Below are 60,948 nucleotides of genomic sequence, written 5' to 3' on the forward strand. Positions count from 1 at the left end.
GAATCTTACTTCCCAGGCGGTGCAGTGGAGCAGATTAAAGCCACAATGGCGAATCTTGCTTCCCCGACATTGAAATTAAAAAGATTAAAGCCACAAAGGTGAATCTTACTTCCCAGGCAGTGCAGTGGAACATATTGAAGCCACAACGGCGAATCTTACTTCTCTGACATTACAATTAAATAGATTGAAGCCACAACGGCGAATCTTACTTCCTTAGTGGTGCAGTGAAACAGATTGAAGTTATGACGACGAATCTCGTTTTCCCGACATTGTAGATTGAAGCTACGACAGCAAATCTTACTTTCCTGGCAGTGCAATGGAATAGATTAAAGGTACGACGATGAATCTTATTTCCCCGACATTGCAGTTAAGAAGACTAAAGCCACAATGACGAGTCTTACTTTCAGGCAGTGCAATAGAACAGATTCAAGTAACGACGGTGAATCTTGTTTCCCAACATTGCAGTGGGGTAGACTGAAGATGGCAGATTTTACCTCCCTGAGATTACAATGGAGTAGACTGAAGCTACAAATCTTATCTCCCCGACATTGCGGTGAAGTAAATTGAGGCAGTAATTCCTATACCTCTGAAAATGTAGTAGGATGGAATAAGGCTACTTGAAGAAGAACCAAGATCCTTCATGGCCAGGCAAATTTGGCCTTATTAAAGTCTTTGCTCCATTCCCGTTACACGACAATGAGCAAAGAGGGGCAGCTGTAATAACCCAAATTTGCCCTGCCCAAATCAGAAATAAATAAATAAACAAAAATATAAATAAAAACAAAAATTATTAAAAGTCCATCAGTCCATATTACAAGCCCAAAATCAATACAGCCCAATACCCTAGCCCAACTAGCCTAAACCAGAAGTCAGGAACCCTAACAGTTGTTGCGCCGCAACCAAACACAGGCTCTGCCCTCGTGCGTGCGCCATTGCCACGTCACCGCGCCTCTGTACTACTATGTACCTGCAAAGGACAAACAAACGAGCAACAAAAAAGAAAAGAGGCAACAATAACAGATTGACAACAAAAATACCAGGAAAATAGGAAGAAAAAAGAAAAAAGGGGATTTCATTTTATTTTTCTTTTCTTTTTCTCTGTTCGGCTATAAAAGAAGGCCAATTGAAATCTGTAAAGGGGGGAGACTATATAAAAAAACGAAATCAATACAAAAAAAGGTTTTCTTTTGTTCTCTTTTCGGTTCTGTTCTTTTTTCGATTGCTTTTTCTTTTTTTTTGTTTGCTAGTAATCACGCATATATATAAAATAAAAAGGGAGGAGAGTTTAGAAACCTTACCTGAATCGGTGAGTCACCGAATCCCTCCTCCGGTCAGACCAAGATTGAATAGGCGGGGGGGGTTTCGACGCTGAAGCGGCGCCAGGAGTTTAGTTTTCTTTTAGGTTTTTTTTCTTTAAAAAATGACTGAGAGCTTTAGGTTTTAGGTTTATTTTAGCTTATATAGTGTGAAAGAAACGACGCTGTTTAGCGTCCTTGGACCCACGCGGTAACCCGACCCGGGGCAGTATCCGCGCATTCTGGTTCATTAGACTATTTGCCCAATCAGTCCTCTTTTGTCTTTTATTGTTCTAATTCGATTTATACCGTATGATTTAATTTGGTTTCAATTTGGTTCATAGTTAAACAGTGACGTTTCCATTATCTGAATTTGAATGTTTGAACTATTGCGTTTAATTGTGGTTTTAGTCCTCATGTTTTCGATTGATTGCAAATTTAGTCTTCCAAGTGCTGTAATTTCGATTCAATTATTGGTTTTCTAAATTTTATCTTTATTTCTTATTAATCATAATGTTTTGTTAAGTTTCATAAATATTGTTGGCTCTTATAGTGAATATATTAAAGAAAATTTCATTCAAATTTAGTTTTTGATATATATATAACATAATGTAAAATTAGCTTAGTATTTTTAATATGTTTATTTTAATAAGTTTTAAGTATTAGGATTAATATTGTTTTCAAACTTATTATTTAATATAATTTTAAGATGCAACATATTGTTATTTCAAATTATAATTAACATGTTTCAGTTTATCATACATTGTTTTAAAATTTATCATTTTTATTTTCAAACTCTATATCATTATATGTTTCATCATCTATATATAAAAAAACGTTTTCATAATAATTTGATATACTTTGTACATATTTTAATAATTTATTTTGTGTTATAACTTAAATTTTTATATAACATTTTTAAATGCCATTATATGTGTTATTAAATTATTTTAATATATATATATATATTTTTGTTTTGATATGATTTTAAATTTCAAGTATTTTTATATCTATATGTGTATTTTAAGTCGATTTCATTTATATAATTTACTTCTTTCAAAACCTATTTAGGTGATTACTTATTTTCAATTATATATGTATTGAGACTTTTACATGGTTACTTTATATGCATTATTTAGGGTAAATTAATAAATATATTACTTGTTTCAAATTTATTTTAAATACTATTATCCAATGTTGTATTATATTGTTTCACGTCCATTTTGAGTTCATGTATAAATATTTAGCTTATAAATGTTGTTATTAATAAATGTTGTGGTATTTAATTCATTTGATATTTGACCATTAGGATTGATATTTGCATAATATGATAAAAATTGTTGTAGCCATTTTTGTTTGATTTTATCCTGTGTTTATTATTCCTTAATATGTATTTAGATTACGAATTGTATCTTTTACATTATATATTGCTATTCAATCATGTTTCATTTGTAAAAAATTGTATTTTATTAAAGCACTACAATCATGCTATTTCATAATTTTTAAAAGAAAGGCTTGGTGTTCATCGTTCTCGATTGGATTGTGCCCTAACTTACTGGGTTTCAATTCTTTTCGACGAATTTAGATGGCCAAGTACTTATTTTGTTAAAACCATACAATTTCAAAATAAAACTTTTGAAATTTCAAGATGTTGGATCCTAACTTACTGGATATGACATTTTGTTATCTCAATTTTAAAATAAAGACAATATTTGGTGTTTAGGAATCTAGAGAAATTGAACTCTAACTTACTGGATTCTAATTTCTTGATTGACCTAAATAACCAAATATCATTCTCAAAACATATGATATTTTTTAAAATTTTTAAAAAAATGAATCTAACTTCAAAAATTGAACGGTTGCACTCTAACTCACTGAGTGTGGCGGTCATTTTCTTTGAAATGGGTCCGTTTTATCATCCGATTCAATTGTTTAGATTTTTATTTTATTTTATGGGATCGTATTTAAAAATCTTTTCAAGTTTCGACATTAATACATTAGACAATCAATTCGGTACCAATTTTGGGCGTTACGAGGGTGCTAACCCTTCCTCGTACGTAATCGACTCCCGAACTTATTTTCTTAAAATTTCGCAGATCAAAATCATTTTCAAGGTGAGCCGATCACACCTCCAATAAAGATCGGTGGCGACTCCATTTTAAAAGGTCGATCCCCATTTTTCAAATTCGAATTAAAAAAAATGGTTTCGACACACATCTTAGGCAAAATTACCATTTTGCCCCTAGACTTTTAATTAATGACGATTTCATCCCTAGGCTCAGAAAATGAAATTCATGCAATTTAATCCTTATTACAAGCCTAGCCGATTTTTACATATAACAATAACAATCCATGTATTTTACAAAAATCAGAATTTTTTCATGTATTTTACAACTTTTCAATTTAGTCCTTAAATCATGATTTCATCAAAATTCCCTTAACAAAAGTTGTTTATCTATAAACAACCTTTCATTTTCTACCATAAAATTTCATGACTATATTTATCTATGGAAAACCCTAGTACTTTGATAACTTTACAAATTAATCCCGAGATAGCTAAATTAAGCTATTATGATCTCTAAACATAAAATTACTAAAAACGGGACAATAAAACTTACCCAATTAAACCTTGAGTTCTTTTCTCTTAGCTAGTGTTTCATAAAAATTGGGAAAGATGATGAAAAGATGATATTTTCATCATTTAATCATTTATTATCTTTTATTATTTCTTCTTTCCAATTTAGTCATTTTCTTTATTCAATTTTCCATGAATGAATCATTATACTTATCTACTAACTTCTCTTAATGATTTATTTTCCATATAAGGACCTCTAATTTTGAATTCCATAGCTATTTGATACTTATAGCTACTAGAACTCAACTTTTGCATTTCATACAATTTGGTCCTTTTATCAATTAATCATGTAATCGGTAAAATTTTCTTAACGAAATTTTTATACGATATGGCTATCATAATTCAGACAATAAAATAATATTAAAATAATTTTATTTTTGGAATCGAATTCGTGGTCTCGAAACCACTGTTCCGATTTCACTGAATACTGACTGTTACAAAACATATAATTTTCATAATTAATCCCACTGACAACCTATTTCAGAAATTAATTTTTATATTATTTAGGGAAATTAACCACTTATTTAGATTCCAAAATTATTATTTTATAAAAATTTTAAATTTTTAAAGTTTCAACTTTTATATATTTTAGATTTTTTAAACATATAAATTTTAAAAATACAAATTTTAGAATTTTTATAAATATTTTAAATTTTAAAATTATTTTCATATTTTAAAAATTATTTTGATTATTTTGTAACTTTTGCTAAGAGAGAGACCAATTTGTTCATTTTCAAAATTGATAGGGACCAAAATAGTATTTATATTAATTTGTTATTCGAATTGTAAAATTTCAACACGACTCGAAATCGAAATCTAAAATTTCTTATTTAAGCTAACTCGAATAATTCAAAAACTCGATTAGATTAACTCAAATTTTAAATTTTTTTAAAGTTTTTCGAATAGATTCGATTTTTACTTACATTTAGTGAGTGAATTATGTGCCAGCGAGGAATGACCGGCGAGATACCGAGCGAAGCGACATCGGGCACGGTTGGCTAGGTATGTACAACTAAAATAATAAAATATTAAGGGTCTATTTGAGAAATTTAAAAATAATCACTGTTGAAACCGGTAAAGTAAAACAAGATTCCTCGAGTGACGAAAAAGACTGCTACCAGAGTAATTCCCAAGTTGTGAGAGGAAGAAACAGAGTCGCGCACGGCGGCCATGGCGTCGGGAGGAGGAAGCAGCGGTGGAGGTGTGGAGTGGCACGTTAGGCCTCCGAATCCCAAAAATCCAATCGTCTTTTTCGATATAACCATCGGTTCCATCCCCGCCGGTCGTATCAAAATGGAACTCTTCGCTGATATCGCTCCTAAAACTGCCGAAAATTTCAGGTATTTCTACTTCTTCACCCCCATTTTCTACGATTATTTTATACTTTTTGAATTTCTGTTTGAAGCTTGAAGTTTTCCCCATTTGCAGACAACTATGCACCGGCGAATACAGGTTTTTTGTCCCCACCGAAACTTAATTATCTGTTTCTCCGTGATTCATTCCTAGTTAACCATTTTTATTAATTGGATTGATATCAGGAAAGCAGGGCTGCCTGTTGGTTACAAGGGCTGCCAATTTCATAGGGTTATTAAAGATTTTATGATTCAAGCTGGAGATTTTGTTAAGGTTGGTAATTTTATAATTAGTATTAGTATTAGTATTAGTATTAGAGCTTTCATTTTGCATTTATAATCTTAGCTAATCTGCTCAGTCATGTTAGTCATTGAGTATCCAGAATCAGCTTCTCGAGTTTCTTATAGACTATGAATTTTTCATTTGTTTCGGTATATCGATTTTGAGTAGATGATTGAAGTCTTCGTCTTGCCGTTCTTATATTCTTCATTGAATGTCCTTAGCTTAAATGTCTGAGCCAATATTCCTATGAAGGATAGCTTTTGCCCCTAAAATGGAGGGCAGTGGTTGCCAAAGGACTGATATTTCAATAGCTTCGACCAGTATTTTTATTTTTTAAGTGTAAAACGATGAACAGCAGTTTAAAAATAGTTGTCGATAACATAAAACTATTGAGATCAATTTGCTCCAATGTTATATAATCGTTACATTAAAATCTTGCCTTGCAGGGTGATGGTAGTGGATGTACTTCCATATATGGCCATAAGTTTGAAGATGAAAATTTCATTGCCAAGCACACTGGTCCTGGGCTTCTATCAATGGTATGCTGTTTTCTATGTAATGTTTGAGTAGCTACACACACATCTGTGAAACATTCGCACATTTGTTGCTTCAACTCTTTCTTTTTTCTTGAAGTACCCGTGTTTGGCACATATTTGGACATGACTATCAAATACTTCGAAAAACTTATAGAAGAACAGAACATACTTGTATCTTACATTGACACCCAAGTCTGGGAGACATAGTCTCACGATGGAGGGAGAAAGAGAGAAATATACCGTTGACCAGTAGAGGTACTAGGATATGGAAAACTTCAGTGAAATTCTACTAAAGCTGTATATTGTTTTACCTTTTATGTTGCAGGCAAACAGTGGTCCAAATACCAATGGTTGTCAGGTAACCTACTCAATTTCTATTTCTTGCTTGTATACACACACACACATCTGCTATCTGGTGCATGTAAAAAGAAATGCCGATTTCCATTAATGCACACAGTATGAGTAATGATCAAGTGTCTCATATTAAAGGCGAGATAATAGAATTTTGCTATTTGTACCATATCCATGCGTAGAGGCATTTCTCTGTCCGCAAGTTTCCAGTTAGGTGAATTGGGATTTGATGGAAGTATTGTTGTCACAAACTCTTCGAGCACGTCTAGTATGGTTGTCTACTGTTATGAACTATCACGTGTATTGATTTTGGTCTTTATTGACTGCAGTTTTTTATCACGTGCGCGAAATGCGAGTGGCTTGATAATAAGCATGTTGTATTCGGGGTATGTTCTCTAACCTTTTAGTGCAGAGTACATCCGGATTTTGGATTTCCCCAATTTTTGAAAGTCGAATAATATTCATAGAAATGACGAGGAATTATTTCGTCCATGATCATGCAGAGGGTGATTGGAGATAGTCTTCTTGTTGTTCGGAAGATTGAGAATGTGGCTACAGGACCAAACAACCGGCCGAAACTACCATGCATTATAGCCGAGTGTGGGGAAATGTAAAACTTGTAATTCATTTACCCATAAATGAAATTGCTGTAAAAATTTTTTTTTAACAATCTCATTATAAATCTTAATTATATTTGTTTTTTTCTTTTTTGAGACAATATCTAGAACTACTTTTAGCCGTTCCTCAATCCATAAATAGTAAGATAATGCATTTCAGTGCATTTGAATTCGCATCCTCTTATATTAACAGCAGTGTCTATATCAATCGAGTTTTAAAAAAACTTATTTACTCTAAGATCCATTTCCTTAAAAATTCAATTACAATTAATGAGATTTAAATATTTGATTTCTTTGATTTATATAAGTTATATTTAATCAATTTTATATAAATTTAATATTTAAACATTAAAATTGATATCAAACCTTCAATCATATGAGCTTTGATTATGAATATTGCATACTATTTTTATATAATTTTTGTATCTCAAAATATTCTATAGTTGACATTACTAAAAAATTTAAATTTAAGTTCTTTCACCTTTTTCAATTTAAAATCTTGATATAATTTTTGACATTATTAATATTTATTCCAAAAAAATGTGTTGAACGAATTGAATGATATATTGAGCTAATTAATCTTTTATAATGGTATTTTATTCTAAAAAAATATTTTTAAACTAAATTAGATGTATTTATAAATGATTTATTTATGTAATAAAAAGAATTAGTTTAAGTTGGGTTTAAACCGGGTTCAGAGTTGAGACTGAAAATCTTAACTAAAGCCCGGCTCAAAACCTCAGTCCATCTATTATCTATGGACTAATCTACTGCTATTAAACGGCAGCGTTTGGGCTTCTGGAGTCTTCACATTGATAATAGGTGTACTAAGTTCATTTCCTCCCAAATTATCCCTCTCACCTCCTGACTCAAGAGTCACTGAACGAGTCGAGTTCGAACTCAGATTACCCAAAATGGCATTCTCATTGAGGAGTGTGAAAGTACCGCCCAACTCAGCGAGTTTGGAAGAAGCAAGGAGCCGGGTCTTCGATTTCTTCAGAAAAGCTTGTCGATCAATCCCCACTATTATGGATATCTATAACCTAGACGACGTCGTCACCAAATCCGAGCTCCGTTCTTCCATCTCCTCCGAGATCCGTAAGAACTCTCATGTTACTAACCCTAAGGTCCGTTCCCCAATCTCTCCGTTTTAGATCCTTTTTATTTAATTTACTTTTTGATTTGTTAAACTTTTGGGAAATTGTATCTTTCCTAGGGTTAGGAAAATATTGTATTGCTTGCACTTAATTTCTGGAAATAAATAAAATTTATAGCTAATTTGAATTAAGAGAAATTAAAATAATGAAAAATAAGATTATTCAAGGAATGGTCATTATCCTATTGAAATCTGAGTTTAATCTAAGCTTAGTTGATGTAGGATTGTGATGAAAAAGGTTGGATATTTTTATTTTTTTATTGTTTTGGGGAAGTAGTTTCGATTTCGATGTCTTTATATTTAACGGGAATGCTAAATTATGCTGTTGAATCAGATTTATTTCATGAGTTGCCTTCATTGTGCTCTATCCTCTGATCACGAGGGGGACTGGAAATGAGATTTAAGAAGAGCTTTATTGATGGTATATTTTCGAAGATTAATTTGGAGAATACTGATGAGTTTTTATGAAATGAAATGTTTGGATTAAACGGGGATTTCAATAGCTCCGTGAACAATTGTTCTAGTATTGTCTTTTTTACTTTCTAGTGCTTTGTGTACCAATTACTCTGGCTTGATCCGTATGTTGCTACGAAGTCGTAAATGGAACAGTTTAAACTTGTTTTGAATGTCCATTGATGTAATCTTTCGATAAGCTGTTTTGAGTTTGAAGTCCTTTGAATGGCATGGAGAAAGCTAAGGTTTAACCCTCTTGTTTTTTCATCTTGAATAATTCTTGTACTCTAGCCAGATGATACAGTGGCTGTTGATGGTGAATGAGGATTATTTTGCATATCAAAATGAACCATTTGTATTAATCATATATAATTTGTGCTGCAAATAAAAATTATTGTTTTTCACATTGAGAATGAGGTTTAAAGCTTATTTTGGGGTGGTTTCTATGGAAATTGATCAATCAAACCTGCTTCTAGTGTATAAATGGTATTGCAGGTTTTCTCTAGAGAAACTGATGACATATTTGATGCCATAAGAGTTCTACTTTTTATTATTTTTGTTTTTTTTTCTCCATATATTTTAAGGATCCTTGGAAGGTCATATCGTATACCCTTGTTTGGATATGTGTTAGAACATGGTATCGGACATGGATGCTTGAAGAAAAATGAATTGATGGATTCCATGTGTGCTATTGGAAAGTTCTCTGCTTGTTGTATTCCTCAAGTAGAAGTCTTCAATAAATGTTTTAGCTGCAATAATCTAGTGGGCAGCAGTTCTGAGTGATGTTTTACCCTGAAAATGAATTTGTTAATATCTCATTAGCTACCTAACACATAGAGTTAATAGTTTTCATCACACTTTAGGAACTGCATCTAACTCATAGGAGGTGGTGACATTATAATTGAATATAGAAGAGCCACATTGGTGGATATTTGATTTATTTCCCAGAAATACTTTACAATACTTTATGCATTCTCTTTTACTGCCTTGTTGGTAACCTGTAATTGTTTGGCAGAGCTGCCTTGTTCCTGATGATAATTCAATGGCATTTTGATAAATTGGTGTATAGTTTTTATATCTTCTGTTTATGGATGAGTTGTATAGGTATTGGAATTATGAGAAAGATTCTTTACATTGCAAAATGTTTGGCTGCAGGTAATTGATTTGCTGCTGTTTAAGGGTATGGAAGAGCTGAACAACATTGTTGAACATGCAAAGCAACGGCACCACATTATCGGGCAGTATGTGCTGGGTCGTCAAGGGCTTGCACAGGATTTGGACACCAAGGATGAAGGCACGTCTGATTTCCTCAAGAATTTCTATAAAAGCAACTACTTTTAAACATTCCGCTTTCATGGACAGCTTCTAGAGTTTTGCTTTCGAGCTTTTGACTTCCTTCATAATAATGTTCCTATCCGTGCCTATTGGTTCGGTAATTCCATCGAATTTATTTCGTGTTGGTTTTCATTATTTTGGTGAAATGCGTGCGTGAATTCTGGTGAATTGCTGATCAGGATAGTGTATTATATTGCCAAATCAAACTTGACGTTTTTCTTGGTCATTTGCCAGTGCAACACAATCAGTTAAATTAGAAACAGAAGACTTTGGAATAACTATTTTAAACCCTTCTTAACAGTTTAATACCATTTGCATGAATGAGCAATCAAATTAAACAGTGAAAACAATTGTAATTTGCAGAGATATTATTACTATTAATAATATTAGTTTTGTTTACATCGGAAATTAAATGAGCTTTATAACGCACTAAAGCGAACAGCAGGTTCTGCAGCATGCAGAGTTTTTCAATCGCTCATCTTCTTCTCTATCCTTTCCAAGCACTTGCTTTCTCTCACTTCTCTATATCCCTGATAACCTCTTGCAATCTCGGGCTTGTAATTTGTTGATTCAGGAACTGAAACAAAAGCTGTTGCTGTTGCTGATGAATATGATTGATGGTGTTGGGGTTGTCCTCAGCCTCTGCAGTGGTTCCATAGTTGCAAGGTTAATGTTAATCTCTGCAGGCGTATTCTCTATAATTAATAATGTGCACAACTATAACATCTTTTGTCTCCTTTCCCTCAATTGAATCATACAGTGGTTTTTTTGGAAATCGAGGACAAAACCTTGAAACGAAGCCAATATCTCCTGTTAAGAGGTCTGTTGGCTCAAAAGCAGACGACAATTCAAAGGCTTTTCTTTAAAGAGGTCTAATCTCCTTTTAACAGTACCTTTACTCTTTTTATTTTTTTTTATCTATTTTAATTTAGTATTTAAACTCAACATCTAAATTTATTTTTGATGTTACACTTATGTTTTATTAAAATTTAATGACGTGACATTTTAAAATTTTGCGACCCTGTACCATATAAAATTTATAAAAAATGGTTGAATTTGGGACTATTTTGATGAGTCCATGTGATATGGAAGGCCCTGGTAAACGAGTCAAGTTGTTGGGAGAAGACCAGGCTCAAACCGATTACAAATTAGACTTGGCTGATTGGAATTTGAGTAGGTAAAGTCGACTTTTAGCCCAAGTAACCTGAAATAATGCAACACCAGAATTAGTATGAAATATTATGGACATGGGATCAAGAAAAAGAAAAAAAGAAAAAGCAAGAAGGACCAGTTTTAAGAGCAGCTTAATGAAGTAGCCTCGTTACACATCATCTTCTCCTGCATGATTCATCCCATAACATAATAACATTGTGTGGTTCATACAATTTCAATTTTTTTTTAAATATAACATTTTTTAAAAGTTATGATAAGATTTTCAAAAAAAATAAAAAAATTATAAAATTTTATGATTTTTGAATATAGCTAATTAAACCCAGATAATGTAATAATAGCTAAAATACCTATCATCATTCTCTGTCATCTTCTCAAGTTGGTTCCTTTCATCTAAATCCAACGCCACTTGAATTCAACCAAAAACTGAAAATAGAAAATGTAAATCAACTTTGAGTTGTGTTCTGGTTGCTGGAATTCAATGTCGGTAAATAGTTAGTCAACATCGGTCAACTTTCGATCATTGCTAGTCAACGTCAATCCATGTCATTGGTCAATACTGACTATCAACTAATAGTCAGGCAATTGATAAGTCTCACATTTAAAGTTATTTTAGACTAGTTTTCACAAAATTTTAAGTGTAATTCTAGCTTTTTGGTTGGTTTTTAGTAGATTTTATAATTTTTGGATTAATTATGTTTCATTCATATTTTGTTTATTTTCCATCATTTTTAGAATTAATTTAGACTTAATTGTCATTCCCTTGTTTCCGAAAAATAAATTATAACATAGATATCAAGAAAATGGTAAAAAAAAAAAAAAGGTCTCCCGCTTCATCAGACCACAATAGTGATGGAGCAAGCTTGTTGGTGAAGAAAATTTGGCAGCAAATATTCTGCTCTACTGAACTTAATTGCTCGATGGAGTGCAACAATAAAAACCCAAAATTCAAGGATTTTGTGATTAAAAACTTTTAGAAGAAAAGAAAGAAACATAGTTCAATTGAAGGCGCAAAGGAAATTCTTTCATACCAAGAAAAACTTTAAGCCTGTGGAATCAAGAAGAAAAGGAGATTTGGAGAGTCTCGCGCAAATTTTTCATCTATTTTCTCTCTATCATAGAAGAGAAACTTACAATTGTATTAATTGAATTAATTCCAATAGCATAGACGAATGAGTCAATTTGCACCTAAAGCCTTAATCAATCCAACAGATTTTTGCTTAATGAATTAACCCATGTGCCTAGCATAGGAATATAACTAGGGGAGAAGATGAAATAACTTATCAAGATATTGAAAGAATTTAGTTAATACTAGTGACTCATGAGTTGGTAATTACATAGATTTAAGAATTAAATGAGAAATAATTGAATAATTAGATTAGATGAAGTCGGAATTCTAAGTTGTTAATATGATTGAGTAAATTCCAAAGTTTTCATTGTCATGAACTTAGTTAACCTTCTATTATTTGCTCAATTTAATTTTAATAATAACCATTTTATTGATTTGGATTAGTTAAAAGTGAATAGTTAATCCTTAGCTTAGAAGTTAGTCTTCGTGGAAATAATCTCATATTTTCACTTTATTACTTGATATATATATTTGTATTTAGAATTTTAATCATCATTAACATTGATCAACGATACCAATTTTCTAGTCAATTTTGGTCAAAGCTCTAAAAAATTAAATTTTTTTAAAAAATTTTGAACTTGTTTTAGAATATATTTTTAAATTTAAGATTTTCATCGTAGTCTTTTAAATTTCTTATATAATTTTTAAAAATATTTTGTACTTCTTTGAAATCTTTATAAATTTTCTATTTTTATAATTTTTATGGGATTTTATTGTTTTTAAAACTTTTTTTGAATTATTTATAATTATTGTTGAGGGGAGAAAAAGGTTAGGAGCTTGGCTGATGGTTCACATGGTGGTGTGCAAAGAGCTGTAAGAAAGATGTTAGGATGCCTTTAGTTGAATTGTGAAGGTAGAAGGAGAAGAGGACACCTCCCTAAAGTTAGAGAGATTGTTGGTGCGTGGGGATAAAAATAAACTTTAATAAATTAATGAAGGCATCAAGGCGTGTAGCAATGTCACTTTCTTTAAGGTCGTTCTATTCGCTCCACCTATATATAGTGCGCAAAAGGGTTGCTGACAAATAAATCTCGAGAATACAATGAAGCCTAATGACTATCTACGTTTTGCACTCACAGAAACAATCCATTGAGCGTTGAGCGGAGCATAACAAGGATATCAATTTCTATAAAAAAATTTCTGCAGTAATTCTTTATAAAATAATCTAAGAATATAAAATATGGTGAGAGATAAAAAAGAAACTTTTTTTTAATGTTTCCGGGTGTATCCAACAAATGAAATTCCTCTTCTATTTATAGGAGGTCTTGTGTTTCTTTATAGGGACATAATTATCCAAACGAATAGTCATATATTTAACCACAAACATAATTATTCAACAGGTATTTGGTGTGTCGTTGAAAGCACCAAAAAACCTATCCATATGAAATAACGAAAAAAACAGTATAAGGGAAGTAGGGTCAAATCCTCAGGAACTGGATTGCTATAACTTTTTGTTCCTCAAAATCCTAGACACAGTCGTGCCCAAAAAAAAACGTCTGACCTGAGAAAAAAACAGAATTAAAAATATGGACGAGTTTAATTTGTATAAATTGAAATTGCAATTGTAAAAAGAACAGAGCTAAGGAAAGAGATTATTCGATTTGAGGGATTCCAGCCTCCAGTTATCTCGATCCTCCTTGGGTTCAATCCTAGGCTTTTAGGTGATCTTTCTCATGACTGAATAAGCCAATTATAGTGTAAGAGGATGCCTATGACCACCAACTCCACTTAGATTTTAGCCTTATGATTTAGAGAAACCTGACTCTAGCCAACTGTCACTTTTGTGGGACCGTCTTACACTAGATCATCATTTCTCAATGGCGAATGCCACGCTATTTCGTCACTTGGGCTCGACAACCTCTGACGCTGTAAGTTAACTAACTGACCGTGCAACCTTCTCAAAACATATAAAGCGATTGTTCCTTGCACAAGATGAAAAGATTACTTTCGGAAGGATATGGACGGAAGCGTTAGTTCTGTAGTGCGAAGAAATGATGAATACTCGTTGAGAAGACTAAGTGCGGATTTTAAGCCTTATGAACCCTTTTTTTTGAAGAATCTCGATAACCTTTGACTAGATGAGTTTAGTGGCTCATGTTTTTCAGGAAAAAGAACACAAGTTTAATGGAAAGGAATTTTATTGGAAAATAAAATAAAGGAACAAAAAAGGCTAGAGCCTTAGGGGAAGGAGTTTTTACAGAAATGATGAGTGAATATTCATGTCACTCTATCCCCTATTTATAGTACATAAAAAACCTAGTTTGTTCCTATTTAAACTCTAAAAGATATAATTTGAAATTAAATTTAAACAATATCATAATAATTCTAACAATAATCCTAAAAATAAAATTCAAATTTAAATAAAGTCTTATGTTTATAAATCTCTTCTTTGAATTTTTACCCTAAATCTTTCACACTTTGTATTTTCGGCACCACTTCTTCCCTATTTCGCATGTTGACCCATTTTGTCTTTAAATTTACACTTTTTACCCTCAAATTTCCTTTTGCCTTCAATTTAGTCCCTACAAGATAAAAAACTATAAAAAGCCCAAATTAGTAGGATCATACTCAAAATATATATGTAATTAACGCATAAAAGTATGTCATTTTAAAGTATTATCATATTCCCCCTACTTAGCCCATGCTTGCCCTCAAGTATGGTTCCTATCCCACTGTGTAATTTAGATTTTACCATGAAAGAAGTATCACTCCAAAGTTTTATAAAAATTAGGCATAATGCATATGAAAATAAAGAAAACATTTAGCTTGCTTTAAGTAAAACCGAAAAAGTACTCCAACTTAAACACACAAAAATTAAATCGACTTGGATTATTTTATGAAAATTAGATAATCTACTAAACTTACCAAGACACCTTACTTCTTCCATCCTTGATTCCTGAATGCAATTTTTTTTTCTTAATTTTTTTCTTAAGAATGTATTGACCCTTTTAACGCGAAGAGAGATGACAAACCAACACCTCACCCTGGTTATTTAGCCCAACACACTCCTATTTTATTATATATATATTTTGGTTAAGAATGTTTTGACCCTTTTGACTAGAAGTGGAATGACAACCCAAGCACCCCACCCCGGTTACTCAGCCCAACACACTCTTAGTTTTTTTTTTATGTCACTCAACCTTTTTACGCGAAGTAGAATGACAACCAAGTACCTTACCCCGGTTACTCAATCAGTCACGTTTTAAGCTGTGCTCATAACCACAGAATTATCAGATTTCATTTCATTTTATTTTATTCTTTTAATGAAACAAAACTTTAATTTTGGAAGACTAGAAAAAACAATCAAGTGTCAAAAATAAGTTTTGGCAATTATCTATCAGTTATGAAAATAAATTTAGCATACATTTGTATTAAATGTCCTCTTTGCATTTAGACTTAATTGATTTTACTATAAGCAGTATAAGATTAACTTCATTAATCATAATTATTTTAGCCTAATAGAAATAAAACAGTGGAGATGAAATCAATATAGAAAAATCATAACTAACTCAATAGACAAAAATCATGCTCGCAGGTCAAACAGTGGGTAATTCTTAGTCAAAATCTTGGGCATGAGAAGGGGCAAGATCTACTAAAAAAATAGTGGGCAAAAACAGACACAAGGCAACAGCAACAGTAACACAACAGAAGTAACAATAGATAAAATAGCAGAAATAATGAGGAATGTCTCCCCCTACTTAAATCACATTGCCCTCAATGTGAAAAATAATCTTAACAAATATGATGAAAAAGAAAGGCTTTAGAACACTCCCCATGTCGTTTTCATTATTGTTTTTGCCACCTATTTCCGAATTTAATTTTTTGTTCCCTCGATTCTCTTGGATATAAGAAGAGAGATAAAATTTATTAACATGTAAGAAAATAAAGAAAATAAAATAGAAAAAATATATAAAAAAATAAAATTGGGTTGCCTCCCAACACGTGCTTGTTTGACGTCGTTAGCTTGACAGCCCAACTAGTATTGGGGATGTTCCAGCTAAATTTTTTCGATCGTATGGGCTTGGAAATTCTCCTTTTTTACCACATTCAACATATTTGGGTTCAATAGTCTTTGCGACTCTTGCTTTGGTTTCATATTTTCCTCTAAGAAAATCTTATGTGTGCATATCAAGGGGCTAATCCCTTTTAAGTCAGCAATGGTCTCATCATTCTCCAAAAACGCTCACTTGAGATGCTTAGAAAGTGGTTTTAATTCCAGATCTAGTGCCTGCACAACAAAAGGTAGAAATTTAGTGTTTAGAGGAGCCGATAATTCATTATCAGATTTGTAAATAGATATTAAATCGAAATTATCATCAAACAATGTTTCAAGTTTATCTTCAAAAGATGACTCAAAAGTTTCTTCTACAAATGAGTCAACTATGTTGCCACGGTTTACGTTCAAAATTTCACTCGAGTGACTAATAGCGTCGTAAATGTTAAACTTCACGATCTCCCCGTTAAACTCCATTATGAAGGTTCTGCTATGCACGTCAACCTTAGTACTTACGGTACTACGGAAAGGTTGCCCCAACAAGATGTTCAAAGACCCATGATTGTTATCCTCTTCCATTTTCACCACATAAAAGTCTGTAGGAAAGATAAGCCCGTTGACTTTCACTAATACGTCATCAAGGACTCCTTTGGGATGCACAATAGACATGTCTACTAATTGAATGATAACATTTGGTTTCATCAAAAAACCTACGTTAAGTGATTCATAAATAGAAAAAGGCATTACATCTATGGATGCCCCTAAATCACACATAGTTTTTTTTTAATTCCTAAGTGCCCAATTTGCATGGTATTGCAAACATGCCCCTGTCTTTACATTTTACTAGAATCCTCCAGTGCAACACTGTAGATACATTTTCACCAACACTTACTCTTTCATTTACAATCAATTTTCGCTTATTGGTGTAAAGATTCTTAAGGAACTTGGAATATTGTAGAATTTTTTTGATGGCATCCAACAATGGCATGTTGATCTCGACATTTCTGAATGTTTCGAGGATCTCTTTTTTATCCTTACCTCTCCGATATTGGTTCAATCATCCTGGAAATAGAGGTTGAATTTTGGGCAATAGAGGTTTCGTTCGGACCTATTCATCATTCTCATGCTTTTCCTGAGTGAAATCTTGATCAAGTTTCCTGCTAGGATTTAGTTACAAATTTTTTCCACTTCGTAACGTCACTACATTTGCATGTTGTCTTGGATTAGGTTTTCTTTGTGATGGCGGATTTCCCCGTGAGTTGATTTTCTCAATTGATGTGGTTAATTCTTTTATAGATGCCTCTGTTCTCTATTGAAAATCCTCTATTTTCTTTTGAAAATAAATAGTTTTTTGTGTATTTGTTGTTGGAAATCAAGCACATTAGCTGCTAATTTATTGATTATGGTTTCTAGAGAGGTACCTAAATCTTGCGTTTGTTGTGGAAACTGGTTTTGGTATGACTGGTTATACTGTAGGTTTACCCTATATCTCAAGTTAGGATGGTCTTTCCATCCTAGGTTATATGTACTTGCATAAAGGTCATATCGCCTTTGGGGTGGTCCAGAAAAGTTTCACATAGCATCCAAATGGGTCATAGTATCGTCACACAAATTAGGGCATGCATGAGTTGTATGTTCGGGTGTTGCACAAATTTCGTACAATCGACCGGTCTTGTTTTTACTGCAAAAAGAGAATCCATGATATTAGTAAGTTTCGACTTTATTTTCTAAAGTTGAAATACTTAGCTGGTGAACCCTTCTAGTGGGTTTAGGATTGGCTCAAAATTGTTGAGTATTTGCAGCCATCGTGGATATCAAGTCCTTTGCCTATTGGGGGGTCATGTTGACCAATGCCCCTCCACTAGCGGTATTTGTCATGTTCATTTTCATGGGCTTCAATCCCTCATAGAAGTATTAGAGAAGATATCGTTCTGTTATCTCATGTTGTGGGAAATTAGCATACAACTTCTTAAATCGTTTCTAATAGTTGTAAAGAGACTTTACTTCCTTTTGCCTTATCCCAACAATCTCCCTCCTTAATTCAGCTGCGTGTGATGCTGTAAAAAATTTAAGTTCAAATTAGTATCCATAATAGGATACGCAATGTATAACGGTTGTTGTTTCACAGTAGCTTCGGCCATTTACTGAATTGTTTGAGCGATAGGTTATTATGCTGGATTCAAGTTTACGTTACGTAAAATTTCCCTGGGCAGATTTGGTCATAAGAAAAATAAACAAGATTAGTATGTTACCAGTCCCCGACAACAGCGTCAAAGTTTAATGTGTCGTTGAAAGAACCAAAAATAACCTATCCCTAAGAAATAATGAAAAGAATAGTATAAGGGAAGTAAGGTCAAATCCTTAGGGACTGGATCACTACAGCTTCTTGTTTCTCGAAATCCTAGGCATAGTTGTGCCCAAGAAAAACAAATGACTTAGGAAAAGAAATAAAATAAAATAGAATTAAAAATGTAGATGAGTTGAAATTAAATAAATTGAAATTGCAATTGTGAAAAGAAATAGAATTGAAAAGAAAGGTTTTTCGATTGAGGGATTCTAGCCTCCGGTTATCTCGATCCTCCTTTGGTTCAATCATTGGCTTTTAGGTGATCCTTTTTATGATCGAATAAGCCAGATATAGTGGAAGAGGACGCCTGTGACCACTAGCTCCAATGGCGAATGCCACACCATTTTGTCTCTTGGGCTCCGTTATGAGTATCTGTTGTATAGCTAAAGTTAGTTAAAGTAGTTAGTTTGTTGTTAGCAGTAGGCAGTTAGATGTTAACATTAGTTAGCAGTTATCTTTGTATATTAAATAGTCAGCAAATGACTCTTAGAAATGTGAACTGAGATATTTTTTATGTACTTTGTAAAGTCTTGACATGGTATCAAGAGCTTGGTTCTTGGTGTAAATTTTTTTTGGGGCCATGACTACAGAAGCTGTTCCAATAGTTGATACTCCTAGGCATTTCTCTAATAATGGTGAAGCAGTTCACTCACATGGTTTTGGTAATTCTTCTTTGCATACTGTTCAGTATTTTTCTAAGCATGATACTATCAAACTCAGAGAACATAATTTCCTATTATGGCAACATCAACTTTTGTTGATTCTTGAAGGATATGGTCTTGAGGGATTTGTTTTAGGTACTGTTTCCATTCCATCACCCTTCATTTCTGGGAATGAGGGTCAACTCGTTGATAATATCGCATTTCTTATTCATAAGAGGCAGGATAAGTTTTCGGCTTTTTGGTTGTTATCTACAGTCACAGATGATGTTTTGGTTCATCTCACAATGGCCAAGACCAGTCTTGAAATCTGGACTGCAATTGAAAGATGATTTGGGAAAAAGTCAAACATCAATATCTCCAATATGCGTCATTTTTTCTACTCGATCAAAAAAGGCAGCCTCACTGTTAAAGAGTATCTATTCAAGGTTAAACAGTTGAGTGATGGTTTAACTACAGCAGGCAGCCTAGTTACTGAACAAGAACAAGTTAGTATCATACTAGCTGGTCTTCTTATAAAGTATGAATCTATTCGTGATTTTGCCTCGGCAACCTCTATCTCTCTTGACTTGCTAATCGAAATGCTTCTTGACTGTGAAGCACGACAGATGGTCTCACTAACTGATGTTCCTTTGTAAGCAAACCTGGTTTCTCGCTCTCAACAAGATAGTACAGACAACTCGAGTCAGTCTGCAGCCTCCACTCATTTTTTCAGAAATCTAAGCAAGGATAAAAGGGACAAGACCGAGGTTGGTCTCGTGGACGGGCTCGTAGCATTGGACGAAACTGGTCACGTTCTAGACCATAGTGTCAACTATGTGGAAAGATGGGTCATATGGTTCAGACTTGCTATCATAGGTTCGATGAGAATTTTTTTGGGGTAGGACCTGGTCATTCGGTGCAAGTTAACTATCATCAACTTCATGGTCAAGGGATTTCTTCTTCTTCTTCTACATATCCCTCTACACCTCACTGTTGTGAAACGTTCTCCCCTAGTACCGCTATCTCAAGTCAGTCTACTTCTCGAGGTTCCCTCTCCACTTCACTCAATCAGACATCATACCCGGACTCAGGGGCAATAAATCATATCACCCTTGACCTATCCAATCTCACAACTGCTTCTCCCTATATATGTACGACTTGAGTTTCTGTAACAGCCTGATTTTTGGTCTAGATGGAATAGTGGTTTCGGGACCACAAATTCGACAAGGAAAATTTATTTTAAAATTATGACATGGGTTGCATTATGATAGGAAGGTTGCATGAAAATACTGATATGGTAAAATAAGGAAATAAAGTGATAAAAAGGGTAATTGAGTAATGTCAACATTGGAAAGTATATTATGACATATTAATCCAAGAAAGGATTAAATTGCAAAAGTGAGAAAAGTTTTGTTACCCAAGAGTAAATACTCAAAAATTGAGGGGTTAAAGTGTAAATATGAAAAAGTTGAAGGACCAATAGTGTAAAGATTTTAAGGGTGGAATAATCTAGAAACTAAGGAAGATGAATGAATTGAGACCAAATTGAATAGATGAAGGAATTATGAGGGACTAAATTGTAATTTTACCAAATTAAGTGATGACTCAATGATGAAATTTTAAAAGAACATAAAGGGCAAAATGGTCAATTAGAAGAGAGAGAAATCTAGAAGGCAATGATGATGTTGATGATATTTTAGATTGATTAATTAAATAAATATTAGTTTATTAATATTTTAATTTCATTTTTAAATGATATTTTATTATTTTATTATTAATTTATTTAGTATACGTATATGTGGAAAGAAAGATGAAAAGCAACCATTCCACCATCTTTCCATGCATTTCACGTTAGAAGGCAAGGGAAGAAAGAAAAATTTGTTTCCTTTACAATTTGGTCCTTTTACCAAAAATTTATCATTTTCACCTAGAAATCAAAAGAATTTCCATATCCATCAAGAGAGAAAGATAACAAGGAGACTATGAGGAGCTAGAATATCAAGTTAGATTCAAGAAATAGAAGCTGGAGGAGAGAGAAAATCAAGTTAAAGACTGAAATCAATAGCACAAGGTAAGAACATCAAGATTTTTATATACTTTTGAGTTTGATATTATTGAAAAAGTAGGAAATTAATGTTAAGGTAGAGTTTCATTATATAAGGTTCTATATTCTTGTTATGTTAATAAAGGAAATAAGAGAAAGTGATGGAAAATATTGAAGAGAAAGGAAAGGAAAGTGTTATAGATTTAGTTATCAACATTTTACACTAAAACAGTTTTGAGACAGCAACAGTAGTCTGACTTTGAAAATCTACCAAAATCATATAAATTGAATTAGAGGTGAAAAAATATGAAATTAAATCTTATTGAGTCTAGTTTCTCATAAAAGAAACGATGTAAGCAATGGAATTGTAAATTATAAGATATAATAGATTTTGTGAAACAATGTCAGAATGATTTCGGGTTCCCCTGTTCTGACTTTGGAAAATCATCAAAATTTGAGAAAAATAATTAAAGGCTTAAATTTATATTTTTAAATTATTAATGAGTCTATTTTCAATAAAAACAAATGGTAACATCAGTTGAATTCTGTATGAAGAGATAATTAAGTTTTAGTGAAGAAGGGTTGGAACTGTCGGATAGTAGAACAGAGATGACTTTAGAGAATAAACTGTACTTATTGACTAAACAAAAATTCTGAAAATTTTATGGTAATAAGATAGGTGAGTATAGTTTTAGATAAAATTAACAGATCTGAATTTGGAGTTCTGTAGCTCAAGATATAAATAATTTAGTGACTATGACTCAAGTGGACAACTTTGAATGAATATAAATAAATGTGAAATTATAGATAATGTTACATATAAGCATGTTATATATATTAAGGATGTGGAATGGAGAGGAGGAGGAGGAAAATATATGATTACTCAACTAGCATGAGTTTTCATTAAAAATGGCCAATTTGCATGTTTTAGGTTCAGGGACAAAATTGAACAAATGTGAAACTTTAAGGGTAAATTTGTAAAAATGTCAAAAAGCGACCAAATTGCATGAAATGAATTGTTTTATTATTTAAATTACTAAATTGAATGAATTATTAATTTAGATCAAGATTGGGTGGAAATTAGAAAAATAGAAAATTTTAAAATGTCCACGAATTTTGGTATTTACGCAATTTAGCTTTGTAAGTTCGTATGAACTATATTTTGTATAATTTTAATTGAATTGAATGCTATTTGGTAATGAATATTATATATATGTGTGTTTGGAATTGAATTATTATTGGTAATATGTATAATTATTAGATGCTTTGAAATGATTATCGGAAGCTCGATTAGGTTGGAAGCTTGTTGGAGATATATCACATTATCCATTGGTTCTATCAGTAATTTTGGATGATTTGATTCTGGTTATAATGACTTGTATAAGTTAAGTTGGTTAATGTTAGCTCATAAATGTTTTGATTTTGATTGGTTATAAATATGAATGCTTGATGAAATGAAATGTCTGAAAATTAATTTGTAAACTCCGGTAATGCTCTATAACCCTATTCTGGGGAAGGATACGGGTTAGGGGTGTTACAGTTTCTATGGGAAATGGTGAATTGGTTCCTATAAGTAGTGTAGGTTTTTCTACCTTATTGGCTGGTTCTAGGCTCTTACATCTCCGAAGTGTTCTCCATGTTCCCAATGTCTGTAAGAATTTGCTGTCAATAGGGCAATTTACAAGGGATAATGCTGTGTGCTTTGAGTTTCACCCATTTTTGTCTTTTGTGAAGGACATACAGACAATGACAATTCTGCTAGTGGGCCACATGCATAATGACCTCTACAGGTTTGATGTTTCTCATGCTGCCCCTTCTAAAGCTCCTACAAAGCCTGTTGGTGCTAAAAAATTTAACTCATTTCTTCACAACAATGCACATCTTATTTCTTCACCTATGTTGTGGCATGCCAAGCTGGGCCATCCTTGTAAAAACATCTTGAGTTATGTGCTATGTACCTGTAATTTTCCTTTCAAACATAATAGTTTACCTCATGTGTGTTCTTCTTGTCAGCTATGAAAAGCACACAAGCTTCTTTTTAATCATTCAAAAACGATATACTCATCACCCTTTGAACTTGTTGTTCTGATGTTTGAGGACCAGCGCAGGTGAAATCAAATAGATTTTCCTCCTATGTTTCATTTGTTGATATGCACAGTAGATATACATGGCTTTACTTTCTCAAGACAAAGTTTCTCTAATGTTTTACTCATTTTCACCGAATGGTCAAGGTGCAGTTTGGATGTTCCATTAAGATACTTCAAAGCGACTGGGGAGGGGAGTATCGAGCCCTTTCGAGTGAGCTCTCTCGACTTGGTATTCAACACAGGGTCACGTGTCCTCACACCTCAGCACAAAATAGGGTTATTGGAAGAAAACACAGGCGGGTTGTTGACATGGGCTTTATTCTTTTAGCTCAGGCATCCATGCCTTTGACGTTTTGGTCATAAGCCTTTTCTCATGCAGTTCACTTAGCCAACGGACTACCCACCCCCATACTCCAACAATGCAGTCCTTATGGGAAACTCTACAACTTGTAACCCACTTACTCTCAGCTTAAAATATTTGGATGTGCCTGCTTTCTTTTTTTGAGACAATTTCAACAACACAAGCTACAATTTCAGTCAAAGAGATGTGCTTTTCTTGGTATTGGCACTAATCAGAAGGGATACAAGTGTCTCGATAAAGATGGTCACATTTTTGTTTCGAGACATGTAGTGTTTGATGAGTCTCAGTGTCATTTTACAAATAGATTCTCTCCATAGTCACCTTTGGCCTCTATTCGATCAGACCATCAGAAATCTCATCTCCCTATGGTTTTACCTACTGACCATAGTGTTCCTATGCTATCTCATTCCTCAGGGTCAAGTAGCTGTCCTCCTCAAGCTGATTCACCCACTAGTTCATTTGACTTGCATTCACCTTCTTCTTCAGGTCAGCATGGAGATCCATCAACAACAGCTTGTGTTCCTTCCTTGGTTAATCAGTCTGATGCTCCTTCGCGGGAACCCATCAATGCCAACCTTCATCCTATGCAGACTAGGTCAAAGAGTGGCATCTACAAGCTTAAGGTCTTCTCCTCCTTTTTGACTGAGAAAGAACCTACATCTATTTTTGAGGCATTTTAAAGCCCTGATTGGACAGCAGTAGCTCAGGCAGAATATAATGCATTACTCTCTAATCATACTTGAGACCTTGTTCTTCTTCTTGAAGGACGTAGGGCAGTTGGATGTAAGTGGATATTCAGAGTAAAAAGGCATGCTGATGGTTCGGTTGCAAGATACAAAGGATAATTAGTGGTTAAGGGATATTTGCAAGAAGCAAGTGTTGACGTTCAAGAAACCTTCAGTCCTGTAGTTAAGCCAACAACAATATAAGTGGTTCTTACACTAGCTATTTCTTTTAGATGGGCTCTCAGGCAAGTCAACATTAAGAACGTATTTCTAAACAATGATTTATATGAAATTTATATGGTGCAACCACCAGGATTGGAACAACAAGGAGTATCTGGTTAGCAGTTGGTGTGTAGGTTGCAAAAAGCTTTGTATGGCCTTAAACAAGAACTTCGGGCGGTTTCACAAACTAAAGGAGTTTTTACTCACTACCAAATTTGAAACCTCGAAGGTTGAAAATTCCCTCTTTGTTCATTACTCGGGGTCAAAGTTGGTCTATGTTCTCATCTATGTGGATTATATCATTATCACTGGGAATGATAGTCAAGCCATCGATCGTTTTGTGCAAGGTCTGAATGCTCGATTTTCCTTGAAGGATTTAGGCCAGCTGAATTATTTTCTTGGCATAGAGGTCACTTACAATAAGGGTGGTGTTTTTCTAAGTCAGGAAAAGTATATATTAGAGCTTCTTCAAAGGGACTCTATGGATCGATCAAAGGGCACCCCTACACCAATGACTACCACCTGCAAGTTGTTAGCTAATGGGGGAGTCCTGTTGAAGATGAGCACCTTTACAGGAGCATTGTTGGGGCATTACAATATGTTGTAATCATAAGGCCAGAAATTGCCTTCTCAGTAAATAAAGTATGTCAGTTCATGCACAAGCTGTTGGATTCCCATTTTAAAGCAGTTAAAAAAATCCTGAGGTATCTTCAAGGGACGTTGGACTATGGTTTACAGTTCACTCGTTCCTCGAAGTTTTTACTTGAGGGGTTTTCTAATACCAACTGGGGATCCGATACGGATGATCGTAGGTCTACCTCTAATTTTTGTATTTTTCTTGGAGGTAATCCTGTGTCTTGGAGCTCGAGAAAGTAGTAGGTGGTATCCAGGTCTACAGCAGAAGCAGAGTACAAAAGTCTTGCACACGTTATTGCAAAAGTGGTCTGGATTCAACCCCTATTGTCTGAACTTTTTGCTCCAAAGACTAAAGCCTTGGTATGGCATGATAGTGCAGCTGCAATTGCAGTTGCAGGGAATCCAGTCATGCATTCCAAATTCAAACACGTCGAGTTGGACTTATTCTTTGTGAGGGAAAAAGTTGCAAGTGGGGTGCTCCAAGTAGGTCATGCATTCCAAGATCAAATTGTAGATGTTCTAACAAAACCGCTGTCTGGAAGGATGTTCAACAAATTTAGGACTCCACTTTGAGTGGTCAATAATGCTTAGAAAGCTCAAGAAGAAAGGAAAGCTTAATAAAGATCGAGGCATGTTATGAGTATCTGTTGTATAGCTAAAGTCAGTTAAAGTAGTCAGTTTGTTGTTAGTAGTAGGCAGTTAGCTGTTAACGTTAGTTAGCAGTTATCTTTGTATATTAAATAGTCTACAAATGACTCTTAGAAATGTGAACTGAGATATTTTGTATGTACTTTGTAAGTCTTGACATCGACAACCTCTGACGTAGTAAGTTAGCGAACTGACTATGCAACCTTCCCGAAACATACAAAGTGACCTTTCCTTGCACAAGATAAAAAGATTACTTTTGGAAGGAAATGGACGGAAGCGTCAGTCCCATACTGCGGAGAAATGATGAATACTCGTTGAGAATGCTAAGTGTGGATTCTAAGCCTTCTTGATAACATTTGGCTAGATGAGTTTAGGCTAGATGAGTTTAGTTACTCATACTTTTTGGGAAAAAAACACAAATTTAGTGAAACATAATTTTATTAGAAAGGAAAAGAAACAAAATGTTAAGAGCTTTAAGGGGAATGAGTTTTTTTACAGAAATAATGAGTGTATATTCGTGTCACTCCATCCCTTATTTATAGTACATAAAAAACTAAACAATATCATAATAATCCTAACAATTATAAAATATATAATTTAAAATTAAATCTAAAAAATATCATAATAATCCTAACAATAATCCTAAAAATAAAATTTAAATTTAAATAAAGTCGTAAATCTGATACTGATGCAGAGATCGAGGCGATCTTCGATAAGGTTAAGAGAAGGAAGAAGATGGAGGAAACAAGTTCGCCGGGAATTGGATTACTTGTTGAGAAAGTAATGGCTCAAATGGAGGTTGCTGCCGAAGAAGACATTGAGCTTAACATCCAAAACAAACCCGCTATTAGAAAGATCCAAATGCTGCCTCTTCTTACTGACTTTCTCTCCAAGAAAAAGATGCAACAAGAGTTTTTGGATCATGGGATTTTAACTTTGTTGAAGAGTTGGCTCGACCCTCTTCCCGATGGAAGCTTACCAAACGCCACCCTTCGATCTTTTATTTTGATTATCTTAACTCAGGTGATGCCTGTTGATATCAGCTTAGAAGATGGAAGGGAGCAGTTGAAGAAGAGTGGGCTTGGTAAAGTCATTATGTTTCTTTCAAAATCAGACGAGGAAACCACTGCCAATCGAAAACTTGCCAAGCATTTGGTCCAAAACTGGTGTCGAACCATATTCAACAAGACTACAAGCTACTGTAACCTCAGAAACAGCGTAATTCCAAGGACGAAGAAGCCATTAATGAAGCAATCAACAAGGGTAGAATTGAGGGAGGCAGATTTAGATTTGGAAGGTCCTCGCAGGCCATGTTCATCAGGAACAGCAAGCGGTTCTGTTTCAGTGCCTGAACCAGCACCGTGCGTTTATGAGGTGAACCCTCTAACAAATTTCAAACCAGAGGTTGCAAGACGTTATCGGAGATCTAGAGAAGTGAGAGAAAGCGAGTGCTTTGGAAGGATAGAGAAGAAGATGAGTGGATTGAAAAAATCGAATAAGAAGAAGACTCTGCAAGCTCCAAAACCTGCTGTTTTGTAGACTATAAACAGGATACGCAATGAACAATGTTTCGGATAATACTATAAAATTGAGTTATGTTGTTTCGTCCAATCAAAATTAAATTTGATTTCAATATTAATTATTATAGTTTGTATTCAAATGTGAGCAAATAATTTGTTGAATATTGACTTATTAATTAAGTCGTTAAATGTCATATCATAAGATTTTCCATTTTGCTTTTTGGGCTCATCAATCATTTTCACTGCTAGCTCTCAACATTAATTAATTAGTTGACTCCACAGTCAATCAATCCATTTTAATGTCTTCATGGAGTTAATAATTATGATTTTGTAAACTTCCTAGGTTTAATGGTTTAATGGTTTAATAGTTAATGTGTTTATCATTTCAGGTGTAATATAAGTTTGAGTTACACTAGTTGCATTTACATTAAGATTTTATCTTATTATAATTTACTAAAAAGTTTATGTTTTTTGATTTTTTTCTTATTACTTTTTTTATATTTGATAGTTATATTGACCTTGATTAAATTATGATTTAATTAGTATCAAAGTGGTAAAATAAATAAATTTTCTCAACACACATATATTTCCTTACAATATTTAATCTCAAAATTAATTCGTGTTAATTTTATAAGTAAAAAAAAGCCTAATGATTTATTTGACCCTTCAATTTCATAAAAAAAAGTCATTTAAATCTACTATTTAATTTTTACCCCTTAAACTTGTGTTTTTTTGTCAAATCACCTTAAAATGTGTAACACTCTATACCCGGCCTAGACGATAAGGTCAAGCCTGGGAAGCTACCTCCATTATTTTTTTAAAGCACAATATTCCGAAATTTAGTTTTAAAGCAAAACCAAAAAGAGTTAACAACCGTAAAACATAATACGTCAATTATTATCCTACAACATCGCATATCTTAAAATTACTTGAAATAGGCTAGTGATACTAATGATAATAAAGATGATAAATAGTATGACCGAGCTTCCAATTAGTCGACCCGATCAAGTTTGTGGGTTAACTATAGTACAGGCAATAGAAAAAATGAATTATGATCTTATAAAGAAATAATTATAAGTTCAAACAGATTTAGGTTAGGCCCAGTAAAATCCTAAATTCGAATTCGAAGTCAGATCCAGAAGGTAAATCATTCAATTTAACATATCGGAACAGCTTAGACAGATAGTTAGTCAGATTATTCTCATATACAGAATAGATCAGAATATATGCAGTTTTCCTATCCCTCACCCGCTATACACAATCTCCGACCGGCCTTACATACCAAATAGGTTATTGAATACCCATCCAACCCTACACACCAAACAGTATCGGTATGACACATTCCTATAATTGCAGACTAGCTGCCAGATCAGAATACAAATACCAATGGTTTAGTCACTGTCTTAGAACATAATACTCCCTCCTTTACTTAATCCCACCAAATGCAGATGCAGATTTCAAGTACTAGTCAATATAGAGGCCTACACGACCATTCAGATATAGTTCATACTAGTACAGACTATATCATTAACAATTATGTATGCAATATACAGACCCAGATTGTTTTAATACTCAGTCACAGATAACAAAATAATAGTGTATACAGTTTAATTTAGTTGTATGGACCCCACAAAAGGCCTACATTCGTTTCAAATGACGCTTGTAGCCTGAGGGAAAATTTCAAATTTTGGTCCACACATCTGTGTGGTCTCACACGGCAAGATAGCTGGTCCATGTGTCCTACGACCTGATGCACATCTATGTCACATGCTCGTGTGGTACTAATTCGTAAACAGTGAGTTACACAGCTTAGGCAGCGATCGTGTCTTTAACTAGTGTGAACCTTGCACTAAATATTCCCATACACGATCTGGACACGCGCTGGCGTGCATAGCCCATGTGTTTCTAATTCATGAACAGTGAGTTACACGACTTGGCACACGACTGTGGCGTTGATAGCCATGTTTCTCAGTGTCTAAATTTCATAAAAACTCGACTTTTTGATACGCACCTGAAGTAGCTTCAAAGTAAGAACCACGTAGAGGACTCTCGAGACCTAAAACAACCATTCAATAACCAATTAAGTGATAGTTTGCAACAAACGCTAAGATTAACTTACAACCAAGTTCGTCGAAATGTTTCGACACTAAAATCCCAATTCAAACCATAATTACCTTTACACCAAACTAAAATTCACGAATCTAGAACGTTAGGGGGACCGTTTTCCTCGAGACCTACTCCCAAAGACAATAATCAAACATATAAACAAGGATTTGAATAGTTTAAGCAATAACCAAGAAACTAATTTGGCAAAAGTGATAACAACTAACTATTTTATAAATTGAACAACCAAATTTACGAAACTAAAGGAAACGAACTTACTCGACACCAGCAACAAATAAGAAGTACGAATCTAAGCTACAATAAAACAAAAGAGAAAAGGGAAGCAAAAGGGAAAAGAATGAAAAGAAGAAAAAGAAAAAGAAAGAAAGTTAAAAGGGAGAGGAAAAAGAAGAACGTTTAAGTCTAATTTAACTATCGATCAGAACATACTTGGGTCAGAACGAACTTGAGCTTTTCAAAACTTGACTGCTACTCGTCAGACCAAACAAACAAGGTATTCTTACATAATAGCTTAGTTAGAGAAGAAACAATAAGAGAAAACCCCTTGACAAACCTACAGTAGTAACCTGTTAAACCTAGGAAACGCCAAAGCTCAAGCACATTCTTCTGTTGTTTCCACTCGGCTACAACTTCAATTTCTTGGGATCAAATCCAATCCCCTCGGCAATCACTACATGCCCCAGAAAGGAAATCTCCTGTAACCAGAATTCACACTTGCTAAACTTAGCAAACAACTACTTCTCATGAAGTATCTGCAGGATAGTACGAAGGTGCTCATCATACTCAGACTCAGACTTAGAATAAATTAGAATGTCATCAATAAAAACTACAACAAACTGATCCAAATATGGCTGGAACACCTGATTCATTAAATCCATAAATACAGTCGGAGTATTCGTCAAACCGAAGGGCATAACTAGGAACTTGTTATGCCCATAATGAGTCCTGAAGACAGTCTTGTACTCATAGTCTCCTTAACCTTATGCTGATGGTAACCAGAACGGAGGTTAATATCAGAGAAAATAGATGCTCTGAGGAATTGGTTGAATAAATCATTGATCCTTGGTAGCGGATACTTATTCTTTACTGTCAACTTGTTCAGTTGACGGTAATCTATGCACATTCTCGTCGATCCATCTTTCTTCTTAACAAACAAAATCGGTGTTCCCCACGAAGACACACTTCAAAATAAAATTTTCACCATTTTGTCATTAAACTTTTAGGGCATATTCATTTTAGTCACCTAACTATTAAATCTTTAATGGTAGTTAATTATACTTGCCATATCATGTTCACACTTTTATTTTGGTCATCCAATTTTTAGGTTGCTTTCATTTTAGTCACTCAAAATTTTTTTAAGTATTGTTTGGGATAAAAGAAAATATTAAGAATTAAAGTGAAAAGTGGTACAAACTAAAATAATGCTTTAAAATTTGTCAAATTGTACTTTTTACCCCATTGTTGAAAGTTCTACTAATTTTTCAATCTTGTAATTTTAAATTTTGAAACATCAAAATCAATTAAATAAGTTATTGAAATGTTTTTATCCCTTGATAGAGTCAACAAATTTATTACTATAATATTGAAATTAATTAATTTAGTCTCTTTTTAAATTTTATTTTATGCTTCTAAATTAAAAACAACTCAAATAAATCATGTCATCAGGGATTATACGGTTTCAGGTGTTGATTTTAGATGTCCTTCCGATGGCTAAGGTTCTACATTTGTTATGAATTCTCTGCAGATCGTGTAAGCAACATTGTGTGGCTTACATCCCGACCCATAGCTCGTGTGAGTGGACCCACTTCACAACTCGTGTAAGCATTTTAGATATGGTTACAGTTTCAAATACTAGCACACTTTGTGTGAGCATGGTTCCCGTGTATCCAATGTGGTTTCATTTGGTTCAACAGGTATTAAAGGTTTAATTCAAGAGAACATAAATATATGATATGTCACATGTTAAATTATGAAGTGGGAAGTATTTGTGTAATTGATTGAAAAGTAATGAATGATACAATTTGGAAAGATGATAAATGTATTTTTATTGATGGTCACTAAACTAACTATAAATACGACAAATGCAAGCGCACCTATCGAACCATAGTATAGCTACGGTGAGTAGGAAATATCGTATCCACGAGGACTAAAAGTACTAGTAATTACTATTTTTTATTATTTAGCTAACAAATTGGAGTGATTGTTTTTAATATAAAAGAGTGATGTGATTTGTTGAGCCAGAGTCAGGATACCAGATTGAATCGGCTGTGAAGATGTGGAAGCTCAAAGAGGCATCTGTCTGGAAGAGTTCTGAGGAAACAAGCCACAGCAATGAGACATTGCTTGACAAGCTGGAATTGAAGAAGGACAGCCTGAGCCATGTAACTGATGACAATTTACTTGCATTGAGGTAGGACCTACAATACCAGAAAAATTTTCATCAAACCTGTGATAACAGGTCTGAACCATGTGGCCCACCTTACCAAACAACTGACACTGTGGCCTAGTACAAGACCAACCCCTTCCATTTCCATGAGACCTACCACGAGACCAACCCCGACCTTGTCTTCTATAGCCTTGCTTAGAATCCTAAGAATAGTGAGTAGACTTAACAGACTGTTTCGAGCCAACCTTATTGACTTGCTGTCGAGACACTAAATTTGCTTGGCAGGGAACTTCTGTTAACAACTCCAGTTGTCTTGCTTCACAATCAAGTAACATCTCAGTTAACAAATCAAGAGATAAAGGAGTTGCAAAGGAAAACACTCGAATAAACTTGAACTCAAGTGAGACTTACTTGTTCTTGCTTAGAGACAAAACTACCAGCAGTAGTCAAATTATCACTAAGTTGCTTTACCTTGGACACATATTCTTTAACAGAAAGAGTCACTTTCTTAAGCGAGTACAGAGCATGACGCATGCTTGAGACCTTAATGGTCGATTTTGCGCTAAACCTTCTTTCAATTGTAGTTCATATATCAAAGCTTGTTTTGGCAGTTGTAAGATGAACTAAAATATCATCTGTAACAGTGGACAATAGCCAAGAAGCTAGAAACTTATCTTGCTTCTTATGGACAAGAAAAGCTGGATTTTCAAGTTGCTGACCTTCAGAACCAATAACAAGAAGGGGAGGAGAGGGAATGGTACCTAACACAAACCCTTCAAGACTATAGCCTTCAAGAATCAACAAAAGCTGACGCTTCCATAAAAGAAAATTGTGCGAAGCAAGTTTGATGGTATCATGTTTAGAGAAGTAATGAACTGCTAGTGCACAAAAAGTGCCATTTCCTTGCGAATGCTCATCCTCCCTAGTGTTGGAGGAGTGACGCAGTGTGTCAACTGCTGGTACACCGTCTGGAATCGCATCAGTAGCCATGAAGAGGAAAAAATATTTTACACCAAGAAAACCTTGGCTCTTGATACCATGCTAAGATTAACAACCTCAGGAAAAAGAGATTAATGCTTGATTGATTTTTTCACAAACTAGTTACATGTATTTAATACAGAGATAAGGATAGCTAGATAACTACCGTTACTAACAGCTTTATAACTAACCATAACTAACAGTAACTAATAACTGAAAATGTATTTACTCCTAATAATGCCCTGAAGGATTTGAGGGTGATGGTCGGAAAAATGAACAGGTTGCACTCCCAAACCGCACCGTGAGAATTTTCCCGTTCTTGTTGTTGCAGTAGGTTGGTGCACTTAATTAAATGTTACTTTATATGTCAGATAAGAGTTATTGTTTTTGGGTTCAATCAAGAGCTGATATAACTAATAAATTTTATTTACCTTAGTTAACATTTTCATTTACTTCATTAATAATAGCCACATTATAATTAAATAATATTGCACTCACAATAGTGTATAATTCGTATACACTTTTAATATTTAATTTTACTATTTTTACTATCTTTTTGTCACTTTAGTTTTGATTTTCTTTCCACCATTTTGGTTATTAACTTTCTAAAGTTACTCAAATTATTATCTTATAAAAATTAATTATATTATTAAAATTTTAACAGTTAAAAAAACAATTTTTTCTTTTTAAATAACCTTTATGCATTTTTTAATATTTTATGAAATACTAATAGGAACTGTCCAAGTCAATACAGTTTTAAGAGTTACGTTAATTATTTTGTCCAATAAACAACAATTTGACCAAATTTATAAGGTTAAAGATTAAAGGTGAAATAGGTGAAAAGAAAAATTAGGGACAAGCAAAATAAATATCATAATTTTCATTATGTAAAAAATTGTAATCTTTATCCAAGTATTTTTATTTTCTTTAACTATTCTATTATAATCTAAATATGGATCATTTCTATTTTGGTCACCTAAATTATTTTTGTTAATTTGGTAATTCAAAATAAAAATTGATCAGATCACTCCAACGTTAAATGGTAATGGAAGACTAATAGTATATTTTCACATTATTTACTGTAAAATTAGGGTAAACTATTTTGTCACTCTAAATAGGAGTTGTTCTTGTTTTGGTCATCCAAAATTTTTTCATACAAATGCACCATTAATCTTCATTACAATTTAACGGTGCAATGACCAATTTGATCAATTATTATATTGTGTTACCAATTTAAGAAAAGAAATGAAGTGATTAAAATTGAAATAACCTCTATTTAAAGTAACTAACTGTGTAATTTACCTTAAATAATTTTTTAAAATAATTTTATATAAATCATAAATTGCATTAATTGAAGTAAAAAATATAGTATGATGCATATTCGTTTTTATATTACATGAATTCAAAAGTTGTACTATTAGATGAATTTTTTCGAAGAAAAAGCCACACTAAAAAATTAATTTTATTTTTATGATTTTGTCATAAACAATAATACCTTGATATTCTTGAAAGCTGTTTTAAATTTTATATATGTCCAAAATATAATTTATATAAATAAATATTGAAAATATTAACAGTAGTTTAAATTTTTTAGATTATATTGAAATACATTTTAATATTAATATTTTAGTTTGCCATTTCCATTTCGGATTGAAGAACATTCCTATCATTTCCTAAGAATCAAATACTGACTTGTAGATAGTTTTTCGTGTAATTCAGAATTTTATTCATCCATTTTTCAAAAATTGAGAAATTAATGCAATATATACAATATCATGATTTATGTGGCAAAAGATATGCCCATCTAAATTTTATTCAAACGGTAGCTTAAATGTTAACATTAACGATGCTAGGAGTTAAATCAAATAAGTGGCATTGACATATTTATTTGGATCTTATGCAGGAATCGGCTTAAGTATAGTTTGTTTCTAATTTTCGGAGTATGGTGGCTTTATAGGATACTGCAGAAAAGAAAATACATAAAACCTAAACAAATTTTTTTTGAAAGAAATGGTGGGATATTGTTTCAAAAAAAGACGTCTTCAAATGAAGGTGGTCTGGATAAAGCTAAACTCTTCAGTTTCAAAGAGTTGGAAATATTTACTGATCAATATAATGGGAACAGAATATTGGGTTGTGGTGGTCAAGTTATGGTTTATAAAGGAATATTGTCTGATGGGAGAATTGTTTCAGTAAAGAAGTCCAAGACTGTAAACGAAGGGTATCTTGAACAATTTATCAATGAGATTTTTATTCTTTCTCAAATTTATCAATTTATCTTGAACAAGTTATTAGGTTGATGCTTGGAGACCGAAGTGCCCCTCCTTGTTTATGAGTTCATCCCAATGGAACCCTTTTCCATCTGATTCATTACCAAAATGAAGAGTACCAGAGGTCATGGGATATACAATTACGCATTGCAGCGGAAGTTGCGAGTGCAATTTCTTACTTACACTCATCTGCATCCATCCCCATTTATCACCGAGATATCAAGTCTAGTAACTTACTACTAGATGAAAAGTTCCGAGCAAAAGTGTCAGACTTCAGAACATCTAGATCAATCAGCATTGATCAAACTCACTTGACCACTCAAGTGCTTGGGACTTTTGGGTACTTAGATTCTGAATACTTCCAGTCAAGTCAATTTACTGAAAAGAGTGATGCTTATAGTTTCGGAGTGGTTATTGTCGAGCTCTTAACGGGGAAAAAAATGGTAATCTCAATGTTCGGATCTCAAGAAAAGAGAGACTTAGTCTCGTATTTTATGTCGTCGATGGAAGAAAACCATCTGCTGGATATTGTTGATGCTGAAATTGGGAAAGACGGTCAAAAGGATGAAGTAGTAGCAGTTGCTCAACTTGCGAAAAGATGCTTGAACTTAGATGGGAGATATAGACCAACAATGAAAGAAGTGGCCGTGGAACTCGAGAGACTTAGAACTCGACAAGGTGACTGCATCCCCATTGATCAGCTTAAACAAGTTGAGGTCGTTGTAAGAAAATCGGCTAAGAGTTGGGATTTCACTTCATTCTTAACAGAACATTATCCGATTTGCAGTATGACATCTACATCAGAATCAGATGTTCATCCACTTATGTGGAATCCAGTTTAGTACAAGATCTCTAAGTTTCTATTCTATTTCTGTCCTAGTGATGGCTCTGACCTTAATTTGTCCATAAAATTGAAGGTTCAAGAAAAGCCACTGTTACTGACAACTGCACTCTCTCACACACTACACACCACCTCTGATGATCAATTATGAATAATTGTAATATACATTTTTATATTATCATATATCTTTAATAAAAGAATACACATTATAATATGATAATTATATACATTCTTGTATAATTGCATATAAAAAGTCGCGTGCAATGAATTACGTGACATCACATTTGTAAATTTATAAAGTACTATTCATTAGATATAAAAGTTGATAATCACATCTTTCTCTCCATTTTCATTGTGACATCTTCTTTTGGTTTTTCTCTTTCCGTTGGTTTTTTAACCTGTTTCCATAATGATTTTTTGGCAAATAAGTTCTACTAGGTGTTACTGGCGAAAATATGTCTATAAATAATTTCTATTTGGAGTTCTGCAATAGTGGTGGCGGTGACGATAGTTCACTTTGTTTTATCTTAAAGGCCTATGCGGTAGTGTCACTGGACTAATGGCTTGTGTTCTTTCTTTTCTGGCCAACCATGGTCATGGAGAAAGGACCAAAGTCATCATTTCAGTTATGCTTCCACTTTTTTGGAGATCTACTTCTGCTACTTTTATTGGTTGGAAGTTTCTTTATTTTTTTGCAAAAGGACTCAAACTAAAGAATCAGAGCCAAGGGAGGAACAACAATGATATATTTTTACTGTATTGGGATTTAATAGAAGAGTACTCCATGAAAACATTATTAAAGCCACTAAAGATTTTAGCTCCGATTATTGCATTGGTTCAGGAGGATATAGAAGTGTCTATAAAGCTGCATTAGCAACTGGTCAGGTGGTTGCTATGAAGAAACTTCACTGATCTGAAGACAACATACTCATCAACAACTTGAAAGCCTTTGAAAGCGAGATTATCGCTTTATTAGAAATAAGGCACCGTAACATTGTGCAGATGTACGATTTTTGTTCACATCCAAAGCATTCTTTTTTGGTTTATAAGCTCGTGGAAAGGGGAAGTTTGAGAATGATGCTAAGCAACAATGAACAGTCTAAGGAATTGGATTGGAAGAAGAGGCTAAATGTTGTTAAAGGATTGGCTAATGCTTTGTATTATATGCATCATGGCCATTTACAACCTATAGTTCATCGAGACATTTCTAGCAACAATGTTCTCTTGGATTTGGACTATGAAGGTCATGTCTTTGATTTTGGCCCTGCTAGGGTTTTAAAGCTTGACTCTGTTAAAATATTAATTGAAAATATGAGAGAAAATAAAATGCTTCAAGTCTGTCATTCTTGTTGCTACAGCTTGATTGTTATATAATGGGTAGGTAGTAATTAACTAGCATACTTAGTACGTATTTAATTATTAATTACAAAGAACTAACCCCTAAATACTAGGATTTGCTATAACAACTTATTTACCAACTTCAACACTTCCCTCAAGTTGGAGGGTGATATATGTCTATCTGTAACCCCCGAATTTTGGGACTAGAAGTTTTAGGCTTTGTGGTTAGGGTCAGTGAGTGAGTTGGTGATGCTATTGAGTTTAGTGGCGCATTTAAGAATCAGAATGGGTCTATTGGTCTGGTAGTTGAGTGAATGTTTGTGAACCTTTGGGTTCTGGGTTAGAGTATTTGGGTGTGCATTTTTGGGGATACAACTTATTTTGCTTTGTTTTAAGTTAATATTATTATTAACTTTATTTTTAATTTATTATTTTATTATTATTATTATTTTTCTCTTTTCACGTTCTCTTCCTCTCCCTCTCTTGTTTTTTTTATGCTCTTCTTTTTTTGCAATAACAGTTTTTTTTGTTTGCGGTATTTGGAGAGCTTTATTTCCTCGTCGACAAGTTAGAGTCGATCGTCTTGGATCACGAGACAGGTATGGGTTGAAACTTTTCAACTCTATTTGTGAATTGTCTCAAACAAAAACTCTTTTAGAAAAATTATGGATTATTGTTTCAAAAAAAGATGTCTTTAAATGAAGATGGTCTAGATAAAGATAAACTCTTTAGTTCCAAAGAGTTGGAAATAACTACCGATAAATATAATGAGAATAGTATTGATAAGTGATAAAAGTAACATGTTTTAACCTCATTTCTAATGCATTTTTGGGTGATTATTCGATGTAAATGGTGAATTTTATGCTCATAATCTTTAAAATTCATGTGTTTTTTTATACTTAGGAGAGCATTTAGGAGCAAATGAGCAAAAAACAAGTGAAAACTAGAAAATCGGAGTGACCTACAAGAGTCACACGGGTTGACCATTTCTACATGACCATGTGGCAAGTCGTGTCATTTACACGAGATTGCACCTTAAACTACACAAAAACGTGATATTTAGGTTTTTCGGGCATTCTAAGACGTATATATGACAAAAATAAGTAGGAGGAGGAGTCGTAGAATATTCAAGAAAACAACTTCAAAAACACCATTGAAGCCAATCTTGTAATGTCCCAAAAATTTGTTTTTCGGCTTTTGTAAATTCTTGACACAAATGTGTATCTGCTTCAATGGTTAAATATTCTGGGTGTGTGTGAGTTATTGGGTTCAAGCCTTTCATTTAGCAAATTTTGGTATTTTTCTGAATTAAGCCCTATCTCTATTTTCCAAAATAGGCCTGCTGGTCTGGTGGTTAAGTGGAAAGTTAGTCTGCTAAAGGTCTTGTATTTGAATCCCTACACGAGCGTGGGGAATTATTTTTGTTCGTTTCTGAGAGAGAGTTTTGAATGAGTTAGAACTCTGAGTAGTAGGATAAATGGTTGAAAAATAAGGGATTTGGGTGTTATCATATTTTGTTCCCTTTCTTTTTGCAAAATTTTTCTTCCCCAAAAACTTTTCTCACGTTTTTTCCCCTTCCTCTGCCAAATTTTTACTCTATTTTCCCTCTCAATTTTAGCAATAGTTTTTCCAAACTGTTTGTCTGTTTCAGGCTTGATCGGTAAGTAACTGTTGCCATTACTTTCTTGTTCGTGTTTGGTTTTCTAAAAAGGGACTGTTTTGGTTCTTTTGTTAGGGGAAGATCAAGTTTCGGTTGGTGCTCCTATAATGAGTTAAGTGTTAGGGGTTCCATCTATCTTCGTTAAGTTGCGAAGACCTTGTTGTTATTATGAGTTATCACTCGTGAAATTTTTTCCATAAAGGTTTGGTGGATGTTAATGAAACAGAGTGTTATTATGTCAATAATTAGGTTTTTGAAGGCTCAGAAGTGGGTTCGTGTCAAACCGATACTAAGTGTGTACTTGATTGCTCAGAAAACGAGGTTTCAGCAAAAGCCAAAAACCTCACTGTTGACTCCACACGAGCGTGTAGTCACCTGTGTGGTAGGCCATGTGCCCTAACACGGGCGTGTGATCGACGAGGCAAGGCTGTGCGCGCAAGACACGATCATGTGATGGCCAGGTATACCGTGTGCGACACACGAGCTAGACCGATTTGGGCCGTGTGGGCCACATGAGCATAGGGGCCCACACAGGCACATGAGAATTTGGGCCAGGCCATGTGATCCACACTGGCCAAGGCCAATTTGGGCCATGTGGGCTACACAGACGTGTGGGCCTATACGGGCAGGCCACATGGGCGTGTAAGCCGATTGTACTGAAATGTTTTCTAAGGTTGCACAAGTCATCCAAGTCGACTGTGAACCTACTGTAGGGTCGGTAAGCACTACTTAGACCCCTAAATGTGTGAACTGATTATATGATGTATGTACTGAGCATGATATATATATGCATAAATATTAAACTGTATGTGTAACTGGGAATACAGTGATAGCATGTCATTTATTGTATGTTGCATTGCATTGGGTTGGGATGATATTGTTGGAAGAAGTGTACTGAAAGGCTTTTAAGCCTAATATACTGGTAGCTCAGCTGCAAATTATTGTTTTGTGCCGCATTTGGTACTACATAGAGTGTAGGGATAGGTGGGTTGATTTAATCCCATATGGAGTGTAGGGTTGGATGGAGACGATGTGTAGAGGCTGGTTGGGTAGGACCTTGCTACTATATATCTGCTATTGTTACTGATCGGCTTAGGTCCTTGTGCATATTGATTCTGATACTGAAATGAGCTTAGGCCCAAGACTACTATTGACTGTGCACTGCGATTGTTGCTTGTTTTGTTCTGCGAGATTACACACTGAGTTTACGAAAATTCACCCCTCTTTGTTTAATGTGCACAGGTAATCCCTAGACCTTGACAGATTAGTGTGGTAGAGGACTCGACGGTAACCACGGTTTTGGACTTTCATGGTTTTTTTTATTCCATTTTACGCTTATTGGTTTATTTTGATGTAACTCACGGACTTTTTGAGACTTTTGCTTAAAGGTTGTTTTTATTTATTGTTTTATAGATTCATAATTGCTAGACGTAGGAAGACTCGATTTTCGAAAAGCTAAAGTATTTTCTAAACCCTCGACCTCTTAAACTATTTTCGCTAAAACAAAGGGATTTCTCTAAATGGACAAATTTACTTAATTAACTCAGTTTTCATAAAAGAAATGATTTCTAAAGCTTTCGCAACGAATTATGTATTAAAACAATCAACTAGATGAGTAAGTGATTTCTGGAATTAATAAGAGTAATAAAACAAACACGTTTTTATCATAGTAAACTAGTTTTTAAAATTTCATTCCATGTGACATCGCCAGATTCGGCCATAACGTCTGGGCCAGGTTTGGGGTGGTACAAATCTGAAACAAATTTTCGTCTAAGATTGAATATTCTAGCTGATTTCTTAGGAGATTATCATGAGTTTCTTTGTTTCTTTTGGTTATACTGAGTTTTAGATGTTTTTATTTTTAAGTATGAACTAATTTTCTAAATACCTAGACAGTTAAATCCTATGATGGATTCTATCATTTGATTTTTATTTTACGCAATAAATACTTGGATATTGTTCTCAATTATGTGTGCTTAATTCTTGGCGTGATTTTTCTAAATTATTGATCCATGTTTGATGTGCTTAAATCAGACGAGTAATAGACCCTGTTTAAGAGCAGATCTTGCCTAATTGAGTAGAGTTGCATACAATCTTAAAAATAGGACGACATAAATTTACTGAATTAGAGTCAAATATAATAGGAGAATCCATAAATCAAATTAATACAATAATAGGAGTTTTAATTAGAAAGAAATTTCAATTAATCAACCTAAAGTCAGTAACAGTCAACTACACTATCTCCCATACCATTTCTGGTGATCAGTAATTGTAATACTTAAGAATAGATTCAATTTTTTAAGATTTATGTTGAACTTTTTTGTTCTACTTAATATGATGAATCTATTTATGTTCTATTACAAGAATTTACTTTTACAAAGGATTGGTTTAGATGAATTGCTATGTCAATGCCTTATTCCACATAAGGTCAATCGCTCAATGGTTTGGTTAGCTGAAATCATGCTCATAGAGTTTTATGATGTTAATTTATGATCTATTTATGAAAGACTTATTGTACTTGATGAATGCAAAACTTCCCCTAATTCTCTTATCATATTCATTTGAAAAAAAAGAAGTTAATTATTACAGATTAAATGCGAGGGATTAATGGAATTATCAAAGAAAATCATAATCACTTGGATTTTTTATGAAGCATGTTTTGGATTATTTATCTTAATCTTAGTCATGTTGATTTTGCTACTTTAGAGGATTTTTTAAAAAATTTGAGAATTTATTTTGAAATTATTATTTCTTGAAACTATAAAAGATAAAATTCTTAAAATAAAAGTTTAATTCACAACTTGATTTTTGAAGTATACTTGTTTTCTCATGTTGGTATTTAAATTTATTTTTGTCTCAATTTGATACCTAAATAATTGTTTTATTATAGTTTTTGGTCTAATTTTTTAACAGACATTAAAAAAAATCTGGTGGTTGTTTAGCCAATGGAAAATGCCACCTAGCGTTTCTTTTGTGTAACTTTTGGAGTTTGTTTCAAATGTAAACTTTAAAAATTGTAAAAATATAAAAATTATATAAAAAATAAAGAATATATATATATATACATAATTTAGAAAAGGGTAAATTACACCAACAACCACTCAATTTTGATGAAGTTGACAAAACAATCATTCTGATTTCAATTCAGTCACTGAAGTTTCAAAAAATAACAAATCAATCCTACTAACCATTTTCCATTACATAAAGTGACCTGACATTTAACCGACCACCATATTGTTTCGAACCCAAAATATATATAAGGGTAAATTACACCAACAATCACTCAACTTTGATCTCAGTGACAAAACAGTCACTCAACTTTCAATTCAGTCACTCAAGTTTCAAAAAATAACAAATCATACTTATTAACTTTCAAAAAACTAGACATCCAAAAAGAAGAACAAATAAAACCCTAGAATTAATTCTTCTTGTTCAAGAAGAAAGTTGAGAACCATGGCTTCTTCATTGTCATTACCCTAAAATACCCTTTTCGATATGCTTTCTAGATTACCCTTTAGGTCTGTGACCCTATTCAAATCCCTTTCCAAGGATTATGCATACCTCACCTCAACCACAACTTTTGTTGCTGATCATCTCCTCCGCTCTTCTTCTGATCCATCTCTCATCCTTTTTTTCTACAATACCTAGTCTAATTTTGACTTTTGGATCTTCCTAATCATTGACCCGACTCAAACTTTCAATTGTCGACATTTGGTTGTCCTTTTGGAGGAACTACTTCTTTTGTTCCTAGAAATCATAGGTTCAATCGATTGTTTGGTTTGTCTGGATGTTCCCTTTGTTTTACTTTTGATTTTGTTTTATGCAACTTGGTAATGTTGGCAATGGAGTTAGTGTTGTTTAGCTTAATTGATGACCGTTTCATTTATATCATCATATCCCATGAAGATCTTGACAAATTTGAGTTGTTTTGGTTTTTGAATTGCTTGAATATTGCTTTAAAGGATTTTCTCCTCACCGGTTTGGTTGTGGGTACTGATAGTTTGACCCAAAATTGTCTTCAATCCCATTTTGATATATTAAAAAAAAGGATAGGGTGGTGATTTGGAGGTCAACGATGGTGATGCTAAAGATGGTTGTGGTGAAGGCGGCAATGGCGAGATTGTTGGGATGGAGAATAAGTATAAACATATTGAGTCATTTACGCAAAAAGTAAAAATATTGGGTCATTTATTAAGAAATGGAAATGGAAGGACAAAAAATAGTAGTCACTCAACTTTGCCTTGTCTAACATGACAAGTTAACTTGCCACACCAGGTAGTTTACTGGCCATGTCACCTGTCCCGTTAGGCTTATAACAGAAAATGTTAATGAGTGACTGATTTGTAACTTTTTGATAACGATGTTAATGGGTGACTGATTTGTCACTTTTCGATAATATTAGTGATTTTTTTGTTATTTTTTTGAAAGTTGAGTGACTGAATCGAAACTTTGCATCATCTAACGTGGCAAGTTAATTGACCATGTCAGCTAGTTAATTGGCCACATCACCTATCCCATTAGGCCTGTTATGGAAAATGTTAATAGGTGACTGATTTGTTACTTTTCGATAACGTTAGTGGTCGATTTATTATTTTTTAAAAGTTGAGTGACTGAATTGAAATCAGAGTAACTGCTTTGTCAGCTGCATCAAAGTTGAGTGACTGTTGGTGTAATTTACCCATTAAAAAATGCATATAATTTTTAAAAATATAAAAATAAAAAGAATTGTTCTATTATTATTTAAGTATTTATTATTCTTACCCACAAACATCATTTCTCACCGTCATTGTTCTACATCCTCTTTGACATTAGATTATCGATCCAAAGCCTCCTCTTTAGATTTATAGGATTAGATTTCTAAAAAATCTCAAAAGTTGTGAGGTCACTCCCAAAATGTTAAAATTTTTGTGCTTCAATCTCCTAATCTTATTGGTGATATGGATTGATTTTGATATGTCTTTCTACTTTTAAGCTCGCTGATGGTAGTTCGACAGGAACAACAACGACATCTTTAACGGAGGTGGCAGTTAGGATTTCTAATTAGAAGGGATAAGATGAAGAAAAGGAGAAGAGATAAAAAAAATAAGAAAAAAGATAGATAACAAGGAAAAAATGGATTTAATGTTTGAGTGATGTATTTCTTTAATGACAGTGATCAAATTAACAAAAAAAAAATGGATGATCAAAATAGGAATGACCTAATTTTAAAGTGACTATTAGGATAATTTACCTTATTTTTAATAATAATAAAAAATCCAATTTAAATTCAAATTTAAATTTAGAACATAAAAAATAATTTATTTTTTTGATTAAACAAGTAAATGTAAGCACATAATTTGACTTTAAGTACTGCTGTAATAGCAAGCACATAATTTGACTTCAAGTACTATTGTAATAGCAAGCACATAATTTGACTTCAAGTACTACGGTAATAGCCCCATTTTTAGTGGTTTGAGGCCACCAAAAGCGGCAACTAAGTTTGTAAATACTATTATTTATTATTTACGAATCAAATATGCTTTTAAAAAGGTTTTTGAATTAGTAATTTGTGTTTTATAATGATTTATTAGGTCAAAGTGGTTTTAGAAAGTGAGATATTGGGATCTCGTTTCTACAAACCGGGTCGTAAATATGAATGTCATTAAGGTGGTATTAAAGTTTCGTTGAAAAATATTAACGTTTCGATAGTTAATTAATTAAAAAGGACTAAATTGAAAAAGGTGCAAAACTTGCTAATTATAATAATTAAGTGATTAAATGGCATAATTGTTAAATGAGGGAGGACTTAAGAAACAATTACACCTAAAATAAAAGATGAGGCGACATAAGAGAAAAAAAAAAGCCATTCAATTTTGGTGAAATAAAAATAAAACAAATTGAAAAGTTTCTACACATTTTCTTCTTCAATTTTCCATTCAAAACAAACATAAGAGAGAGATTAAGCTGGTTCTTCACTTTTTTCTTCATGTGAGTTTAATTCTTACCCGTTTCTTGTAATTTTTATATTTTTGAGATTGTTACAATTAGGTCCAACAAAACCTTACCTTAGTTTTTTTATTTTATTAAAATTTTGAATGTTGCCATTGATGAATGTATATGGTTTTAGTTGTAAAATTATTAATTTGAGATATTAATTGTTATTTAAAAGTATTTTGTTAAGTAATTTTGATGTATTTTTGATTAGGGACTAATTTGTTAAAGTAATAAAAGTACAAGGATTTAATGTGAAGTTATTGCATAAATGGGATTTTTGAATATCATGAACATTTTTATAGCTTGGTTTTGTATTTAAATGGTTATTTGCATGTTTTTGGCTCATGGACTAAATTGAATAAAAGTAAAACTTTAGGGAAATTTTGTAAAATGTAAAATGACAAAATTGCATTAAATGAATTTTTTATTGTTTAAATTAATAAATATAATGAAATTATTAATTTAGATTAAGATCGAGTAGAAAATCGAGGAAAATAGAAAATTACCAAAATGCCCCGAATCTTGGTATTTCGCAATTTAGCCAAATAAGTTAGTATGAATTGTATCCTGTATAATTTTTATTAAAGTTAATGTTAATTTGTGATGGATATTATATATGTTCTATTGTTGGAATTGAATTATTATTGGAAATATATTATCGAATTTAATACTCAATTTGGATTGAACACAGGATTTGAGTACATTCGTAAATTAGGGCATTGTGGTATTGGAGGGAGATATGCATATTACCCAAGTAAACTAGGGTTCAGCATTTTTTGTGAACTCTCGTGTTTTACTTTTTATTTGGAGTGATTGGGTGGATTAGCTCTTACGAGCTTCTGTTAAGCTCTTACAAGCTTCAGTTGGCATGTTCTAGTGGACCAGCTCTATGAATTCTGTTGATGATGTACTCTTATTCGTAAGTCGTTCTTCGTTTGAAAAATCTCGATACGGTAAATTATTTAATGAATTTGAAAGATTTGTTAATTATTGAAATTGACCCGAACATAAATGAAAATGAGATATGTTGTGATTAAATGAGATACATGAGTTATGTACTCATGAACTGAGTTTTGAATGGCTAATGCCAATGTATAAACAATTGTGATTTGATATGTGAATAGCTATTTATATAACAATTGTGTGAGTTAGGACATTGTTAATCAAATAAAAGATGTTAGCATGTGCAATTTGAGTATAGTATGAAATGAGGTTGAAATGATGTGCTAATATGTATGAATTAAAAGGTTAGCATTTGATATTTAGTTGAAATAGTTTGAATTGGTATATAAATTATGAATGTGTTGATCATTTGAATTGAAAGGAATATATATATGTGTAAATGTGATAATGTGCAAATATGATAATAGGATATTGGTTGTATTTGGAAGTGAAATTAAACCCTATTAATTGTATCGGGCTGAGTCGAATATAGATGGCATGCCACAGGATTGGAAGAGTTTAGGGATTTCTTCAACTTCGAGTCGATGAGGCACTGGGTGCCAATTTACTTCGGTTTAACCGATGAGACACTGGGTCTCAAATTTATATAGAGCTGGGCACAGTTATTACTTCAGATTTATCCAATGAAGCACTGGGTGCCAAACTAGTGTGTTGGTTGGATTCGTGTATCCGTCCAAGTCTGAGTCGTGTTAATAGGGGTAATTAAATAAAACGGTACTATGATTGATATTGGATGACATTGTATGAGAATTAAAAATAGGATAGTGATTTGAAACATGAAAATGAGTTATATACATAAATGCACTAACTCTTGTATTGATAATGGTGATTAGGCTTATGTCAAGCTTGAGATTATGATTGATGTATATGCTTATGTCTGATATTATACAAATGAAACGGTAAGTTCATAATTGAAATGTGATATGATTAAAAGGGATTGATGAGTTGAATAATGTACTTATTTATGAGAAATTACGTATATTATGGTTAAACTTACCTATGTTATGAATAAATATATTAATTAGTTAATTGATGTTATTATTTAAGTTTATGTTTAGTAAATAGATTGGAAAATAAGTAAAGGAAGTTATTCGTAGTTTTTGAAAATGTTATTGATGGTGTAAATTATTTTATAAAATCTTATTATGTTAGGAATGAATAGATATATGATGTTGATAAACTTACTCCTTTATGAGTTAGTGGTTATGTAGTTGATAAATCTTGAGGCATTGGTATAGCTTTGTATCTATCATATAAAGTTTATTATTGAATTGAAATATTATGTTTAAAGTTTGTACGAGCTTACTAAGCATGCATTACTTACGTAGTTGTTTATCCCTTACTTTACAGATTATCGGAAGCTCAAACGGGTTGGAAGCTCGTCGGAGATCTATCACACTATCCAACGATTATATTGATAGATTTTAATATCTTGGTTAAGGTTATAATGGCATATGATAATTTTATACATTCTTAAATAATTGCATATAAAAAGTGGCGTGCAATGAATTATGTGACATCACATGTATAAATTTATAAATTACTATTCATTAGATATAAAAGTTAATAATCACTATCTTTCTACTGATTTTTTTGTGACATCTTATTTTGGTTTTCTCTTTTGTTGGTTTTTAAACTTAGTTCGTAATTATTTTTTGCAAATAAGTTCTACTAGGTGTTATTGGCAATGTTAAGTATGAGTCCTATTTCAGGTCAATTTTGAGAAGTAATCTTCTAGTTAAACTCTGTTTATTTTTTCAATCAAATACTAATTAGTTTATATTATTTTATTATTATTTGACCTATGAATTTAGTCTATAAATAGGCTCTTTTACAACCTTAGAAAATACACCCATTAGAGATTAGAACTTATAACACATTTAGAGAATTTTGTGATTACTTTGAGGGTTCTTTGTTTTCAAGTTTTCGGGGTTTAATTTTTATCTCCATCTTTTGTACTCTTCGTTCTTTTGCCATTATAGTAAAGTTATCTTTGCCCGTGGTTTTTTATCCTCTTTGGAGGGGTTTTTCCACATTAAATTTGCATGTTAAATTTCTCAATTTATTCTGCTATTTTTTTAGTTGTTGCTTAATGGGGTTGATCCCAACAAGTGGTATCAAAGCTAGTTCAATGTTCATAGATCAGTCCATTCAGATATGGCAGCAACAAGGTCTTAAATTGAGAAGTTCGATGGTGACACAAATTTCAATTTGTGGCAAGTTCGGATGATGGCAATTTTAGTTCAAACCAACTTGAAAAAGGTTGTTGCCGGGAAAAAACCTAATAATCTAAATCAAACAGAATGGGAAGAGCTTGATGAAAAGGCCTTGTCTGTAATCCAGTTGTGCCTCGTGAATACAGCATTGTAGGAGGTATTGATGAAGAAAACGTCATCCGCCTTGTGGAAAAGGTTAGAAACTCTTTATGCGACTAAGACTCTAGCTAACCGTTTAGTGTTGAAACAACGTCTATTTACGTTTTGCATGAACAAATGTGAGCTTCTTAGAGATTACATCAGCCAATTTGTTACTTTTTTAAATAATTTAAAGAATGTTGAGGTTCATATTGACGATGAAGATTAGGCTATGCTATTATTGTGCTCTTTACCTCCTTCATACAAGTCTTTCAAGGAGACCCTAATTTATTGCAGAGGCAAACTCTCATTCGAAGATATGAATGGTCATTTTTTGAGTAGAGACAAACTCAACAATGACTTTGGTTTGGATAGCAAGGCAGATAAGCAAGTTTCTATTTTGGCAGCATCAAAGAAACGAGACAAAATGTGTTACTATTGTAAAAAGTTAGGTCACGTTAAAAAAGATTGTTATAAGCTGCAAAATAAAAGAGCTACTGAGAGTAACGAGAAAGATGTAGCTGGTTCTAATTTGACCGATGAAATCAATGATGATTTCTTGTTAGTGTAAGAGTGATAACTCCAAGCTCACGTCCAAATGGATCCTAGATTCGGGATGTTCTTTCCACATGTGTCCCAATAGAGAATGGTTCTCCACATACAGTTCAGTTGAATGTAGAGTTGTGCGTATGGAAAACAATTCATTTAGTAAGGTAATTGGTATTGATACTGTAAAAATTGAGATACACGATGAGACGATTAGGACACTCTCAGATGTCAGGTATGTACTTGATTTACGAAAAATCTCATCTCTTTAAGTATTTTTGACTTGAAAGGATGCAAAATCAACATTGAGTCGAGTGACATTAAAGTATCTCGTGGAGCCCTCGTTTTGTTAAAAGGTAAAAGAACTGGTAGCCTTTATATTCTAGAAGGTTCTACATTGACCTATGAAATCGGACGTCCCTCGTCCGTTACGGAGTTGAAGTCAACTCGTTTGGAGCAGAGGCAACTTGGTCATAAGAGGGAAAAATGTATGACCATTTCATTGAAGAGAGATTCTCTTTTGGGTGTAGGTTTTAAAAAGTTAGGGCATTGTGTTCGTGAAAATTAGACTCGAGTTAATTTTAATTTGGCAGTGTACAAGTTGAAGGCTAAAAGTCTTCCAGTTTCTAAGAACAAATTCGACTTAATTAATTCTCTACATAGTTCAAGATTGGCCCGTGGCAGGCTTTGGCAAAGATGACATTGTGGAAATATGAGTCAAGGTGGAAATTTGTTAAGTATGACTCATATTTCAGTCAAATTTGATAAATAATCTTCTAGTTAAACTCTGTTTATTTGTTTGAATCAAACACTGATTAGTTTAGATTATTTTATTATTATTTGACCTATGAATTTAGTCTATAAATAGGCTTTTTTACAACCTTAGAAAATACACCCATTAGAGATTAGAACTTATAACACATTTAGAGAATTTTGTGTCTACGTTTTGAGGGTTCTTTGTTTTAGGGGTTTAGTTTTTATTTCCTTCTTTTTTACTCTTCGTTCTTTTGCCACTATAGTAAAATTATCTTTACCCATGGTTTTTTATCATCTTTGGAGGGGTTTTTTCACGTTAAATTTGTGTGTTCAATTTCTCAATTTATTTCGTTATTTTTTTACTTGTTTCTTAATCAGGTAGATCCCAATAGGCGAAAATATGTTTATAAATAAATTCTATTTGGAGTTCTCCAATAGTGGTGGCGGTGACAATAGTTCACTTTGTTTTACCTGAAAGGATCGGTAGTATTAGTAATTTTAGTTTTGAGTGTTTTTTTGGTTGTTTCTTTTGGTGGTTGATTACTATGGTGCATCTTTAATGATTTTTTGGTACTACTAATTTAGTGGTCTTGATATATCTCTCCTCCATTAGATTTTTATTATGAAAATAGAATTACTATTTCTTTAAAAAAACAAATAGAACTTAATAATTATTCATATAGTCAATTGGAAAATGATGGTAAAAGTATCATAAAGGCCCCTATACTAAGAGTTAGATTACATTTTACTTCTTTTATTCGAACAATAGGCAAATAAGTCCCTATAAATTAGATCAAAGAGCAAACTAGTGTTTTTGTTGAAAATTTCAGCCATTTTTCTATTAAAAATTGGTCCATGTACGCCAACATGATATACATATGGCACGTCACAAGCCATTATCTAGTTATTTTGTCAACCACGTCAACTTTTAATAGTACAAGTGGATGGAATTTGGAATAGAAAGGACCAATTTGCTTTTTAATCTAATATACTAGATTTAATTTACTCAGTTTTTGAGTAGAAAAAATAAAATGCAATTTGCCTCCTAACAAGGGACCTCCATAGTATTTTTACCAAAAACTTAAGTAATTAAAATTGGTAGTACAATGAAAGGCTTGATTGTTGGGGAAATGAGACATAAGGTATTGGACCATGTTAGGAATGGGAAAGTTGTTAAATAAGGAAGTTAGTTGTTAGGCAGTTAATATTCAGTTAATAACTGACTCTCATGTACTGCTTATTAAATACCCTATGTATGTTTCTTCATGATGAATGGAAATGAGTCTCTACTCAACATGGTATCAAGAGCCATAGTATTTCTGGTATAATTTTTTTCCTCTTAGTAAGCTGTGTGCATGGCTACGGATGGTATTCCTGCAGATGATACGCCTCGTCACTCCAGCAACTCTGGTGTAGCAATTTATTCACCAGATTCTGGAGGTTCCAATTTGACAACTGTTCAATACTTTGCCAAGCATGACACTATTAAACTCAGCAATCAGAACTTCTTGCTCTGGAAACATTAGTTATTATTGATTCTCGAAGGGTATGGCCTGGAAGGGTTTGTGCTAGGCACCACACTTTCCCCACCTGCACTGATTTCGGATTCTGATGGCCAGCTTGTGGCAAATCTAGCATTTCTCATTCATCACAAACAAGATAAGTTCTTGGCATCATGGCTTTTATCCACAGTTTCTGATGATATTTTGATACATTTAACCGCAGCTAAAACCATTTTGATATTTGGACTACCATTGACAGACGCTTTGGTGCTAAGTCCAACATCAAGCTATCAAGTATGAGGCATGCTCTATATTCGATCAAGAAAGCTGGTCTTTCAGTTAAAGACTATCTTTCCAAGGTCAAAACTCTAAGTGATAATCTGACTACTGCTGGGAGTCCAGTTTCTCAACAAGAACAGATCACTGTTATACTGCCCGGTCTTCCTGTTGAATTTGAATCTATTCGAGTTCTTGCTGCAGCTACATCCTTGAGTCTTGATCTTATCATTGAAATGCTCTTCGACTGCGAAGAACGTCAGTTAAGTCAGTTATCTGATGCACCTTTGCAAGCCAATCAGGTATCTAGTACACAACAAGGTACTTCTGAAAACTTGAAATCAAACTCAGATTCTAGTCGTGACTCCACTCGTGGACAAAGGGGTTCAAGCCGTGGATGGTCTTGTGGTCGTGCTCGTGACTCGGGTTGAGGGTGGTATCGGTCTAGAACACAATGCCAATTGTATGGTAAAATTGGACATTTGGTGCAAGCATGTTATCATCGTTTTGATGAAAACTTTTCTGGTCCTGATTCAAGTTCATCAGTGGCTATTAACTATCATCAATTCCATGATGCTCCTACAAACTGCTGTCTCTCCAGAGTGGTTGTCATGCATGTCCATCTTCTTCATCGAATTTACATTCTGTGGTGCCTAGTCAAATGTGGTACCCCGATTCTGGTGCAACCAATCATATCACCCCAAATGTAATTGGTCTACAGAATACCTCCACTTACACAGGTACCAACAACGTCTCCATGGGTAATGGTGAGTTAGTATCCATTGCTAATATTGGTTCTTCAAGCTTTGTAGCTGGTTCTCGGTTGTTGCATCTAAAGAATGTACTGCATGTTCCCTCAGTCTATAAAAAATTAATTTCTGTAGGACAATTTGCAAGAGATAATGCAGTCTATTTTTAATTTCATCCTTTTTTATGCTTTGTGAAGGACATACAGACAAGGATGATATTACTGGAGGGCCACATGCATAATGGATTGTACAGGTTTGATGTTTCTTCTTCTCATTCACAAAGGTTCCCCTCTGTCAAAAGATTCGAGTCTCCTAGTGTGAGCAACGTCCAGACGACCTCTTCTGTTGAAGTTTGGCATGACAGGCTTGGACATCCATGTCCCAATGTTCTTACATGAGTCTTGAAGTCCTGCGAAGTTTCATTCAAACACAACAAGTTACACTCTGTATGTACACCTTGTCAAATAGGCAAGGCTCACAAACTGCTGTTTAGTGCCTCTTGAACAGTATATTCAGACCCATTTGAGTTAGTTATTTCTGATGCTTAGGGACCTTCTCATGTGACTTCCAATAGCTTTACTTACTACATGTCATTTGTAGATATGTACAGTAGGTTTACTTGGTTATATTTTCTAAAATCAAAGAATGAAGTGTTTCAATGTTTTTTCTTTTTCACAAGATGGTTCAAGTATAGTTTGGCAAATCCATCAGAATGTTGCAGACAGATGGAGGGGGTGAATATAGGTCCTTGTTTAACACTCTTGCTAGTCTGGGAATTCAACATCGAGTAACATGCCTGCACACGTCAGAGCAAAACGAGGTCACTGAACGCAGGTATTGTCATATAGTTGATATGGGATTAGCATTACTAGCTCGTGCTTCAATGCCACTAGAATACTGGATGTCTACTTTCTCTCAAGCAGTTCATCTTATCAATAGGTTACCAACTTCTGTTTTGGAGCACAAAACCCCCTATGAAAAGTTATTTAAAGCTAGACCAGATTACTCTCAGCTGAAGGTGTTTGGAAGCGCTTGTTTTCCATACCTACGCCCTTTCCAACAACATAAGCTCCAATTTTGGTCTCAATAATGCGTTTTTCTTGGATTGAGTTCTAACCAGAAGGGGTACAGGTGTCTGGCTCCAGATGGCCAAGTTTTTGTCCCAAGACATGTTGTGTTCAATGAGACACTGTTTCCTTTTCAAAATGGGTTCCCCTCATCAAAGACCGACACTAGTGCCAGATTTTGTCACCAACAGTCTGCTGTTCTAGTTGTTGGCCCAAATGGTCAGTTGGTTTCACAACCATCGTGTACACCTGCAGCTCCTCCTGGCTTCGTGAACATACATTCTTCAAGGTCTCATCAATCCTCTAGTTCCAGTTCGGTACCAAGAAGTTTGGACAATGAGGTCAGTTCGCCTACACACCATAGTCCAGACCGGTCCTCATGAGTGTCTCTACCTATTACACAAGTAGCTCCTACTGTTAATAGACACCCCATGTGCACTTGATCAAAGAGTGGAATGTTTAAGCCAAGAGTGCTTTCTACTGTTCTAGAGGAGAAGGAACCAGTCACTATTGGTGAAGCTTTCAAAAGCACTGCCTGGACTGCAGCTGCACAAGCTGAATATCAAGCCTTGCTAGCAAACAAAACATGACATCTCGTAACATTACCTGAAGGGCGTCGAGTAGTGGGATGCAAATGGATTTTTAGGATTAAACGACATGCTGATGGGACAGTCGCTCGTTATAAGGGCCGATTGGTTGTCAAAGGTTACTTACAGGAAGCAAGTGTTGATTTTTTTGAAACCTTCAGTCCAGTGATCAAGCCAACAACGATTAGGGTGATCTTGTCTCTTGCAGTGTCTCGCGGGTGGCTTCTCAGACAAGTAGATGTTAACAATGCATTTTTGAATGGAGACCTGAGTGAATAGATTTACATGGCTCAACCGCCAGGTTTTGAGTAATACTCAGCTGATGGTTGACCACTCGTTTGCAAACTACGAAAGGCCCTCTATAGTTTGAAACAGGCCCCTCGTGCGTAGTTTCATAAGCTCTGAGAGTTCTTGGTGGCTGTTAATTTTGTTGCATCTAAGGCCGACAGTTCACTCTTCATTCAACGAGAAGGGTCTCAAGTTCTATATGTCCTCATCTACGTTGATGATATAATAATCACTGGAACCAACTCTCATGCTATTGATGAGTTTGTAAAAAGTCTTGATGATCAGTTTTCCTTGAAAGATTTATGTCACTTGAACTACTTTCTTGGGATCGAAGTAACATACACTTCGAATGGTTTTCTTCTCAGCCAAAAGAACTACATTCTAGAACTACTTCGATGGGCATCTATGGAAATGTCCAAAACCTCCATTACCTCTATGGTGACTACATGTCAGCTATCTGTTCATGAAAGAACTCCAATAGAAGATGAAAGTCTGTTCAGGAGTATTGTGGGAGCTCTACAATATGTGGTCATAACAAGACCAGACATTGCCTTCGCAGTCAACAAGGTATGTCAGTACATGCACAAACCTCTAGATACACACTTCAAAGCTGTAAAAAGGATTCTGCGATACCTACAAGGAACACTAGAGTTTGGATTACAGTTCACTCGCAACTCCAAACTTCTTCTCGAAGGCTATTCTGATGCCAGTTGGGGATCTGACATTGATGACCGACGATCAACATCTGGTTTTTGTGTTTTCTTTGGTGGGAATCCAATTTCTAGGAGCTCGAAGAAGCAACAGGTCGTATCGAGATCCACAGCAGAAGCCGAATATCACAGTCTAGCTCATGTCACTACAGAAATAAAGTGGATTTGATCGTTGCTGACAAAACTTGGTGTTAAAGTTCACAGCAAGATGTTGGTTTGGTGTGATAGTTCTGCAGTTATTGCTGTAGCCAACAATCCAGTCATGCATTCTAAATTCAAACACGTGGAGTTAGACCTATTTTTGTAAGGGAAAAGGTGGTGAATGGCTCACTGCAAGTAGGTCATGTCTCTGGACAAGAGCAAGTAGCTGATATTTTGACCAAACCATTATCAGTAGGGTTGTTTGACAAATTCAGAAGAAAACTTAGGGTGATTTCCATGGAAAGAGATGTTGTACAAAAGTAAGACAAAGTCTCATACAGGAACGAAGAGAGTCAAGATGCATGGGCCATGTTAGGAATGAGAAAGTTGTTAAATAAGGAAGTTAGTTGTTAGGCAGTTAATATTCAGTTAATAACTGACTCTTATGTACTGCTTATTAAATACCCTATGTATGTTTCTTCATGATGAATGGAAATGAGTTTTTACTCAACAAACCACACTACCCTTTACTCTCTAACAACCATTATGCCATGAAGAATGGTGGATTCATAATGGCATGGAGCCAAAATGCAATTTACGTCTTTATAAAGGGTATCTATAATACTTTTACCAAAACATATAAGTAATAAAAATTGGTAGTAGAATGGAAGGCGTGTTTGTTAGGGAAAGGAGACATAAGTTGTTGGGCCAGACTACCCTTTACTCTCTAATAACCCTTATGCCGTGAAGAATGATGGATTAGTAATGGCACGAATTGCATTTTATTCCACATGACATGGAAGCTTTAGAATAACTTAATTCATAAAAAAGTTTTTTGAACATATAAATTTTAATTAAATTTATCAATATTCCTATAAGTTATTAATCTAGATTTACATAAGTCCAAAGAGGGGTGATGGGGTTTTGTTGTATGTTTAAGGAGCTTGTTGTGTTTGCAGTTATAGTAACACTTATAACGACTTTCTATAACTTATCAATTGTTTGATAGCTAGATTAACTTAAACGTGTTTGAAAAGAAAAAAAATCACTTAAGACTATATAAAATGCGAGGCTGAAATTCTAATCCGTGATTTTAAGCTTTACTCTCTTACAAGTCTAATGTTGAGCAATCATTTGTAATATTTAAACATTGATGCATTTAGCATCTATTAAAGGAAGACAACAGTCATATTCTCTTTAAGATATGAATGTTTATTATTTTTAAGGTAAGTTATTTGGTCATTTTAAAAAAAAAATTTAACTAAATTAATCACTTTATTGTTAAACTAAATGGAATGCGCTCATTTCCTTTTATATTTCTTATTTCTTTGATTTTTCTTTTTTTTCTTTTCTTCCTTATTTTTTTCATCTTCTCATTTCTAACTTACTAACCTTAGCTCTCGCTTCCTCTATCAAACCACCAGGCAATGAATTTTGGGCTGAGGCAGTTACATATGCGTGCCATCTAATTAACCGGTTACCATCAATTGCAATAAATGGAAAACCTCCTATGGAGATGTGGACTGGTAAACCTGCTACTGATTATGATTCTTTACATGTTTTTGGTTCCACTGCATATTATCATGTAAAAGAATCTAAGTTAGACCCAAGAGCAAAGAAAGCATTATTCGTAGGTATAACTGGTGGAGTAAAAGGATACCGTCTCTGGTGTCCTGATACAAGGAAGATTGTTTTCAGTAGAGATGTGACTTTTGATGAATCAACCATGATAAAGTACAAGGATTCACAAAAGGATGACAAAACTAGTAGTACTTTGCAGCAGGTGGAGCTTGAAAAGGTTAATGATGATCCAACTAATGTTGAAGGAACAAATGATGAAGAAGTTTCGACCCAAGAACTTCTACAGCAACAAGATTCAATTACATATAGGAGGCCAAGAAGAGAGATTCATAAGCCTACTCGCTTTGATGATATAGTGGCCTATGCACTTTCAATTGCAGATGATGATGTTCCTTCTACTTACACAGAAGCAATAAGTAACCTTGATGGTGTAAAGTGGAAGCAAGCTATGAATGAAGAAATGCAGTCTCTTTATAAAAATAGGACTTGGAAGTTGGTGACATTGCCCAAGGGAAAGAAGGCAATTAGATGCAAATGGGTATATGCAAAGAAAGAAGGATTTCCTGGTAAAACTAAATTCGATACAATGCTAGATTGGTAGCAAAGGGTTACGCTCAGAAAGAAGGAATAGACTACAATGAAGTGTTTTCTCCTGTTGTGAAGCATTCGTCTATTCGGATTTTGCTAGCCTTGGTTGCACAATATGACCTTGAACTAGTTTAACTTGATGTGAAGACGGTTTTTTTACACGGTGATTTGGAAGAGGAAATCTATATGACTCAGCCTGATGGATTCAAGGTTGCTGATAAAGAAAATTGGGTTTGCAAACTGATGAAGTCACTTTATGGATTGAAACAATCTCTGAGGTAGTGGTACAAGCGATTTGATCAGTTCATGAAAGGGCAAAAGTACACAAGAAGTAAATTTGACCATTGTGTGTATTTTCAAAAGCTACAAGTAGGAACTTTCATATACTTGCTCTTATATGTTGATGATATGCTGATAGCATCTAAGAGCAAAGTTGAGATTGAGAAATTGAAGACTCAACTCAATCTTGAGTTTGAGATGAAAGATCTAGGTGAAGCTAAGAAGATTCTTGGAATGGAAATATGTAGAGATAGAGCTCATGGCAGAGTTAGTTTGCCTTAGAAGTAGTATTTGAAGAAAGTACTACAGCAGTTTGGCATGAACGAGCAGACAAAACCTGTAAGTACCCTGTTGGCTTCTCATTTCAAGCTTTCTGCACAACTATCTCTGTTGACACTATTTTTTTTGATAAAATGGAGTCGACTTGGATTTTGAAAATACAAACAAAAACGGGAGTCGCCACCAATCATTTTTGATGAGGTGTGATCGGGTCACCTCGTAAAACGGTTGTTTTTAATAAACGATTTAGATTTTATTAAAACAACGATTTTGGTCCACAAAATTCAGAAAAATAGGTTCGGGAGTCGATTACGCACGAGGAAGGGTTAACACCCTCGATACGCCCAAAATTGGTACCTAGTTGATTACTTAATATCTTGGTGTCAAAAACTAAAAACTCTAAAAGAATTTAAAAATACGATCCCTCTTTATATTGTATTATTTTAAAAATTACTCGAATAAATCAAAATGAAAAATGTCTTCTTATCTCGAATTAACAAGATGTTACATCCAGTAAGTTAGGACACGACACCTCGTATTTTGAGAGTAAGCTTGCCTTTTATTTTTTTTTATTTCAATTTTCAAAGGATATTCAGTTATTTAAGATCAACGAGAGAAAAATCGAAGCTCAGTAAGTTAGGGCACGATTTCTCGAATTTTTTAAATACGGAATATTGCCTTTATTTTAGAAATTTTCTCTTTTTTACGAATTTGGGTAAAAATTGATGTAATGTTAAATAATATGCGAATGAAGGGTTACATTGATGGAATGATGATATAGAGCATAAAATAACAGTTTATGAATAAAATGTTGCATCAATGAATGTCAATAATATGGAAATACGAACGAGCTAGTTATAGATCACATGATGGAAATAATCACACAATGTACATCAATTTTAATACAAATTAATAATCAAAGATAAATGAAATAAAATAACATACAAGAACAATTTAAGATACATAAAAAATTTATATATAAAAAAGGGTTTTAAAATAAACACAAAAAGAATTGACATAAATAGAATATAAAACAGTTTGAAATAAATAATTTAAAGCAATTTAAAATAAACAATACATAAAACAATCTAAAAGGAAAAACATATGAAAAATCTAATATAAATAATTTACAAGACAGTTTAAGATAAAATGATATATATATATAGCAAGTCATAATAAATAATATAGGAAATAATTTAAAATACATAATGTCTAAAATAATATAAAACAGTTTAATATGAATAATATATAAAATCTAAAATAAATAAAAATGTAAAATTTGCTAAAAATGAGAAATATAAAAAAGGAGGATTTAAATTGGGCAGATAGGGATTAAATTGTAACAAAAAATGAGATTTAGGGTAAAAATCTGTAATAAGATGAACAAAGAGGATTAAAATCAAAATTCGCGCAAAGTTCGAAGACCAAATGGGTGAATAAACCCATCCCTGGACAAGTGTCAGTTTTTCAGCAATCCAGTAAGTGAGGGACCCGATTGAAAACCAAACAACATTGTGGGGTAAAATTTTAAAAAAGAAAAATGAACAAAAGGAGTAAATTAAAAGAAACATAAATGCGGAGGGACCAGGGTTGTAAATAACCCATTTCATGAAAACGCGCGGATCCTCCCTAGAGCGGGTCGGGTCGCGCGCGGGTTGCCCCCAAATGGCGCTGTTTTTGGGCCATTGAAACAAGCCCCAAACGACACCGTTTTGCATCTTCTATAAAAGCCAATTTTTTTTTAAACATTATTTCTTCCTTTCTGTTAGAAAAAACTCTCTTTCTCTCAACTCTCTCCCTTTCTCAGCCCTATTTCCGGCCAAGGCTCCGGCCGATGGCCTCCATGCCGGTTGCTGGTCACCGGCGACGGCGCCGCCTCTCACGGTGGCCGAAAAACCCAAAATTTCTTATTTTTAGCCCATTTTAAGCCTAGATTTTAGATCAATGAGACAAATGCCTAGAAAAGGGAAAAAGAATAGAAAAGGTTCTGCCTTTAGCCTTCTTTGCCGATTTCAACACCGAAGAAAATGTCCGACGGCAAGTTACGAAGCAACACAGGTGAGTCTCTTTCCCTTTTTTCCCTTTTTTCTTTTAAAAATGATTCTAAAAAAATAATAAATAAATAAATAAAAGAAATAAAATGAATAAATCAGAGAAAAAATGGAAGGCAACCTTTTTTTTCCTTTTTATTTCTAATCTGTAAAGAAAATGCCCAGAAGAAGCAAATACATTTCCTATTCGGCTTTTTATAGTCGATTTCAAATCCCTAACTTTTACCATATGGTCATTTTGTGGTTTGGATTGCATATTTGTCGTTTCTTCTTTTTTCTTGCAGGTTATAGAGCAGTGTCAGATGCGCGTGAGGAACCAGCGATTGGCGAGCGGCGGCGGTGTGGCAAACGAGGAGGCCACTCGAGGCATGTGGCTCCTAGGGTTTCTTCTTGGCTGAAAGTTGGTATAGTTTTAGGCCATTAGGCTTAGACTTAATTTGGGCTGGAGTTTTGGGTTCGTTTTTTTGTAATTGGACTGTTTTGAGTGTATTGGGCCCAGGCAGATTTTGGGCTTTACAATCTCCTTCGACGAATACGGAACAAGAATACATGTTACAAGTTCCGTATTCTAATGCAGTGGGTAGCTTGATGTATGCAATGGTGTGTACAAGACCCGACATTTCACAGACAGTTAGTATAGTGAGCAGGTATATGCATAATCCTGGAAAAGGACATTGGCAAGCTGTGAAATAGATTCTACGGTATATTCTGAAGACCGTGGATGTTGGATTACTGTTCAAGCAAGATACTACACTTGGTAAAAGTGTTATTGGGTACGTTGATTCTGACTATATCGGTGATTTAGACAAACAAAGATCAACCACCGGTTATGTGTTTACAGTTGCTGGAGGACCAATAAGTTAGAAGTCTACACTGCAGGCTACAGTTGCGTTGTCAACCAAAGAAGCCAAATACATGGCTGTAACAGAGGCTGTAAAGGAAGCTATTTGGTTACAAGGTATGGTTAAAACCTTGGGATTGGTTCAGGAGCATATTAACGTGTATTGTGATGGTCAAAGTGCTATTCATTTAGCAAAGAATCAAGTCTATCATGCACGTACAAAGCATATCGACGTACGATTCCATTTTGTGTGGGAATTTATTGATGAGGGGAAAATTCGTCT

The 60,948-nt window shown here is 33.8% G+C and overlaps 4 protein-coding genes across 4 annotated transcripts; all 4 read left to right on the forward strand.

Annotated features, from left to right (window-relative positions):
* Nucleotides 1-4,968: 4,968 nt before the first annotated feature.
* Nucleotides 4,969-7,170, forward strand: LOC105778112 (peptidyl-prolyl cis-trans isomerase CYP22). The gene is made up of 7 exons (XM_012601711.2): nt 4,969-5,270; nt 5,359-5,382; nt 5,469-5,556; nt 6,012-6,104; nt 6,427-6,459; nt 6,782-6,838; nt 6,956-7,170. Exons 1-7 carry the CDS (start codon nt 5,101-5,103, stop codon nt 7,064-7,066), a joined length of 576 nt encoding a protein of 191 aa, XP_012457165.1. The 5' UTR covers nt 4,969-5,100; the 3' UTR covers nt 7,067-7,170.
* Nucleotides 7,171-7,899: 729 nt separating this feature from the next.
* Nucleotides 7,900-10,181, forward strand: LOC105777678 (NADH dehydrogenase [ubiquinone] 1 alpha subcomplex subunit 6). The gene is made up of 2 exons (XM_012601044.2): nt 7,900-8,196; nt 9,834-10,181. Exons 1-2 carry the CDS (start codon nt 7,984-7,986, stop codon nt 10,017-10,019), a joined length of 399 nt encoding a protein of 132 aa, XP_012456498.1. The 5' UTR covers nt 7,900-7,983; the 3' UTR covers nt 10,020-10,181.
* Nucleotides 10,182-26,752: 16,571 nt separating this feature from the next.
* LOC105775580 (protein IWS1 homolog 1) lies at nt 26,753-27,556 on the forward strand. The gene has a single exon (XM_012598084.1). It carries the CDS (start codon nt 26,753-26,755, stop codon nt 27,554-27,556), a length of 804 nt encoding a protein of 267 aa, XP_012453538.1.
* A 7,619-nt stretch (nt 27,557-35,175) lies between these two features.
* Nucleotides 35,176-36,137, forward strand: LOC105777770 (wall-associated receptor kinase-like 9). The gene is made up of 2 exons (XM_052622507.1): nt 35,176-35,235; nt 35,418-36,137. The coding sequence occupies exons 1-2, from the start codon at nt 35,176-35,178 to the stop codon at nt 36,135-36,137; spliced, it is 780 nt and encodes a 259-aa protein (XP_052478467.1).
* The last annotated feature ends 24,811 nt before the right edge of the window (nt 36,138-60,948 follow it).

Source organism: Gossypium raimondii, chromosome 10 (assembly GCF_025698545.1).
Source record: "Gossypium raimondii isolate GPD5lz chromosome 10, ASM2569854v1, whole genome shotgun sequence".
NCBI classification, from domain to species: Eukaryota; Viridiplantae; Streptophyta; class Magnoliopsida; order Malvales; family Malvaceae; genus Gossypium; species Gossypium raimondii.

What these genes read in the sequence shown, in the direction of transcription:
- LOC105778112 (XM_012601711.2), top strand. Translation starts at nt 5,101, where the DNA reads ATGGCGTCGGGAGGAGGAAGCAGCGGTGGAGGTGTGGAGTGGCACGTT. An exon ending in CTATGCACCGGCGAATACAG is followed by an intron (nt 5,383 to 5,468) that starts GTTTTTTGTCCC and finishes GATTGATATCAG; the next exon opens with GAAAGCAGGGCTGCCTGTTG. An exon ending in GTCCTGGGCTTCTATCAATG is followed by an intron (nt 6,105 to 6,426) that starts GTATGCTGTTTT and finishes TTTATGTTGCAG; the next exon opens with GCAAACAGTGGTCCAAATAC.
- LOC105775580 (XM_012598084.1), top strand. Translation starts at nt 26,753, where the DNA reads ATGGAGGAAACAAGTTCGCCGGGAATTGGATTACTTGTTGAGAAAGTA.
- LOC105777770 (XM_052622507.1), top strand. Translation starts at nt 35,176, where the DNA reads ATGGTTTATAAAGGAATATTGTCTGATGGGAGAATTGTTTCAGTAAAG. An exon ending in CAGTAAAGAAGTCCAAGACT is followed by an intron (nt 35,236 to 35,417) that starts GTAAACGAAGGG and finishes GAAGAGTACCAG; the next exon opens with AGGTCATGGGATATACAATT.
- LOC105777678 (XM_012601044.2), top strand. Translation starts at nt 7,984, where the DNA reads ATGGCATTCTCATTGAGGAGTGTGAAAGTACCGCCCAACTCAGCGAGT. An exon ending in CTCATGTTACTAACCCTAAG is followed by an intron (nt 8,197 to 9,833) that starts GTCCGTTCCCCA and finishes GTTTGGCTGCAG; the next exon opens with GTAATTGATTTGCTGCTGTT.